Source organism: Phaseolus vulgaris, chromosome 1 (genome assembly GCF_000499845.2).
Source record: "Phaseolus vulgaris cultivar G19833 chromosome 1, P. vulgaris v2.0, whole genome shotgun sequence".
Lineage (NCBI taxonomy): Eukaryota > Viridiplantae > Streptophyta > Magnoliopsida > Fabales > Fabaceae > Phaseolus > Phaseolus vulgaris.
Window position 1 is genome coordinate 15,528,080 of NC_023759.2, and position 72,089 is coordinate 15,600,168.

The 72,089-nt window shown below is 38.0% G+C and overlaps 3 protein-coding genes and 1 long non-coding RNA gene across 7 annotated transcripts; 2 read left to right on the plus strand and 2 right to left on the minus strand.

The window, feature by feature from the left end:
- The first annotated feature begins 3,825 nt into the window (after nucleotides 1–3,825).
- On the plus strand, nucleotides 3,826–7,346 carry LOC137813672 (uncharacterized). The gene is made up of 2 exons (XM_068616050.1): nucleotides 3,826–4,075; nucleotides 7,102–7,346. Exons 1-2 carry the CDS (start codon nucleotides 3,924–3,926, stop codon nucleotides 7,178–7,180), a joined length of 231 nt encoding a protein of 76 aa, XP_068472151.1. The 5' UTR covers nucleotides 3,826–3,923; the 3' UTR covers nucleotides 7,181–7,346.
- A 10,751-nt stretch (nucleotides 7,347–18,097) lies between these two features.
- LOC137813673 (uncharacterized) lies at nucleotides 18,098–18,977 on the plus strand. Its single transcript, XR_011081477.1, has 2 exons — nucleotides 18,098–18,255; nucleotides 18,798–18,977. It is a non-coding gene; the product is annotated as an uncharacterized lncRNA (long non-coding RNA).
- Nucleotides 18,978–21,496: 2,519 nt separating this feature from the next.
- On the minus strand, nucleotides 21,497–21,946 carry LOC137815587 (uncharacterized mitochondrial protein AtMg00810-like). Its single transcript, XM_068618702.1, has one exon. It carries the CDS (start codon nucleotides 21,944–21,946, stop codon nucleotides 21,497–21,499), a length of 450 nt encoding a protein of 149 aa, XP_068474803.1.
- Nucleotides 21,947–24,499: 2,553 nt separating this feature from the next.
- On the minus strand, nucleotides 24,500–28,083 carry LOC137813674 (squamosa promoter-binding-like protein 18). Of its 4 annotated transcripts, none has more exons than XM_068616053.1 (5): nucleotides 27,775–27,924; nucleotides 27,629–27,704; nucleotides 26,941–27,366; nucleotides 26,688–26,824; nucleotides 24,500–25,361 (listed from the first exon to the last, which is right to left on the minus strand). In XM_068616053.1, exons 3-5 carry the CDS (start codon nucleotides 27,297–27,299, stop codon nucleotides 24,763–24,765), a joined length of 1,095 nt encoding a protein of 364 aa, XP_068472154.1. In that variant the 5' UTR covers nucleotides 27,300–27,366; nucleotides 27,629–27,704; nucleotides 27,775–27,924; the 3' UTR covers nucleotides 24,500–24,762. The 4 variants fall into 4 exon arrangements, with proteins under 4 accessions (XP_068472154.1, XP_068472155.1, XP_068472153.1 ...); XM_068616054.1 differs by having other exon boundaries at nucleotides 27,784–27,923; XM_068616052.1 differs by lacking the exon at nucleotides 27,629–27,704 and having other exon boundaries at nucleotides 27,775–28,083.
- Between the last annotated feature and the right edge of the window lie 44,006 nt (nucleotides 28,084–72,089).

The window sequence follows — 72,089 nt, forward strand, 5'->3', positions numbered from 1 at the left end:
TGTTTTCATAACAGTATTTTTGAAAACCTGTTTTAACTAATTTAGTGAAACAAAACTGCCTACAACGGTAGCTTTTCAAAGGCTATAAATATAGCTTCGTTTTCAAATCAAAAGACACGAGAATTACAACAAGTATTCATTCAGATTTGAGAAAGAGTTTTGGTTTGTGAAAGATTTTAAAAAAAAACAAAAGTGCTTTCAAGCTTTGCTGTGTGGTGACAAGTGCTGATCATAGGATCTCTGGTTCTGTAAATCCAGGTGCTTTCTATCCTGTTTAGTATCTTGTAATTATTGATATTACATACTGTTTGTTGTTGAAATCTCGTAAAGGCGGAGGGTGTTCTGTCTTGAGGTGTTTTGTGTGCAAAGGGGGTGAGTAGGCTTTGTGGGATTCAAAATCACCTCTTTGTGGTGTTTTCTTGTAATCTGTGATTGATTGCTAGTGGAACTTAGTGGTTTGACTGAGAACTCTATGTAGCTCAGGGATTGAGTGAATCAGTATAAACTTTGTGTGTAAATATCTCTTTTTCTCAAACTCTCTAATTGTTTGATATTTTCACTGCTATAAACAACCGATTAAATCGTGACTTTAACCGGTTGAAATTCTGATAACTGTTTTGTTGGATTGTTTGATTGCCTTCTTTAAGTGCTTATCTGATTTGTTTGTTAAGGATTCATTCTGAAGCAAGTATTTGCGAAAATCTTTGATAAAACAATTCACCCCCCTCTTGTTTAAGCCATCAATTCTTACATAAAGAAGTAGTAGAACACCATTTATCCTTCCAGAAATTAATTAAAGTACTTGTACCAACAATCCAAGAAGTATTATAAAGTAAAGTAGCATAAAACTGCTAAATTCCAGGCCATGGAAATGAGGATGGACAAACTATTCAAAGCTTGTATTTTGATTTAAGAACTCTAGCTTTAAGGAGAAAAGACCAAGGCTTGCTACTATAAGCAAGTTCCAAGCAAGCTTAAGAAGATATGCATTATTTTCAAGATGAAGATTAATAGTCTTCAAACCTTCATTCTTAAGAGAAGAACAAATAGTAGCCCAATTAACTGTAGCTATACTTTTTTTCAGAATATCTCCAGTTCAAATAAAATTTCTACACCACTGCTCAACTTGCTTAAGAAGGGAAACATGCCATTTATACATATTAAAGCTATAAGTTAGAAATCTAGTAATCACCACCAACTGAATTCGACCCATCATGCTAAGAGATTTGCCTTTCATAGATGCTAGCTTTAATTTGACTTTATTAGCCAAAGGTTGAAGAAATCGACATTTTGGAGCACCAACAAAAATAGGCACTCCTAAATAAGTAAAAGGTAAAACAACCAAGACTACAAAAAAGAAGATGTTGAATTTTGGTGACAAATCTTGCAGAATTATCCATGGTGAAAAAACTAATCTTAGGGTTATTAACATATTGACCGAAAAATCTTCATATATTTTAAGAAAAACACTCAAATTTCTAAGAGACTTATTATCCGCCCTACAGGAAACAAATATGTCATCAACATATAAAATATGAGAAGGAGTGACATAACCTTGCAGACTAGCCATATGCAGAATCTTCTTATCATTCACAAACTTAGAGATACCTCTATTGAGAACTTCCTCTACAAGACAAAAAAGTAAATGAGACAATAAATCTCCTTGTCTGACACCTCTACTACAAGGAAAAAAAATCCACCAAACTACCATTTATCCTGATAGAAAGCATAGCTGAATGGAGAATTGTACTAATCCAACCGAAGAACAAGGGATGAAAACCAAAAGCGTGTCAAAACTAATAATAAGAACTTTCAACTCAGAGTGTCAAATGTTTTATGAATGTCAACTTTGTAAGCTACATTACCTCCTCTACCATTTCTAGAAAGCATGTTAACAACTTCAGAAGCAATACCAATACAATCTTGAATTTGTTTATCCTACACAAACCCATACTGATTAGGAGAAATGATTCTAGCAATCAGGATTGCTTTATCCATAAGTATTTTGTAAATAATCTTAAATTTGAAATTAACAACAACAATCGGCCTATAATCTTTAATGGATTCAACATCCTGAAACTTAGGAATAAGAGATACCACATTACTTTCGTTCCAGGAAGAACCCAATTTTGTTTAAAAATTGTTGAACAACTTTGCAAACATCTATCCCAATAATTTCCTAACAAGAATGATAGAAAACACCACCAAAACTATCAGAACCAGGAACACTATTACTAGTAAGATTAAAAACAACATTCTTGATTTCCAAATAATCAAGGCATTTAATCAACATCATATTCTCCTCAGAGGAAACCAACTCAAGAATATAAGTATCAATAAAATTTTCCATATTACCTGTATCCTAATCATTAGAAACGAACTTAGCGTAAAGATCTTTTATAAAAATACAAATTATGATCCTCAATGAGTTGAAGACCCTCAATAACCTCATTATCAATTCGTACGCGATGAATTCCACTAGAAGTATTTCTCCTTTTAACCACAACATGGAAAAAATAGTATTTCTATCCCTATCTTTAAACTAGAGCATCTTGACCCTTTCTTTCCAAAACAAATATTGACAGTGAAGAGCGTGATCAAACTCCTCCTTAGCAATCTTTTCTTGATAGAGAAACCCATCAATATCAGACAAACTAACAGTCTCTAAGGTTTGTTGAATACCAAGGAGGAGACCCTGCTTAAGAAGCATTGTATTGTGAATATTACCAAAAGCCCTTCATTCATTCAGACACACTCCATTACATAAAGTCCTATCCAGTTTTCTATGAATTATGTGTAACTCTCTCCTCCCATTACACCAAGTATAACAAGATCCAGTAAAAGACATACAAGTAAGATCATTATATTAATCCAATCAAAAAAATTCATTGCAAGAAACTTAATTAGGAGTCATTCCCCTTTGCAATCATCAGTCGAAAGTACAACATTAAAATTTCTCAAAATACACCAACATCCGGTAAAGAAACTAAAATCCTCCATAAAAGTAGTCTATTATGCCACCAATTTAGAAACTTGTATATCTTTATTGGTACTCCACCACCCCTTCTACTTAAATCATTTATCTTTAAATTTTACATCAGTAGGTAAAATTATTTTCAATGCTTATAACTTTCATATATATATATATATATATATATATATATATATATTTTATAAGCATTGAATAAAGAACTGACAACATATCTTAGTATAGAACAATCTTGCAATTACTTTTATTAATGTTCTATTCAATAATTTAATTTATATTTTAATTAAATATTTTATTATTAAAAATGATGGTAAAAGGATTGTATAAGAAAAAATGTTTTTAAAATATATTTTTCCTATATTCAAATTTTAAAAAAACTTTAAATTTAAGGATAAATTTAAAAAATAATAATTTTAGTTAAAAAATATTAAATGATGTAACGTACTTACACTAATGCGTGTTAAATTGGATTGTTGCAACATTTTTATAATAGTAAGAAAATACTATAAATAATTATAATAAATTAATAACTTAATAAGTATAGTATTTACACTAACAATATATTTTTTTTTTCTCTATCATGTAATTCAAAATTATCACGAATTGTGTAAAAAAAATCATCATAATACGTTTGTTTTTTTTTTTTGTAGTAATTGTCTTAAAAATTATGTGAATAAATATTTATATTAATTGATAATGTAACAATATTTTAGATTAACAATGAATAAAAATTAAACTCTTTTTGATATTATTGTAAAAGTAAGAATCCATCTTTTGGCCATAAGATGATGCAAAATAGGAACTAAATTAGCAAAATATACTATTTTAAATCAAATGGTTGAAATTGAAGGAACATTAAAATGGTGTAACCTTTGTGTAGGTGCCGAATTCCCCAAAGAAAAGGAAGCCCTTGTGTTGAGTGGGAAGCGAAGGCATGGGGTTGACGAATTTTGTCCTGACCGTGGCGGGTGTAAGCGCCGTTGTGCTTCTCCTCAGGAGTGACGTCAAGCAATCTGCCTCCATCTTCCGCCGCAACATCAAGCACGTTCGCAACTGGCTCGAAGAAGAATCTGCCGCCTCTTCCAAGTTAGTACTTTTACTCTCTTTCTTCTTCTTAGTTGTAATTGAAGTTTGAATTTTTTGGTAATTGTACAAGAGAGACTGAATGGGAATTTGGGTTTTGGAGGAGTGAAATTTTAACTGAGATTGAACATCATAAATCGTTGAGTATAAAACATTTAAGGGGTATGGTTTTTTTTAATGCAAGCATATGGATTAGTATGGTTGTGCTTCGGGGTGAGGTTATTGTTTTAACAAGGAGAGAGAGCAACTGCGAACACCCATTTGTGCCTAGCAATGCAGCTGCTGCTGATTTTAGATGATGGTGTCTAGTCAAAGGGATTAGTTTCTCTCAACGTGGTGATCTTAGTTTCGAATCCCTGCTGTCTGATTGCGTCACATGATTTTCCCCCAAAAAGAAGTTCAGTGAAAATAAATAAATTGATTTTATATGGCGATTGTCTCATGCGCTTGCTATTGTAATAGTTTTTCAATTTTCAATATGGTTCTATAGATTTCATTTTCTGGCCATGACGGGCGTGACAATTTGAGAGAGAAACTATTTGATTGTGATTCTTTGGACATCTTTGAACATCTTCAAAAGTGAATTTTAAGTCAAATTCAATTGCATAAAACTTACTTGTATAAGGTGTATATACTAGTACATAAATTTGTCATATCTCTATTCAATATGGGATCTTCAACCATATAAGCTAATTTGTAAAAGTTTTGATAAATATCTAACCTCGGATGGGAGAAGAGAAAAATTAAGAAAATAGAAAATGTTGAAGGGGATTAGAAATGAAGATGACACAATCAAGATTGATGAGTCGAAGAGATCACAATTAAGATTGATAAGTAGAGGAAAATTTGTCACTTTGAATTAGTAGTTCAAAGATAAGGATCAAGAGTTGTTTTAAGAAGTGAAATTCTCTCACCAAAGCTCATACTTCATTCAAAATAAGTTTAAAGTGATTAAAAAAGTCAACATAGACCTATTTATATGATAGACCAAGACTATTCTGCCCATCCACTACTTAGGCTCTTCAAATAAACCATCTAATATTTAACTAATAGAAACTAATGTCCATAAAGTCTCTTATTACAAAAATATAAATTCTTATTCTTACTTCAAGCTCCTTCTTTATCTTTAATTCATGTACTCATCAAGTCTTTTATTCTTATTCCTCTCTCCTAAAAATGCTTATGGAGAAACTTATCTAAACAGACTCACTTATTCACAAACCTATGAATTGGATTGAGGCAAGTACAAAATCTTACTATAGTCCCCAATAGAGTACTAGCTAAGTATACCTCACTTGTGCTGCATACTTTTCAAAGTGATGCATTGCATATCCATTTTTGTAACACTTATCAGAGAGTACTGTGAACCTGGTAACTCTGTGCAAGACTCTTGCTTTTCTTGCATGCAATTAGAGCTTGTAACTAGTGTATGTAGTACATACAATGTAGCACCAGAAAGTTTGTATTGTTGGATGAAAAACACAATTTCCGATAATTTCCATTGAAATAGCTAACTTTTGTTCTTTATCTTTTTCTAATCTTCACCCTCTCTCTCTCTCTGAATTGAGAGGCTAATGTGAAAACACAAGTGAGGTATTGTTTCACTTTATTAGTACAAGGTAGTCATGCAAGGGATGAATGTTTATAGTTCTCTTATTGATATGCTGTCAAAATCTGTTTTGGGTGATGTGCAGATATTTTTATGTTGGTATGGGCCTCTTACTTGAGCATATGCTGTCTGGGAGAGTAGGGAAATCTTGTTCAAAGAGCCCTGTAGACATTTTGGTCATACTAGAATAAAAGGATACCCAAACATTTGAAAGTACAAATTTTTAAATTAAAAATTATTGTGATGTAATTTAAAAAGTTGCAATGATTGTTAAATCTTGCATGAGTGATCTTGGAGGAAGAAACAAGAAGTGATTAGTCACTAAACGTAATCTAGTAATTCCAATGCAGAGTGGCTATTTTGGTGTGCTCGCACTTGTTTGAGATTTAATTCTATCATGAGCAGGTAGGTGCAGTGTGAATTATTAATTTACGAGAAACAGTATGATTGAGATTGAAATACTAAAGGATAACAGTTCTCTTAAGCAATAACTTTTTCTTTTAAAAACCCAATTAGCAGGAATAGAAAAAATGAGAAAAATGACCATGTGTTAGGTGTCTATATTTTAAGTTGTATGATAAGTATTAATTAATAGATCCCAAACTAGCACACCTTAAGTATATACAATAACAAGAATACTAATAATATATATTGTACTTGCTATAATATGATGGTTAAATATTAAAGAAAAAACCTGTATGGAATGATTCCTGAAGCATATGTTTGCTTTAATGAGTAATTGATTTGTGGGCAAGATGATAAAAGAATATGTGGAGGCGGAGATTTGTTTGATTATTTTCAATGAATTATGATATGTCAAGAGTTGTTTGATGAGTAATGGAATGAAAATAAAGGTGAGTCATGGATTGCAAGGATTCCACAGAAACGTTATTATTTATGCGCATTTTGATCAAGTACCTGTAACCAGTGAGTCACTGATGGTGGGTGGGCAAAGTTTTCCTTGACCAATATCACTGTGGGTGGACAATGTTCTTCGATCGCATTCTGCCTCAGACAGATAATACATCCTTCATGAAGCGGATATGATCAGTGGCCTGATCAATGGATTATTTGAAATGGGCTAGTGGTCCCATAGGACATGCATGATATTTAAAAATGAAAATGGAATTCTACAATGAATGTTTGTGCGGATTGAAATTTATTCCCACTTGGATTATTCAAATGTCTCCATGAATCTGTTTTGCTATAAACTCTCTCACTAAGATTTGGATATTGAATGTATTCTCTCCTCTATGCTTTGTGCGTATTTTTGTGATTTATCTTTTTAAGGTATTCTTAGAAAAAAAAAACCCTACGCAGTTTGCCTAATAAAATAATGTTTTAAACTTGTAATTTTGTTCTACTAGTAAGAGCGTCTCAATGCTTATGTTGTAACATGATTTTTGTGCCAACTTTTCAGGTCAATGGAGAAGTCCACTCCCAAAGAACTTGAATCAAAGGTTCCTCCGAAAGACACTCATAAGGAGGACAAGCATTAATGTTTATGCAGGTGATGCGGATCTTAGTGCAGTAATTGTTTTTTTATGTTTCTCTTATTGTCTTTTAATGAATACTTGTTTTTGTGCCTTTACTGCATACTACTCTTGAATGACCCTTGTATTCGTATATATATTTAGCAATAATATGACATGACAGTTTTGGTTATTCCTCATTCCAGTTTTTTTACATGATTTGACTGCTGAGAACCATCTTGCTGTAACTTGGAATTTAAAATATTAACTTTGGAGTGCAAGTCATTGTACCACTACTGTAAGGTGATTTGTATTTTAACTGAAACTTAGGTCGTTTTAGGAAAAAAAATCTCAGGCTTATATATCTAAACTTAGGTCGTTTTTCTTTTGCTATGTTGGCGTGTATAGTGATGTAGTTCAACCCCAGACCTGCCCAAACCAATCAGCAACAAATGTTGAGTTGGTTTGATTGTGGTTGAGGTTTGGTCTGATCTGAAATCACTGAACCATTGAGCTTGGGTCAGTTTTCAGGATGTCTCAATCCAGTTGAACAGTCATATCCTAGTTCTTATCCTGTTCAGGTTATGGGAATTCATAGGGGCATATTTAATGAGGGGTTAGGATCCATTTAAGGCTATTGATCTTGCACCCCATAAGGTGTGGAAAATATTAAAAGTACCTTTCATGCAATTTTTTTGGGAAATTTTGGGTTCATTGATTTGGAAAGTTTCCAAAGAATTACACAGTCCGAAAGTTAAAATTATTTGATGTTACATTTTGGATTGTATAATTCGATATTATTTATTTTTAATGTCATTTAATGTTTAATATTTTGGATTGTGCAATCCGAAATATAATGTAAAATTTGTGTGGAGAAGCTGATTTAGAAACACCTGGGAAATAAAAATAAAAATAAAAAATAAGTTGATTTTTCATAAGTTAAAATTAGTTTATGCCTAAATTAAAAATATGAATTTAGAAAAGTTATATAAGAGAATTTCTACAAATTAGCTTATGTATAATAAACTAATTGTAGTTCATGATGAAGTTTATTTCATTTTGTTATATATTTTTTCTTTTAGAGTTGCTTTTTCATAAACTTATCCAAATATGGCCAAAGTTTATAGACTTAAACTAAATCTCACCTTTTAATTTTATCAAATTTGATGGCTTAGGGTATTCATTAGGACTTTCCATGTAATCTAAATACATGAAACATATAAATGATAAAAATTGATATAAAATGTTATAAAATTAAAAGGAAAGCAAAAACTTTAAATAAAAAGAAAGAAGGGATAAAATGTTAAAGAGATACATTTTAAGATAGTTTACAAATGAGAGTAAACTAAATGTTTTATAAATATATTATTGGTTTTACAAATGTGTATTAAGTTAACCCTTTAACATTTTGAAAAATTAAAACTTCCATCAACCTCCATTTCATACCTAAAACTTAATAAATGTCTTGAACATTGTTATGAATTATATGAGAGTTGTTGTGCTTGTAATAGTCCTTTGACTCTTTGTCCTTTTAATAACTATTTCATTGATCTTAATATTTAAATTTCTTTGAAGTTAGTTTACCTTCAGGTAGTTACATTTTTGTGAATATATTTTATCGCGAGATGGTTGATTTTTGAATTATTTTGAAATCAGCTTTATTGAGTGATGTATCTTAAGATTTACTAGTTTCTCGAAATACATAACATTATTTGAGTCTTTCTCAAATTTCATAATTTGTTTTATACACTCTCCTCTATTCTGGAATAAAAATGTCACACCTTAACACTTACAAAAGAAAATCATGGACTATTTACTGAACTTATTGACTTAAGAAATGGGTTTACGACTTATACTTATTGTTCTCGCCCGTTGATCTTGGTCGGACTTGAAAGTGGGCTACAAGTTGAAGCGAATTTGCTTGGTATTGTTGAACCAAGATGTTAGCGATTTGTGACGAAGGGGGCTCCACCTGTTGATCACACTCTGACGATTAAGTCAGTGAGAGCATTCAAACTAGAAAATATGTATCAGTGTAGAGGTCTTTGAAAACATACCTTTACTTAGGGTCTTAAACCCTTTTAAAGACATTCCTTCACCAATTTCATCAACAGGAATATAATTTCATCAACAAAAATATAATTTCATCAACAAGAATATTTTGTTATTGTATACCTTTATTTTTCGGGTACCATGCAACATTATTCCTAACAAATTTTATTTGCATTTAAAATATATATACGTTTAACTACTTCAGTTACCCACCTCAGTCGGTCTTTGATCGTAATTACCCCTTCTTCGGACGAGGGAAACTTCATATTCATGTGTGTGCTTAAGGCCACTGCACCCAACCTATTCAAGGAAGGTCGACATACCCTCGTACCTCTACTTGGCCACCTGCGAAAATGACCAAACAACCATCATAAGGCCTTAACTGGATAGGGGATATTTGTAAATTTGTAAATGTTCCCCAAAACCTTACGTCGACCAAGCTCCCTTGATCAATCAAGACTCTATGCACTTTTCGTCTACCATGATAACAGATATTACCACTGATCATCTTTATGGGGAGACACGTCTTCTTGGTCAGAACTTGTGAAACAAAGGCAGGGCTCTGTGGGATGACCAAACCTTCTTGTATCTAAGGACATCACTGCTCGAGCATATCGTTTGTTTTTAGAAGTTGAATTTCCACCTCCAGAGAATCCAACTGCGATGGTGTTCAAGTTCCCATGGATCAGAGTTTCATGTGTCTGCTCCATGGATGTAGTTTCCCCTTTCGATTCCTCCTGGCTGAGCTCGAGATATTCCTTTAAGAAACCATCTTTGACTAAATTAGCCAGTTGATAACTTATGGCAATGCATCACTCAAAGTCGTGCCCAAAGGTCGTGTGAAAGGCACACCAGGTATCTCTTCGCAATCCCAAGAATCGATCTCTCTGTTGTGTAAACTCTAGCCTATCTGCTACCCCTGCCATGCCTATGAGCTCTTTACACGGTACTCGGAACCTAAGCCTGATTGTTGTCTCCTCCTTGGCTTTTGTCTTAGGCTCATCCTTCTTGGCAACATACAAGATATACCTCGAGTCCTTTCTCTTCTCAGTGGATGTTTCATTTCTCCTGACAAAGCGATCTCAACTGTTTTCCTTGTATCCGGGTTGTTTCGACCGTGACCTGCCGTTTTTCTTGAGCACAACCTCTTCAGGCTCGATAAGGGTTGTATCTCGTTCATGCACCTCAGATAACGTCTCCGCCCGATTCTTGATTAATAAATCATTGAACGGACTTGCTGTCATCCCTTGCACGAAAGCAACGACCACCATCTCCTCGTCTTGAGTTTGGAGTCTTACTTAGACTGCACATAATCTATTCAAGTATTCTTCGAGCAATTCCTCTTCCCTCTGTTTGACATTGAAAAGATCATACAATCGTGGGATATTGCCCTTTTGTGCAGAGATGGCCTTTAACGCGGAGAAGAAAAAGAAACAGGCTGAGCTGTTGGCCAAGCGTAGGGTTGCTGCCGCTGGCACGGGTGCTTCAAACTCTTTTCCCCTGCCACTTTTGCCCCCAACTCGTCTGATCCAGCCCCTGTTGAGAATAGGCAGAAAGAGGTGGTGGTGGTTACTGGTACTGAAGACGAGGAGACCGACTTGGGCCTCGTCTTCAAGAGGTAAAGGTTTGGCGACAACAAGGCGCCATCGCACTCAGAGATCCTTCAGAGACAACCCTCTGAGCGCCTCCTCCCCACGCGACCTTATCGTGCACGAAGGTGGGGGGGGGAGGGGGGAGAGAGAGCGCGCTTTCGCCATCCTCCAACGAGCCCTTGGACGCTTCCAAGACAAAGAGGTGGTGGAGAGCTTGGGTGGGAACCTCCTCCAAGATTGTGTGGCTCAAATCCTTGGAGACTTCCTCATCGCGTCCAGACGCACAAGACTCGCAGTCTCAGTCTGCGAAGTTGAGGGAAGAGCTAACTCTCCAAGCAAAGGTCTTCGTCAATCTGAGAAGGAGGTCAAGAGGTTTCTCTTTGAGAAGTCTCAAGAGGCCCTTCAACTTGAGGCGAAGATCTTGCCTCTCCGCAATGAGGTGGTCGACCTGAAGGAGAAGGTCGAGGAGACACAAGCTAAAATGGGCAAGCTGGAGGAGAGAGCCACCCAACGTGAGGTCCAATTGGGGCAAGTGGAGGGGGAGCTGGCTGAGAAGGTTTAACTCTTCAAGAAGACAGAGGAAAAGCTCACCAACGATGCCGTCGACGCTTATGGCGAGGGGTTTCAAGATGCCATGACTCATTTTGCCTGCGTGCATCCTGAGGTGGATCTTTCTCCTTTCGCAGAGTCGAATTGGGTCGTTGATGGGCAGCTCATGCCTAGAGAATAACTTCTTGTTGTAATTTACCTTCTCGACAAACAATTCGCACTTTGCATATATATATATGTTTATGAATATCTGTCATTTCTTGATATGCTCTGTCTTGATCATTTAACTGCTTTTACTTGCATTAATTTCGACTAACAGCGTCTTCGACATAGGTTTGCCTCTTAGGTAACACGCTTAACTTCGTCTGTTTTAACTTCTCTTAACCTTTATTGTCTTCAAGGCAATTGGTGGCACGTGCGCAAATCCCTTAACGAATTTAACCTTTGTCGTACAAGGATAAGGAAAACTCCTCTTGCTTTTTTTGATTTTCCTCTTGCAAGGTAAGAGAAAGGTCTCCCTGCTAATCTCTCCTCTGCCCTCTTTTAGATCATCGGGCCTGCCTTGTTAATTACACTGGTGAACCACACGTTCTCGACCTTGCTTCGTAAGGGCAAGAGTGAACTTAACTGTTGAACCATACTGTTCTCGACCTTGGCGTTCCCACGCAAGAGGGAGGCTCACTGAGGAACCATACTATTCCCAACCTTGGTGTTTCTAACCCAAGTGAACGGTTCTTAACTAACCGCATCCTTGTTGTACGAAGTCAAGGGACAAGTCTTAATAACTAACCGCAACCTTGTTGTATGAAGTCAAAGGACAGGTCTTAATAACTAACTGCAACCTTGTTGTACGAAGTCAAGGGACAGGTCTTAATAACTGACTGCAACCTTGCTGTATGAAGTCAAGGGACAGGTCTTTAACGGTTGAACCATACTATTCTCAGCCTTAGTGAACTCACTCAAGAGGGAGGCTCACCGAGGAACCATACTATTTCCGATCTTGGTGTATCAATCCAAGGGAGAGGTTCATTAACTGCACTGCACAACATATTTCTTAATTGAATAACAAAATTTTTTTTGGGTGACTTCGTTAAAAAACCCTTATAAGGGAAAAAGAGTGTCCCCTAAAACTGTTTACAATGCAAACAACTTAACTTAAATAAAACTTGAGGTGAGTCGCGTTCCAAGTGCGAGGGATCGCCCCACCTTCTAATTTCTCGAGCCTGTATGCTCCATTCCCAAGGGCCTCTGTCACTCTGAAAGAACCAGTCCACTTGGGGGACAACTTGTTCTCTAGCTGGTACGGGTGGCCTTTCGCATCACCAGGTCGACGACCTGGAACTGGCGAGGTCTCAGCTTGGAGTTGTACTTGTATTCCACCCTTCTCTTCAAGGCTTCAACCTTGATTCTTGCTTCCTCCCTTACTTCGTTCAGTAGGTCCAGGTTCACCCTTCTCTCTTCGTTGGACTCTTCAACTACGAAGTTCTGGAAACGTGGCGAGTTCTCTTGGATTTCTACTGGAATCATCGCGTCCGAACCATACACCAAGCTAAAGGGTGTTTCTCTGGTTGTGGACTGGGGAGTAGTGTGGTAAGCCCATACAATTCTTGGAACTTCTTCTTCCCAGGTCCCTTTGGCTTTATCTAGCCTTCTCTTCAGACCTCTGAGCAAAACTCGGTTGACAGACTCAAATGGGGGTGTTCGACAAATGTGAACACCTGCTTTACCCCCAGCTTTGTACATAGTTTGCCCAACTGTTGGCTCGCAAACTGGGTACCATTATCAGACACCAACCGTTTTGGGATTCAAAAGCGACACACTATGTTTTTCCACACAAAGTGTTGGATCTTGTGGGTTGTGATGTGCGCTACTGCTCTATCCACTTTGTGAAATATTTTATGGCAACCACAAGGTACTTCATCTGCCGCACTGCCAAAGGAAAATATTTTGAAAGAAACAGCCAGTGTATGAAATGCTTTTTTCATACAATAAAAGCAAGAAACAACCAGTTATTCAACTTATCAATTGGTTGTTTTTCTGCAATGGTTGAAAAAGATTTTGAAATGCCACTGTTCTTGCTATGTGGATTAAGGCTAAGTCCAGATTTTCCAAAGACACAATTTTGAGATGTTAATACATTCTCAAAGTTGGATTTTCCTTTTGAATGTTTATCCACAGTTTTCACAAGATAATGAATCTTATTTTCTAGAGATTCATAGTTTTTACAAAAGCTTGAGTCACACTCACAAGAAGAGTTTTTGTAAATCAGTTCAAGAGTTTCAAAATCATTTCTGGAGTTTTCCAGCTCTTCTTCTAAGGTTTTGACTTTAGTTTCCAACCATTTATTTAAGCCTTTCAACTTATTGCTTACGTGGGCCAATCTATTAGCTTCTTCATGAGTTTCTTTGAAAGCTTCAAGAAGCTGACTATAGTTTTCAACATTAATGGAAAAGTTTGAACTTACAGTACTTGATTCATATTCTTCCTTTGCCTTTGAACAAAGACTGACTTCTGCATCTTCTGAGGAGGAGCTAGAGGAAGACACCTCATTATCTTGCCAAGCTATGCATGCCTTCTTGGCTTTGCCTCTTCTCTCACTTTTCTTGATTTCTGCTTTCTTTTTGTTGTCACTGTTGGGACAGTCTGCTTTGATGTGTCCCTACTCACCATAGCCAAAACATGTATACTTGTTAGTGTTAAAATCATTTGACTTCTTGTACCTATTAGAGGAGTGATTCTTGTTGTTGTTCTTCTTCAAGAATTTGCTGAATTTCTTGGACAACAGGCTAAAGGTATCTTCATCACTATCATCACTTGATTCTTGACACCTTCCATGACCAGCAGTCTTTAGAGCAATGCTTCTAACATGCTTGTCTTCATTTTCTTGAACAAACAGCCTGTTCATCTCCAACTCATGCTCTTTAAGCTTCCCAAACAATGAAGTTGTAGTCTGGAAGTCAAATCTCTGGATTCTGAGATTGTTCTGACCTTTGGTTGCCATGTTTTGTCAAAATATTTGAGAATCTTGATATTGAGTTCCTCTTTCTCAAAAGTATTTCCTAGGCTCATAAGATGATTAATAATATGAGAGAATCTTTTCTACACTTTAGAGATTGTCTCTCCCTTCTGCATTCTAAACATTTCATACTCTTAAATGAGAGCATGCTTCTTTGCTCTCTTCACATCATTTGTCCATTCATGAGTGACTTCAAGGATATCCCACATCTCCTTTGCAGATTTACACTGTGATACCCTGAAGAATTCATCAGAACTGAATGCAGATGTTATTATATTTTTCGCAACCCAATCAAATTTAGCTTTCTTCCTATCTGATTCAGTCTATTCAGACCAAGGTTGATTGTACACAAATTTTCATTCTAATATTCCAGAACTGATAGTTTGCACCACAGATATTAATAGAAGCACTCTCCCCAAAGGGTAGTTTATCAGCCATGTAGAAGAAATTTTTGAATCAAAACTTGAGTGACTTTCAAGCACCTAGCTCTTGATGCCAATTGTTAAAATTAAAGGTTTATACAAGGGGGGGTGAATTGTTTAATGAAAGATTTTCGAAAATACTGGACAAGAATGAGGATTAATGCAGATTGCAGAAGAAGGAATCGGATCAACCATGAAACAAAATTGTTTTAAATTGATTCCAGAAAATCAATTGGTTCTTTATGTGAATCAACCGAATGTTTTTATCAGCGGTTTACAAAAACACAGATCAAACAGTTTTAAAGCAGTGAGGGATAGAGAGATTCACACACAATGTTTATACTGGTTCACTCTTAATTTGAGCTACATCCAGTCCCTAGAAACCTTTTGGTATTCCATTAGGTAATCAATCACAGATTACACAACACAAACACCAAAAAGGTGATCTTGAACCCTTCAAGAACACTCACCCTCTTTGAAACACAAACATTACAAGTTAGAACACCGTCTGACTGTACACACCAGTACCTTACAAGTTATCAAATATGAAATGAAATACAAGGAAGAACAGGAAAGATCACACCTAACAAAAGGATTACAACAGTTCCTATTCCACTCTTGACCAAAGCAAAGCCTTAAGCAATCTTGAAAAACTTTTAAACTTTTTGGTAATCTAATCTCTCTCATTTTTTAGTGATGTAAACAACAATTATATAGCCTAAAAAATAGTCGTTTTAGACTTTCAATCCACGGCAAAAAAAGTTTTGAATCAAGGAAAACATATTTACCAGACTTACATATTTACCAGACTTACCAATTTTGTTAAGATTTTTAAAAAAACAATCAATTGAAAGCTCGATTAAACGATTGAATTGGCCTTGACTGTGAGGTCAGCCAAATTCAGCTTTTTCAAATCCTTTTTAAAACCACCTAGTGTAAAACAACTGATCGAAACGATAAATCAACAAGTTATTTTTCACTACTTTGAAAAACATTTTTCTTTTGAAAGAACTTGATTAATTCACTTTTGGATTAAGCTAAGAGTGGATTGACAAATTCTAATCTACCCAGAACCCATGCCCAGAAGCAACAACCTAGTCTTCAAGTAATCTTCATGGATTTGGAGACATGAAAGCTTTAAGTTCAATAATATGGAGATTACTCCCCATGTGTGTGTTAGAATTAATGGCTTAAACAAGAGAGGAGGGTGAATTGTTTGTCAAAAGATTTTCGAAAAGATTGGACAAGAATGAAGTTTTAACAACAATCACAAAAGAAGTAATCAAGGAAGCCAGTCAAACAATGTAAAAGAAACTGTTTGCAGAATTTCAATAGGTTGAAACTTCGTTTTAACCGGTTGTTTATGGCAGCAACAAAAACAGAATTAAATCAAACAGTTTATAAGGAGTGAGAGAGAGAGAGAGAGATTACACAACCAATTTATATTGGTTCACTCAACCTTGAGCTACATCCAGTTTCCAGAACAACCACTAGGTTCCACTAATAACCAATCATAGATTACAATACACACAATCACAAAGAGGTGATCTTGATACCACAATAACCACTCACCCTCTTTGCTAAACACACAACCTTAGTCAGAACCCCCTCTGACCTTACAGGTTTTTCACACACTTCACAAGTTTATAAAAAAACAAATACAAGAATTAGAAAGGAACAAATTACACCTGAATTTACAAGAATCACAGGGCTCCTAAGATCAAATTTTGAATCAATGCACAACTATTTAGCAATCTTGCAAAACTTGATTTGAATCTCTTCTAAAAAACAATTACGATCTCACTGTAAATGTGTTTTCTTGTTGTTTTTGAAATACAAAGAGAAGTCATACTTATAGCTCTTAAAACTAGCCGTTCTAGGCAGTTAATCATGAGTCAAAACAGTTTTGATCCAATTGAAAACATATCTAACAGGTTTTCGAAAAGCTGTTATGAAATGTGACAATCAATCGATCGAAAAATTGTTTTAACCGGTTGAATTGGTTAGACGGTTATTAACCAAGTCAAAAATAGTTTTGAAAACCTTCAATCAAGCTAAGTCACAAACAATCGATTATATTGTGAATTCAACCAGTTGTTTTTCTCTTTGCTTAGAAAAACACTTTTCTCTTTTAAAATAGATTGAACCAGCCTGTGCAAGGGACTGGGAATGATCTTTACAAGAATTCTAAACATCCTAGACTAAGTTCAAACCAAAAGCAGCACAACTTCAACCTTCAACATAAATTTGAAACAACAAAATGCAGTATTATAGAAGTTGCCTCAAAAGTTCTAAGTCTAAAGTGAAGGGCTTTTTTTGTGGGAGGCTTGAAGTTAAATGAAAGATTCATTGCTTTCATAGTATCTTGGATGCAGACTCCAAGATGCACCAATCATTCAACTCTTACTGAGGATCTTGTTCTTATATACTGCATCATGAAGAAAATCAAGGTTAATTGGATTCATATCTTCAAAGAACACATGCAAAAATCAATGAGGTTAAGTGACTACCACTATCCCTATGTTATTCTTATCTCAAAGTTTATGCATTACTTTGAAATTGATCTTGAGGAAGAATTATCTGAGGTGGTGAAGCCATCACATGAAGTCAATAATGGATCACTTAGAAAGATGAGATTCATTAAAGTTGAAGACAAATGGGTAAGCAAAGATGGAGAATAAAGGGGGTTTCTACTGGAAACCAAGCTGAAGTTGATGACGATGATCAAGCTGCCGCTAATTATGGAGATGATGGAGTTGAAAAACACCAAACTAGACAGGGAGATCAAGGCATTGATGTTCCTGGTGAAGCCTATGGTGCTAGTCCAAGCACTAGAATTATGAATGATTGTATCACTTCCATGACACCCTTTGGGAGGTTGATGATAAATCCCATGGATAGCTTGGCATATGATCAACGAAATCATCATGAGTTTTGTATGGCTAGGTTGCAGAATCTGGATGAACAAATTGAGGCTGTCTAGAACCAGTTATTTAAGCTCCAATATGCAAGGAGGATTGAAGGATTTTATGCTTTAATTTTCATTCTTCTTATTGATGTATTTATTAATTATGTTTTTATCCCTTCTCCTATTTTATTTGTGAAGACAAATAGGGGGAGAATTGGTGATTTTTGTGTGTTGTATGTTGCTGCTACAGTCTATGGTGCCTTATTCTTCTATAGCTCTAAACTGAAACTTTGATCTGCACGTTAATTCTGCACTGATTTTACACTTTCTTTTACTGGTTTTTCTACTTAAAAGCTAATGCAGAAGCTATGTATGCTTTGTATGCTTTGTATATGCACAAATTAGGTTTTGCAGGATCTATCAAATTCAAACACTACAACAAAAGCAAACTAGAGATTTGTCTTCATCAATTAGAGGGAGATTGTTGAAGAAAGTGCTTTAATGTCTCCAAATCCAAGAAGAATGCTTGAAGACCTTGCTGCTAGTTGTGTGTGTGTCTATAGGTATTTTAATTTGTTAATCCCCTATTTATGATGATCCAAGGTTAATTAAATTTTAATCCTTTTGAAAAATAATGTGTTTTCTAAAGAGTGTGAAAATTTAACATGTTGAAATGTCGATTCAACCAATTTTTTTACACGTAGTGGATATTGAAAAAGATTTGAAAAGCTTGACTTTGCTGACAAACCAATTCAACCAATTGTTTAAAAAATTCATCTTTTTTTTTCTTCTGAAAACCTAAATAGAATATTATTAAGATGTACCAATCTAATTTAAATGATTCAAACTGCTTTTGGTTCTTGAAATAAATATTTTAACCATCTGATAGGAGTATAAAAAGGTTGTTTTATGCTCCTAGTCATTAACTAAGAAAGAGAGATCAATCAAAATTAGTTTTCAAGAATTCAAAGTGCTATTGGATCATCTCAAAGTGCGAAATAGAATTGTCTTGCAATTCTGGATTGTAATCTTTGATTTCACCTAGGTGTATTCTATTTCCTTTTTCCTTAATCATTGTATTTATTTGTGATTTGGTGTGATGCAGTTTGAGAGAGTTGTTCTGGAAACTGTGTGTACTTCCAAAGAGTGGTGTGTGTTCTTAAGGGGGTCAAGATAATCACTCTTGGTGTGTGTTGTGTAATCTAGGTTTGATTACATAGTGAATTCTCATTTGTTAGTCGAGGATTGGATGTAGCTTTTGGTTAAGAGTGAACCAGTATAAACATCTTGTGTGTATCTCTCTATCCTTACACTCTTTAAACTGCTTTAGCTTTGATTTTATATACTGCTGATATAAACAATCGGTTGTTTCGCAAGAACAACTGGTTGATTTTCTGGAATCAAACTAAAAACAGTTTTCTAATTGGCTGAACAGTTTATAATTGATTGATTCTTCATATTCTTTCACTCTACCTTCAATACTTGCGAAAATCTTTCATCAACAATTCACTCTCTCTCTTGTTTAAGGTTTATAATTCTAACATACTATTTCTCAAAGAGTTACTAGGAGCATAACACATAAGTTAGGGCCTGAGCACCAACTATTTTCCCTTCTCTTGTATTTGTCTAGATTATGGATTTAATGTAATAAATTGGGCTTCCATTTGGACCCAGTAGGGAGACAAAACCCAGCTTCCTAGAAAGCCTTGGGTGTGGCGTGTTCCTAGTCACACTTGACACATTAAGCACAAATTTGAATCTTCCTCTTTTCTCTTAATCACATGACACCTAACACTATAAATAGGCGGTCATCCCCTCTTGTAAATTACACCTTATTTTTAGTAAAGAAACTCTATTTGAGTGAATTTATAAGTATTCAAAAGTTCTGTAAGTCTTATCTTTAGTAGACTATTCAAGTGGAGACTTATTCATCACTTATCTTGGAATTCTCCTACTCTAAGTGGCGTGAACTCCTCCATTCTTCCATCTCCATTGAAGTTCTCCACACATCTAAGTTTCCTTTTCTTTTCTTATTCTAGTTTCACCTCTATTTGACATTCCCTTACTTGTACTCTTCTATCATATATTTGTCTTCTCTTGTTTCCACATTCATCACCTTAATTGTGTTTTTTTTTCTGCTTTTACTCTTTGAAAAGAACATTCACTCTTATTTAACCACCTAGTTAATTTCATGTCCAGTGGCGATCCTCACTGAGTCTCACCTTATTTGTGAAATTCAAATCTTAATAAAAGTGAAATTTAATCAATCAAAGTGTGCTAATCCTAATTCAACTCATATCACTTACCTTTCACATGAACAAATGGTATGGAACAACTACCGTGACTTTAATCACCAACAACACTGATCCTTGATTTTACTATCGAAAAAAAAAATCTCAAAAGTAGTGAACTGGCGACGAAGTTGGGGAATCCAGGCTCCCCTGCCCGTTATGAGCTCTACCAGTGGTATTGAGTATAAAAAATATATATATTTAAACCCTCATCTACCCTGCACAACTATTAAAATTAGTTTTAATCTGAAAAAGAAACTATTTTGAAAAATCATAAGTTTATTGATTTCTTGCTTTTTATGCCTATTGTGAGGTGGTAAAGGAAGGGCAAATTTCTCTCGATCTATATTAAAATAAGTTCACATAAATTAATAAAATTTTTGTTGATTTGAACAAGTTCACTGAATAAAATACTATATATACTACAAGAAAATCATGAAATAAAAACCAATTTTAGATACAAAAAATAATTAGTTGTTATAATGACTAAATTAAAGACCATTTTAGAGACTAAAAAATTTTTTGGTTTCTAAATTAATTTTTATTATTGTTAAATGGTTTTTAATTGATTTCTAATTAGCAACCAAGGTTTTTGCTACTAAATTTGGAAACTAAATAATTGGTAGTTAAAACTTTGGTAGCTAATTAGATACCAATTTAGAAACTATTTAACAATAGAAACTAATTTAGAAACCAAAATTTTTATTAGTTCCTAAAATAGTCTCTAATTTAGTTACTATAATCATTACTTATTTTTTGTCTCTAAAATTGGTTTCTATTTCATGTTTTTCTTGTAGTGATATATACTTTAATCTTTATTTTTGTTTATGTGATCACTAATATTGTTTCAAAGAAAGAAAAACACAAATTGAGACAACTAGTCTCTTTCACATTTTAACAACGACATAATCAAAGAAAAATGCTAATGTTTATTCTCATATTTCCTAATAATACCAAAATAAATGGCGTGTTGCTTTGAAGATATAATATTGCATTTATAAGAAAATATTTGTTAATTGATCATTTGAATTAACAAATTCAGTCTTGATGTCTCCAGACACAATCTTTTCTTGAATGAAATGACAATCAATCTCAATATGTTTGGTGCTTTAATGAAAGATGAGATTTGACATAATATGAAGGGCAGCCTGATTATCACATATGAATGTCATTTTATTGCTTCACCAAATTGCAATTTTTTTAGTAACTGTTTAAGCCAAATAAGCTAACAAGTAGCTAAAGCCATAACTCTATATTTCGCTTCAGCACTAGATATTGTCATAATATTTTGTTTCTTCCTCTTCCAAGAAATTAAATTATCATCAATAGAAACACAATATTCGGAAGTAGATCTTTTATCAGACGGAGACCTTACCCAATCAACATCTGAATAAAATACAACTCTAGTATGATTATTGTGACCATATAACAAGTCTTTTCCAGTAGAACCTTTATTGTATTTTTATATACGAATGAATGCATTTCAATTATCAACACATGGTGAATGAAAAAATTAACTCACCACATTAACAACAAATGAAATATTCGGACGAGTGACTGTAAGATAGTTCATTTTTTTAGATAATCTTCTGTACTTCTCAAGATCTGAGAGAGGCTCCCCCTGACTAGGTAGGAGTTTGACATTAGGATCCATAGGTGTTTCAGCAGATTTTGAATTCATTAATCCAGTTTCCTCCAAAATATCTAATGCATACTTTTTCTGAGAAATAACAATACCATCCTTTGATTGTGCTACCTCAATCCCAAAAAAATATCTGAGTTTGCCAAGATCTTTTGTCTGAAAGTGTTGACAAAGGTGTTGTTTTACTTGTAAGATTCCACTGCCTGTAAGAACAATGCCATCAAGATATACTACAAGATAGATACTGATGAAGACCTGAGAGATAGAGCATCCACTGACCAAGCCCAACCCTCTAGAAGGATGACCAAGAGCATGACACATGATCTAGGGCTAGGTCAGGACACACCACTAGCCAGTGCTTTAGGGTCCATTATTCCTTAGAGGATCATCAAGAGTAGAGCCCAAGCCATGGGAGTTGAGCAACAACTAGTCCCTTTATTTTTAATTTTAGTAGAGTATGGTCCATTTAACATAATAGGGAGGGTGTAGTTATCATTTTAGCTTGTGCCCTACCTTTAGAAGGTAAGCTAGGACTAAGGGGCGACATTGACCTAGGTCAAACCCCTAGGCCGCCTCTCTCATATACCTTTTCTACCGCTCCCCCATCTTCCCCACCAAGGCACCCATTCCTATAAATAGGGTGCCTTGCCTCGTATGTATTTTCAACTAGATTTTGAATATAGTAAATAAACTTTGCTTGAGTGATTAGTGAGCTTTGTCTCTTAAATGTTTTGGTCTTATCTTGAGTGTGTGAGCATTTCAAGTGGCGGCTCTTCCTTCACTTATCTTGGAGTTTCCCACCCTCCAAGTAGTGTGATCATCTTCACCATTCTTCACCATAAGAGACCTAGGAACATAAAGAACATTATCAATAGACAAAGAAGGAAGAAGATGAATAGTCCCAACACCATGGGATGAGACCCTAGAGTCATTGGCCATGGTAATGGATTGTAAATAACCAGAGGTAGATAAAGAAGAAGAAGAAAGATTTATTACCAATAATATGATTGGTGGCACCTAAGTCGAGAACCCAAGGACCAAGAGAATTGGAGTGAGTAAGGCCAACAAAAGGTGTACCTGAATGTGCAACAAAAGCTGGAACCAGAGTTCTGACAATCCTCATACCATTTAAGAAATTCATCGAAAATTGTAAGTTGTCCTGAAATATCAGATGAAGTAGGGTCCATAGTAGAAGGTTGTACAAGAACAGTTTGAGCAATCGCAACAGATCTAGGAGAACGACCATGTAAGGCATAACACCGATCAATTTTGTGGCCAAGTTTTCCATAATGGTCACAATTGTAACACCCTTTGTCCGACTTGGAAGGGCGAGTGCAATCATAACATTGAGGAATTAAAGTAGAAGAGCCATCAACTAGAAGAGGTATATTAGTGATGTGTTTACATGGCACACGCAAAAGGGTAGAACATCTGAAAGTAAAATTGGGAATAGGAGATCCCAAAATCTAATCTCGAACATGAGAATAATCATCAGGAAGGTTATGTAAGCCCAATAACATGAAGAGTTTGGATTGTTGCTCTGGTTCTTGAGAAGGAGTAGAGGCAGGAGGCAATAAGTCATTAAAATCGTGAAGAAGAGCATGTAGTTTACCCAAACATTCAGTCATTGTACCATCAAGACGTTTGGGAGAAACAACGGTAAGGAGATTTGAACATACACCATAAAGATGTTGAGTATCATTGGTGTATAATAATTTTGCATGTTCCCAAACTTTTGAACACGTCTCAAAAACACGAAAAACTTGTGTTTAAAGATGAGTGAATAGTAATTTTAATAACAATGCATAATTGATACCAACGAGAAGCCTCATCTTCAACAACATTGTGAACACATTGGGTAAGATGATCACATATCTTGACTCTTAAGCCATAATTTAATATCTGAGACCCAAGTGTAATAATTAGTTTCATCCAATTTGTCAATAGAAGAATGAAAATAGACATAATTAGTATAAATAGATGGATTGGGCATAGTGGCAGCGGAAGAAGTCATAAATCTAGTCGTCACTAGCATAGTGGTCGGAGACAGATTGGGTCCAATGGTAGGAGATAGATCCATAGATCCAGTTGTAGTCCATAATTTATATTATTTTGTTATTATGTTATTAATTTTGTTATTGTTTTCATCTATAAATAAACACCCTTATGTGTGTGTATTTTCCACAAAGAATTTCAATTTTATTTTTATTTTCTTCATTCTTGATATGATATCTAGAGTCTAGGGTTAAGATTCAATTACCGTTAGGCATCGCCCCACCATCACTCACTGTCATCACTGCCACCGAAATATCGTCAAAATCGCCGGAGCCAGAATATCGTGGGAGTCGCTACTGCTGTCGTTGTTGTACATTCACAGTTTAGGCAAGCATGAGAGTGAAAGATGTCATATCAACAATTTTCTAGTTGTCGGTCCCTGTCCTAGCTTGCTCCAAACCCATCAGTGAAAAATAAAACATATTGGGAAAATATGTAGAGTGACTCAAAGGCACTTCTTCTAAGAGACCGTGTTGGAATTATTTTTCTAATTTAAAACACCATAGCTATTGGATATACAGTGTGTTACCACTAACTTTTCTTCAAACCCCATCATTTAAGGGAACAAAGGCCATCTGAATTCCCATTTGATTCTGATTTCTTTCTAAAAGTGGACACCATCTGCCACCTTTCATCCACCCAATTAGAAAAGGTGTTGACCCTACTCCAACTTCGTTGATTTTGTCGTGCACATTACTTCATGTGGTCAATAATCACCAAGCTATGCTTAATACAAAGTTATAGTTATAGACATTGCATTCCATCTTGATTGTTTTTTAGTACATCAAATGGGATATTTATCTATCATGAACCAAAATCTCAACAAATATTAAAATCTTCCATCAAAGAAAACAACTCAAGAACTGTTCAAACTGATCTCATGACAAGTGAAAGAAAATAGATAACGGCAGACAATCGATTTCATCCTCAGCAGCACAATCAATTGTGCAACTACAACTCAATTGACAGCAACAAAGGACCCTTATTGAAAGCTTCAAGAAGTTAAAGCTTTAAGCATCGGAGTACACACAGATAAGGTTTTGAATCCATAAATGTCACAAAAGACGTAACCACTTAACTACCTACTCCCACAAGAAGGGAAGTGTCAGTGGGTCGTCATTTTCAACCAAACCATCGAGCCCCATTTGCAGCATTCCATTGTAGTGAAGGTTGGTGGTGTTTGCATCAAGAACCAATACTTGACCACTAGGCTTATCTTTTTCCGTTTCTGAGTACGCATATTCATTCACAGTATCAAAATGCACAGATCCTGATGGAGATTGCATTGGACAGGTGATGCTAGATTGCACCATACTCGATTCTGGGCTTTGTGATTGAAGTGTTGACAGAAGATAGAGAGCACAACCTGAGTCAAAGGATCCAGGTTTTGCATCTGAAGAGTGCTTTCGGCTGCTCTTTCCACCGGTTGATGGGGTAATGGTGCCATGAATAGGCTGACAAATGGGAGTTTCAAGCATTGCTTCATTACCATTGCCTACTATAGGATCATTTTCTTGCCAAAGAGGATGTCCCTTGTCTTGCTTGTGCTTGTCAATTCTGTATAAAAGTCGAGGTGGATCATAACCAGATTCAGCTCCAGTTTTAGCAGTGGCAGACCACATACTCCTCATAATAGGGTTGACATAGGTCTCCGGGCTCCCAAAATGCAGGATTCTTGGTCCTAATTTGTAGAAAGGTAGTGCAAAAGTTCACATTAATTACATTAGTGGAAGATGGGAAATAATGACAAGAAACTGTTGTTAATGAAAAAAATGACAAGAAACTGATTAGAATAGTTCAACATTTTTTGTTAATATCAAAGAAAGGAAGTAAATGAATTCTGTATTTCAGACATAATGATGTTCTATTTCCCTAAAATGTTCACTTTTGTATCTTTAATATCAGTCTAAAACCAATGGTTTAAGAATAATTTTATATCCTTCTACTTACCTTCTATTGTATGGTAAATATTGAAGTTGTCTTAGTACTTCCAAAACATTAAATGCATTTACATTTTCAATAATACTTTCTTTCCAAGATAGGAGGGGAATAACATTTTTTTTTAATTTAATTAAGGGTCTAGTTAAGGAGTAATCACAATACACTAATTAAGGAATCAATAACGAATAATTCTAAAGGACAACTTAAATGCATTTCTATAGGCACTTTTGATAAGTCGCTAGGGTTGGCCTAGAAAGTTGAGGTGATTTGCATGAAGTCTTAGGTTCTAACTTAAGACCTTAGTGTTGTTCAATTCTAAATCTTCCTACAATATTCTTCGACCAATCCTCCCACTTGCTTTGTAACATTAAATATTACACTTTCTCATTATACATTTCTACTTTTAATTCCTTAAATAATGCTTTTGAGGCTTTTTCTTTAATTAAAAATAAAAAGGGTTATGTATTTACCACACATGACAATCGAATTAGGAGTGACTTATTGTTTTATGAAATGTTATGCACTTAGCATTTAGCTTTTGAAAGTATAGCTCAAAATATTGAATATGTCAATAGAAGAAATAGACTGACAGCCTACAGGTAAATATAGCATAAACTAAGGTCTCTACTCTCATATAAAGAGTTTCAAGAAATAGAAATCCTCTTCTACTTATTTTTTTCTTCCAACAAACTTAACGAACAATTGAACTCCATGGGAACCATGTATGATCTAAATGTCATATTCCAACACCAAGTTTCTAGTAAAAGTTAAAGATTGATGATCAATTAGCTTTATCATGACAACAATCCAAATAGTAAAGGCTAAGTATAATCTTAGCATAGAATTCAGCATATTACAAAAATTGAAATAACCTTAAGCAAAGTTCTAATTCTAATTTCACATAGCTTCATATCACTAAGCAGCTTAAAACTAAAGGGTTACAGTTTGGTGACAGGGTTCTGTTGTTTCTGTCCAATTGGGGTTATCCTTTCACACTTACTCCAACTCAATCACACAACTGAGACCAATTTAACAATAATAGACAAAAGGCTCTCTTGGCACAAACCTTTGTAATTGTACATGAATTTCTCAGTAGCCATGAAAAGAGAGGGAGGCTGAGGTTTCCTCCTGCGCCTGTTATGCCCATCAAGCCTTTTCCTACAACTCCTCTTAACTTCATCAAACTCCCCAAGTGAGTGAAACCTACACAACAATTGTCAACACCCCATGTTACAAAACACATCAAACCAAACATCAGAAGGGAACACATCCCAATCCCTAAATCTCCAACTCCCACATAGCCAAACTCCAAACCATACCTGCTGCATTGCTGGCAGAACCGTTGTTGCTTCCCCCCCACCAACACAACTGGGGTTTTGGAGTGCTTTTCACAGACCCTATGGCGCCTATGATACTCTCTGCAATCACTGAGGTCAGAGCTGCATCCATCAACAGAACAGCACATATTCTGTGATCCATTCTGAAGGCGGGATCTTTTTGATGACCCAGATGGTGAAGACACAGTTTTGGAGTCTCTTGGGTCCTTAGCAACTTCTGGAACTGATTTTTCCTCACCAAGCCTCAAATCCACCGAAGCAGCTTCATTCCTCTGTCCTTCACCATTAGCCAGCTCCAACCCACGTGGATCCCAGGCAAACTCTTTCCCGTCCCAATCCATAACCAACAGTTAGTTCCTCCCACAAACTATGATGCTTTATGTCCCTTTTAAGATGCCAAAGCCAAACCTGTAAGGCACTCACTCACACAGGAATCAGAACTTGAATCCCCTTGTGTTATCACCACAAGCTGAAGAAGACTTTGACTTAGGAACCAAAACAGGATAAAGGGGTCAATCAACAACACCAAGAGGGAAATCAGAATTGGGTTCCCCGAGGAAACCAAAAGAATAAATGCATTAACTGAAAAGGTTGCAAAAAATTGAAAGAAAAAAATAAAAAGAGATGGATATTGGAAGATATTCTGAAAGACTATAGACATGAACGTCACCTCAACCTCAAATGCAACTTGACCCTCAGAGGGGTTGAAAAGAAATTAATGTCAATTCAAGGAGTTTTGTTGTTTTCTGTGAGAGAATATAAAAATAAGACACAAAGCTTTCACATTCAAAAATAAAAAATAGAGAAAAACCTCACCAAACTGACATAGTTATGTAAATCTTAAATCCCTTAAATTCTCAAAGCTGCAGATAGGCCTCCAAGAAAATGGGCAGAGAAGGTGCAAGACCCATGTTTTGAGTTTGTCTCTGAGAAGAGAAAAAACTTGTTGGAGCGAAAAAGTGGCTCACCAACTCCAATTCAATGAGCTCTAGATGTGGAGTAGGAGACACAATCTGGATCAATAGGAAGCAATTACCTTTACTCAACAAAAAATTATGCAAAACACTGTTCTTTTTCTTTCTCCTTTTTTTTTTCCCTGTTGTTTTCTTACCGGTAAGTTTCACTGGTCTTTGATTTTTGACTTCCTTTTTTAGGTCATTCTTCATTAAAGTAATGATAGAAAAAAATAGTTTTTTTTGTGTAGAAATTTCAAACTTATAAACGAATTTAAATCTCATATTAGTTAAACTTTGGTTTAATTCATCCTCAAATCTCGAACATTTTGAAAAATTTAATCATGTCTTCGAATTAAATAATTGTAACCATATATTTAATATTGTAATTTTTTGATAATTGCGTTTTTGTAATTAGTTTATAGTGGTTTAAAGTGTCAGAAAATAAAAATTTAAGGCGATTTCATTAACAGGTCTAATTATAAAAATTTTAAAAAATTGAGAACTAATTAAAACATTAATTTAAGGACAGAATTAAAAAAATTCAAAATAGGCCGCCCAGTATATTAAATAAAATTTCCAAGGTAATCAAAATATTAATAAACCTTTTTACAAAAACCTAGATGAAGGAATGAACTCAAGTCATGGAACTCAAAATACTTATAGAAGAACTCATATTTGTCTCATCCTAGAGTGATAAGTAAAACTTCAAATTTACCATATGTCGAAAACAAAATCACATGTCTATTTTTTGTTTCAATCTTCGCAATGTAATAACACCCTTTTGTATGCTGCTTTCAATTTATTACTAATTACGATTTATTAGAAAATATAAAGATGATGAATTTCAGTTTTAGTTTAATAAGTTCTTTATAATTCATAAATTTTAATTGATGATGACACAATGAGTTAACACTCCTAAAATAATGTATGTAGAATGAATAATGGTTGTGGCCAAATGAAAATATAGTAAGGCGGAGAAAGTGACTTCAACTTTGGACTGTACATGCAACTTTCCAACAATCAGCAATAGTAACAAATGAAAAAAAGTAAGAACACAAAAGGAGAGAGAGACACATAGAGTTGAGAGTTATGAGTTGTTGGTTTTGGTTTTTGTGGGTAGAATTGTACTTGAACAGGCTCAAGTTTGATAGTCCAAGGGATGAAGCTTAGGTGAAACAAAACAACAATGTTTTAGTTCATTAGAAATGATTAGTGCATATTCTCCACACTTTAGGGATTGGTTAATTGGTATAACTTTTGGGATTGGTTAATTGGTTAAACTTTTGGTTTTGGTGCTGGTTTAAGATGACGAATTATTGTTGATTCCCACTTTCTTCTTATGCAATCTCTTTTAAGGTTTTCTTTATCCTAAAAAAATATTGCAAATAAAATTAACAAAGATAATTGCATAATATTGTTAGGGATGAAAAAAATCAATAAAATTATATCAGTTTTTTCATTCAACTAATCTAATATATTTTAAACATGAGCTCTTAGTTAAAATAATATAGTATAATGAAGATTAATAACTGAAATATTATTTATTTTGAAGTTCTAAATTTCGTCACGATTTTGTTTTTAAAAAACATATCACAAGATTAAGGAAGTAAGATGTATTAAATTGTTATTGTTAATGAACAAAATCTAAATAATGTAAAAATATCAATCCATTTTAAATTTAAATAATGCATTAGGACGAAATCTGAATCCATATTGTCTAAAAAAAAACTAAATTGAGCTTTTATAAATTCAAATTCAAATAATTAGATTAAACTTTATATATTCATATTTCTAAAAGAAGATAATTCCTTAAACAATCTAAACAAAACGATACATGGAGAGTTTATAATACTATGGAAAAATATAAAGAAATGCTAGATGACATATTTGTTATACAAAATATGTTCAAGCTTATTGCTCAACCATAAAACCATAAAGAAGCAAGCTTATCAACATAGTGGTTGTCCTCTCTAAAAATATAAGAAACTTTAAAATCAATATCTTTACAAAAATATAAATATTTATTCCATATATTGGAGATAGACCTGGAACCGAGATGCTTGGAAGAAAAAGCAAAGCATACCAAGGTAGAATCACTCTCCAACCACAAACGTTTGTAACCAGCCTCTTTAGCATGCTCAATAGCAATGATAGTCTCATAAACTAAGCAAAGAGGGAAGATTGAATCCAAGCAAAGAAGAAAAGCCACCAAAACACTCCTCCATACTCACTCTATAAAGATCTTGGCACAAACAACAAGGCCAATAGAACCTCTAACAACACCATCAATGTTGACTTTAACCCAACCAACAAGAGAAAAACTCCATAAAACCTAGTTAGGCTTGGAGACTTTTTCAAGCCTAGTACTGATACCAAAGAACTTTAAGATAGAAACATCAAATATATTGTAATGTAGCTCTTAATAGAATAAATGGAAAAATGGGTACTAATCACCTATTGAAACCTAGAATAACTCCTCCTCATCCAAATTGAAAACAAGATAGTAGCAAGTCCATCTAGTTCAACAAGAGGACTCCCAAGAAACTTTAAAAAAAAATATTAGGTCCACAAAAGAAGAAAAAGTCATCATAGGAAAAACTTTATGAAGCCAAGTCCAAACATATAGAACATCAGAGCATTCAAAAAAGAGATGAGAAATAGAATCTTTGTGAGATTTATATAAAGAGCACATGGAACAAAAAACCACCCCTCTATGTTGAGCCTCAAGATCTGTAGGAAACCTATTGTGAATGAGTTTCCATAAAACCAAGGTTTTCGCAAGGGGAAGGGAAGAGGACTAAATAATATTACCCAATCATAGATGTTTCCAGGATGGGAGAAAAAAAGATGAGCATAATTTTGATTTAAAAATGTCAAAATCCTCAAGCATCCAATTGGGAACATCCTTCTCTTGTGAAATAACAATATTCTTTAAACTCGAAAACTCAGGTACATCAGACAAAGGAGATGGAAGAGACTAAGAACTCTGATTCGAAGCCTCAAATACTTTTAAAAAAAGCTTAAGCCTGCTGAAATAATGAACACTTGCAATCAAGGATAAATATTTAGGTGAACACCCCATAAATTAATTTTTCAAGATATTTTTTCTTTTTCGTATGAGAGATTTTCTTCTAATTTTTTTTTTTTTTTTTTTGCATTTTTGTATTCTTTGCCTACTATTCTTGAGGAATCTTGTTTTGACCTTTTTTCAATTGAAGATTTTGATTTCGTGATCACATCATCTCCCTTTTCTTGAAAGAAATTTCTTCTTGAATTTGGTGGCACTTCATCCTCGAGAGTTTCTTCTTTTTCTTGGGTCTTGAAGTCCGCTAGGTTTTGTTTCTTCCTTGAATGTTGAGGATCTTTAGGGTGGTCTTCAAAATATTATTTGAAATACTTTATATTTGTTGAAAGTGGAAAACTAGAAGCATACAAACTAGAGAAAGGGTAATAACTAGGTTGTTATAAGCTACATTCTTTTGACCCGCATTGTTCCAAGATGCAAAATTGAAGAAAAGAGTCAAGCATATGTCAACTCTGATTCAATTATTTGTCTTGCACGGTCTTCGATTTCACTTTGTTTTAAGTAAAAAAGCTCTTTAACCTAGTGTTGATAAGTATTGTCAGCTATCGAGATGTTGCTTGAATAGGAGATTAACATTTAATGCTGCATGGAGTATATTTAATGTGTTTTTGCGTTCAAGCTTGTTAGATGCTAAAGGATGAAAATATTTGATTTCAAAACTCTCAACGGCCAGAAAAGGATTTGGAACAACATTTCTTTTGAGTTTTTTTTATAAAGTTATCCTTTGAAGAATAAGAAAGAGAAGAGAACGATTCGTAAGTGCTAAAACGCTACAAAAATATTTTATGCTCAGAAATTTTCTTCAAAGAACATTGTTATGTTCATTTAACAACTTAGTAAAGTGTTTATACTTTGTATGCATCATAAGACGTTGATCGTCTCTAGTGAATGAACCTATGTGATATTTTTTTATCACATCTTTATACAAACCCTAATTGTGTTTCCTACGACTAACTGTTGTCCAAACAATACTTGTTTATCCAAGAAAGGGTGTTGTCAAAATAATACTTTGTCTTAGTTAGGAGTGATTATGTTCCAAAGAATACGCAATGGGTTAGCTAGGAATGGTTGGGGTTCAAAAAATATTCATGTAGTTTAGTAAGGAGAGGTTAAGTTTCAAAAAATACTCGAGTTTTTGGCTAGGAGTGGTTGCATGTCCAAACAATACTTGGGTGTTTAGTTAGGAGTGGTTGAGTTCTAAAATATACTATAGTTTTTAGCATGAAGTGATTGTGTGTCCAAATAATACTTGAGTATTTAGCCAAGAGTTGTTGTGTTCCAAATAATACTCGATTTAAAACTTGTAATAGTAGTTTGCATACTAAAATTCAATTAGTTGATTGAGAGTTGGATGTAGTCTACACTATTAGATGAACCCGTGTGAAAATATGAAAAAATACAAGAAGGCAGGGTTGAATTGTGTTCTTATCAAGTTTAAAATATTTTTGCAAAAATCGTTCGATTGACAATACTTGAATGATAGTTTAGTTTATCAAAACGGTCAAACTATAACTATTTCATCTGATGTATCATATCAGATACAATTACAACTCCATTGAGTGACTTGCCTAATATGATTTTCTAATCGGCTCTAACAAATTATCATATCATATTTCTTGTGTTTGATGGATCATGGCAAATGCAAGTTAAAAAATTGATTGTAATGATTAAATAAATAATAATAATAATTAAATATGTGTTTTCACAATCACTTTTCTTCTTAAGTTTGTACAAGGAATAATAACATGTAATTTAAATAGATTAGGGAAGAGAGAAATACACACACTAATTTATACTAGTTCGTTTGTCACAACAAACTATATGTAGCTCTCAATCTACATATTGAGTTCCATTAGGAAGGTGAATGTTGTGAAGTACATTTTGAGTATTATTTGGACTCATGGTCACTTCTAATTGTTCCCTTGAGTATTCTTAACTACAATCACTTTAGGCTTAATAAAGTATTCTTTGGGATTGTACTTACTCTTGACTAACCCCTTAAGTATTCTTGACTTCAACCGGTCTTGGCTTAAATTACAATAATATTATTTCTTTCATACCAATTAATTCTATTATGATCATTCTTGTTGGTGGATAATTCATCATTTTGTTTCACCAATTTAAAACATTTCTTATTTTTTAATATATAAATGGCTACACACCTAAGAGTATAGCAGTTGATCATGTGCGACTCCTGTGACTTTAATAATTGAAAATAATACACAGATGGAATTAAAGGGTGGAAGATTGAGGAATTTACAATAAAAAGAAAAGAGAATGTGATAGTGTCGTGAGTGCCTTTATCAACAGGAAAAAAAAGTCCTAAAGAAACCAATTAAATCTGAACTTACCCCGAAATCATGAAAAAAAAAGAAGTGAGAATAGAGTCCCTTTCTTACAAATTTAGAGATATCTCATGAAAATAACTGCCTCCATTTTAAATATTCTCAAACCTGAGTGTTTGAGTAATATTGAGGAGAAGTTTAATCTAGGGTTGCATATGTTATTCAAACTTTTATATTCTAAAAAAAATATTTCATATACTTTTAATAACATTTATATATTTTTAATTTTTTAAATAAATTTATAATTTTTTATTTTAATAAATGAGGTTACATTTTTATATCTTTTTAATAAAGTAATACTTAATTATATTATTTTATTTAAAAATAGGTGTTGATAATATATTAACTTAAATATAATTATATTCATATTTTATTATTTATTTATTTATTTAAATATATTATCATGTCTATACTAAAGTAATAATTATAATTAAATAATTGTATATTATACTTTATGATGTTAATGACAAACTTCAGTGCATATTTTTATAAATCAACATTGATAAATTGATAAACCTAATTTCAAAGAAAATAATTGTATTTTTCTCATAATAAGCCTAAATACTAACATCTTATCCATTCTCTCTGAGATACATATCTACAATTGAAACAATACATGATAACTGAAAGAGTTTGTCTTTCTCTTATGCTAACCTTTCCTGGGATAATTATCTTATCCTATTTCTCCTCTCTTACTCTTCACGTAACCTTCATACTTCATAAACTCTTGCGCTCCCAAACCTCTCCTACACCAAAAAGCTTCCTTCACACTTCTTCTTTTAAATCAACTATCACACCAGGTATTTTCCTTCCACCAATCTCTAAGATCGAATGCTCATTCTCCTTACCAATTGCATTGTTTGAATTGGGATTTTCTTTCGATTCACCTTCTTTGTCTGAACTGTTATTTCCTTTGGACTCATTTTCTCTTCCCTGAATTGCTTGTATCTAGTTTGTGTTTGTGTTTGTGCTTGTGTGCTAGTTATCTATGCAATGGATTACAGTGTTATGTACCCTTGGTCCAAAAAAGATCTTTTGAAAGAAACCTCTTATTATACCACCCATCAGCGTCTTAAAGATTTAAGAGAGAATGGTTACCATGAGTAAGAAACATGAGAGTCATGTAAAAATCGTAGAGTGTAGAGGGCAGGCCCATATGTTGTGATGAGTCCCCAGACCCTGAGGGTCCGTTCTGTTTCTTTTTAGCTACCTTTTTCAAAAGGGTCCTCTTACATCTCCCTTTGTCCATCTTCGAAAAAAAGCTTTTGACCAAGCTCAACGTCGTCCCTACCCAGCTACACCCTAATAGTTGGGCATTCATCCATGCTTTACTTTTTGTGCTCAGTTCGACATCTCGTCGTCTGTTGAAGTCTTTTTATACTTCTTTGAAGCTAAACACACAAGTAGTAAACTGTGGGTGTCCCTGAACGGTGCCCCTAGAAGAGCCATGCTTTCCCTCTTCTAGTCTTTGTATAAGAATTTTAAAGGAAAATTCGTTAAAGTTCGAGTCTCAACAAGAAATCCAACCTTTTTGGATGGATTTCCCTTATATTGGACCCTTGAGCCCAGATTCCAGAGTGCTCGGTGCCTGAAAGATCTATCAACAAAAGATCAAGGGATCTGCCAATTCCTTTCGAGCTTGAAGGTCGTCTTCGACACCTCCTACCTAATAACCAAAGAGTACCTTCCCGGTGCCCTGAAGGCTTATATTGGTACTCCTCATTTCCCACGCTTGGTGAAAATAACTCTGCTACCACTTATTAACCATTTACTTATTTTCTTTGCAAGGAGGATGTTATCTAATATCAATAAGGCATAGCTAGCCGAGATGGCTAAAAGAATAAGGGCAGCTACCAACATGCCCAAGGATTCCTTAGCTTAGAAAAAGAAAGCTCCAGTCACCATTACTCAAGCCCCGACTGAGCAGAATGAGGAAACCACCTTAGGGCTTGTTTTTAAATGAAAAAGGAAAGCAACTGCTCCCCTACTGAGCATTCTCACTTGGATGGTCGAGTCCCCCATCAGGACGTTGTTCCCTCAGAAGGCCAGGCTCTGCACTGAGATGTAATTGTCATCCAGGAAGGCGAAGCGGAGAGTTCTAAGAGGAAGAGCTTTGTGGGATCCGAGCTTCGACGTCCCAACCTATGGTGAACACGCCTTCCTGCCCAGCAATTCCAAGGACAGGCTCATGGCCCTCGACGAAGACCACCTTTTTCGCGACGCCATGAAGCAGATTGGGCAGACCTTTGCCATGGGTTGCTTGGCTATTTCTAAAGCACGAGATCAGAAATAATCTAAAGATCAAAGGGTCGTGGAGCTTCAGAGGGAGGTAGAAAACCTACGGGCCGAGATCAACCGCTTGAACGACCATGCTCTTATGCCAAGTTAGGTCGTCTTATCTTGCATTGGATTAAACAACTCAGTCATAACAAATCAATTTGTAGAGCGTCTATATTCGGGTAGTCGTTCTTACACTGAGTTAGGGCGTCTTACCTTGCCAAATACTTCCTTTACATCAATTTTACGCATAAGACGCCTATACTCAGGTAGTTGTACTGACACCGAGTTAGGTCGTCTTACATGACACTAGATAACCATTTCACGCACAGGGCGCTTATACTCAGGTAGTCGTGCTGACACCAAACTAGGTTATCTTACCTGACACTAGATAACCAATTTACGTGTAGACGCCTATACTTGGGTAGTCATACTAACCCCGAGCTAGGTTGTCTTACATGACACTAGATAACTGATTTATGCGTAGGGCGCCTATACTCGGGTAGTCGTACTGACACCGAGCTAGGTCGTCTTACTTGACATTTAGATCAAGGGAATCACCAGACAAACTAGTCTCACAGGGCGCCTATGCTTGGATAATTGTACTAACACTGAGCTAGGTCGACTTATCATGTGGTAACTCAAATAAATCAACAAAACTAATGCACCATATTTCAAGAACAAATTTATCACTAGATGACCTCATTAAAAAACCCCTTCAAGGGAAAAAGAGCATCACCTTAATCATCATATTGTTAAAAAAGGAAGAATTAAAACAAAATCTTAACTAAATTAAAACTTGAGGTTTGTCACGTTCCACAATCAAGGAATGGCTCCCCCCTCCAGGGTTTCCAGCCTATACACTCCATTCCCGAGCACCTCAACTACGCAAAACAGGCCAGTCCACTTTGGAGCTAACTTGTTTTCTAACTTGTAGGGATAAGCCTTTCACATCACCAAGTCGACAACCTTGAACTACCGAGGTCTCGTCTTGGTCTTTTGCCTCAGCTCCACCTTTCTCTTTAAAGCCTCCGAGTTAATACGGGCATGTTCACGCACCTCATCTAACAAGTCCAGGTTCGCCTTCCTTCCTATGTTAGATTCCTCAACCACGAAGCTTTGAAACCAAGGAGAGTTCTCTTGTATTTCTACTAGTATCATGGTGTCTGACCCATATACCAAACTGAAGGGCGTCTCTTTAGTTGTTGACTGAGGGGTGGTGTGATAGGCCCACAAAATTCTGGGAACTTCTTCTGACCAAGCTCCCTTAGCCTTTTCTACTCTCCTCTTCAATCCTCTCAATAAGACTCTATTAGCTTATTCAACCTAACCATTTGTCTGAGGGTGTTCTACCGAGGTGAATATCTACTTTATCCTGAGCTCCGAGCATAGCTTACCCAACTTTTGACTAGCAAATTGGGTTCCATTGTCGGACACTAGGTGCCTCGGAATCCCAAAATGGCACACAACGCTCTTCCACACAAAGTGTTGCATCTTGTGAGCAGTTATCTGTGCCACTAGCTCAGCTTTAACTCACTTGGTGAAGTACTCAATGGCCACAATGAGATATTTCATCTGACGTATTGCCAAAGGGAAAAGGCCTAAAATGTCTATTCCCCATGTGTTGAAGGGCCATGGGCTATAAATGGACTGCAGTTCCTCAGTTGGCGCATGGCACCAATGAGCGTGCTTCTGACATCGCTCACAGTGTTGTGCATATTTCGCGCAACCCTCCTTCATGGTCGGCCAATAATACCAACTCAGATGACTTTCAACGAGAGAGCTCATCCTCCTATGTGACTACTGCAAATGCCTTCATGGAGCTCAGTTATTATGCAGACGCATTGATCTCCACTTACACATGTGAGGATTGGATGGGTATAACCATGACGGAAAAGATTGCCATTTATCAAGGTGTACCGCCCTGCATTCCTCTTAACCATCTTGGCCTCCATAGGCTCGACGGAAGTAACTTGTTCCTGCCGCTTTGACTTGGACACCTTCGCACGTCTTCACGAACCCTTTGCTTCTATTCCAACGTCGTTCTTCCTCCGCCGCTAGCACCTGAAATAGAGAGACAAATGGCGCCTTCGCGGTCGTTTGACGGTCAAGTCAGCTACTGGACAGGAAACACCAAACACCTCTCGTCACAGAACACCGTAAGGTCAATGTTCAGAGAAATGTGTAACTCTCAATGCTCTCAAACTTAGAATCTATAAAAACGTACCTTATTCTGTTTACCATAAACCTTATATACCTTCCCAGTGTTCTTGTCCACTTGTCAGCCTGAGACTTGCGTATTTTGTGGGCTCTCCTTAGCAACATCGTTCCCAGTCTTAGGATCTTCTCAGTGTGTAGATTGCCCTGTCGAAGTGCAACTCGCGCGGGGGTGACTGCATGGGTGCCAACTCATGCGCCCATTCTCTGAGTCACTCGCCCTGGGAGTACCCTTCCTACCTTGCGTGCCATGCATGCAGATCACCTACTGGGACGTGACCTCCCCACGGGTCGTTTCCGCCCCAGTGGCTTTCCTGCGGTGGTGTGTACTGCCGCGTCCCTACACCTCATGCATAAATCCTTTGTGAGTCGGGTCTCTCCCTTCTGGTACTGGGGGTGTGGTTTGAGAACCACCTTTCTTTATCTTTTTACTACTGTCTGGGATGCCGAGGCCCTCACGCCCCTACCGTGCCACCTCCTATTGTGCTGCCTCCTCCACGATTATCCTTACTCGTGGGTATCAGGAGGGAACACCTCCCTGGCTTACGAAACCGCCTCAAACGCCTTTATCATGTTGATCCTGAAGACGCCTGAGGCCATGGACTTTAACATCAACTCCTTCCTGTCCTGTAGTACTTTCTAATAGATTCCTCTCTTGATGTCCCACCATGTTGACCTTGGTCAACGCCCGAGGACCGTACGGTACAGAAGCCCCTCAATCTTAAGCTGACGACTCGTTCAGCAAAAAGACTGTGGCCTCGCCCTACCGTCCTATGTGGCGTTTGGTGACAGGACAGGCACAGTGCACTGAAGTGATGCCTTCTTGTTCATACTGTAATCCATAGACACGTGGCCCAATTGCGCGGTTAAGACTTAACGCTTCTTGCGCTTCTAAAGTTTACGTTAAGTCCTTTGAAATTGCACGTTTCAGGCATTGTTCCATCATTTGCGTTTGTTCTTCCATTCTTCATCTTCTTCCTCGAGTTCTCTCTGGTTTCTTCTTGCAAAGATCAAAACTTTCTCCGATCATCCATAAAGGAATGACTTTTATGCACTGATTGGTCTTTACTCTTGCTCTTATGTACTGATAAACTGCCTAGGACTGTTTAAACTTCTGCATTTTAGTTTTTCTCTGGTTTTTTCTCTATTCCTCTGTTTTTGGGTTTCTTCGAGTGGGTAGGGTTTTTCTGAGATTTCTCACTCCACACCGTAGTTTTCCCGTTGTTGAACCTTTGTTTCTTCCTTTCTTTGTTTTTCCTAGCTCCTCTTCATCATGGTGCGAACGAAAGTCACTGTCAACCCTCCTCCTCCTAGCATCAACTATAAACCATTATACCCCTGGGCTTTTGATGAACTTCTCGCTGAGACTTCTTCTTTGACCTCCCTTGCGGACTGGAGGGCTCACTTAGATAGTGAACCTGACTTCAAAGGTAGAGCGTTCGGGAGGGTACACGATGTCTATATCTCCATTCGCCCTTGTATAGCTGGCGAACCGGTATGCGTTGATAACCGCTCCAATGACGGGGGGGCATTCTTTTTCTTCTACCAGACCGTTTTTAAGCGCCTTAGGCAGCGCCTCCCATTCACCAACTTCGAAAGGGAGCTTTTGACCGAAATAAACGTGGCTCCAACTCAGCTGCACCCCAACAACTGAGCCTTCATCAGAGCCTTCTCAATTCTTCGCAATTTCTTCGGCCATCCCCCTTCCGTAGACGTTTTCCTCCACTTCTTTGAAGCCAAAAGCCTGGAAAAAAACCTCTGGGTGAGCTTCAGCGGCGTTATAGGAAGGGTCATACTTACCCTATTCCAATCGTTGTATAAAGGATTCAAGAAGAAATTCTTCAGAGTTTGCTGCTCTGAGCATGAAAAAACTGCTCTGGATGGGTTCCCCTTGTATTGAGTAGGGGAACCCAATCTTAAGAAGGCCAAAACCTTGGACGAGCTCTCTTCGGCCGATCGTGAGGTGTGCCAAGTATGGGCAAGTCTCGGGGTGGTTTTTAACGCCGTAGAACTCATCAAATATGAGTACATTCCCGCCAATCTTGCCCACTACATTGGTACATAGACTCGTTCCTGATCCCCTGTGCACATTGCCTCTGTTTCTACTTGCTTACACTTGTGCTAACTTTCTGTCTCTTCCTTGTTTGCCTGACTCTTATATCTTTTCTCTTTGGTACAGGCATGGTGCTGAACGTGGAGAAAATGGATAGGCTAGCCGCGCGTCAGGGCGCTACGGGCACCTCGGCGCCCCCTCCCCCTCCTTCTCCACAAGCCTTACCTACACCTCCTCCCACTTCTCCACAGGCTACTTCCGGTCCCATTGTTGTTGTTCCTCTGGCGGTAGTTAGGGCTTCCCCACCTCCAGCCCTCCTAGAGGGGAACGACGGAGTGGTGGTCGTTGCCTCGGATAATGAGGAGGGCACTGCTGATGGCCCTGTTTTCAAAAGACGCAAGGTCAACACGGTGGCCACCTCTCACTCTTCCTTTTCTGGACACACGGGCTTACTCAGAAACAACCCTCTCAGCGCCTCCTCTCCCCAAGGCTTTCCTGCACTCGAGGGTGGGGCCGAGAGCATACCTGAACCAGCTCCAGCCCCTGAGCTTCCCTTGGTCCTTCGATAGATCTTGCAAGGCTACCAGCGAGGGACCACTAGGAGCTTATCTGACGAGGCAGTGCAGGAACACTGGGCTCTCTACCTCGAGGAGTTCCTTGCTTGTGCCAACCTCTCCTCTCGTGAAGTTGAAAAGAGATCCCAAGAGCATCAGGCCCTTGCGGAAGAGCTAGCACTGTTGAAAGAGCAAATGGCGAAACAGGCCAAAAGCTTCTCTATCCGTGAGACGGCTCTGAACCAAGAGCTGGGCGTACTTCGGGAAGCTGAGCTGACGGCCAACAAAAGGTTGCATGACGAAGGCCAGAAGTACACCACCTTGCTCAGCAAAGTGGTGCCACTGCGCATTGAAATGGAGGAGCTCAAAGCGGAGATTGCGGCTAACAAAGAGAAAATGACCACTCTGGAAGAACGCTCCGTCGCCCGGGAGGTGCTCTTGGGTAAAGTGGAGGCTGAGCTCACCGAGAAGATCGAAACTCTCGAGAATACTAAGGCTGAGCTCACCATTCAGGCTGAAGACTTTGAGAAGGCCAAGGCTGAACTTCTTGATGATGTCACTGACGCCTTTGCTGCTGGGTTTGAGGAGGCCCTTGCTCAGGTTGTTTGCAAACATCCTGAGACAGATGCTTCACTCTTCTCGACAGCGAATTGCGTCATTGACGAGCAGATTGTGCCACGGCAGTCTCGAAAGGACATTGCTTAGCCCTTTAAATCTTATGACTGCTTTTTTTGTGGAAACTTTCCAATGTAACTAACTTGGACATTAATTTATCTGCTTCGTTTATTTTTGCTTGCATTTTTGGGCTTGTCTCCCTTTTTAACAACGCTTTTGATACTGACCCCCTTCGTTATTCTAGGTAACCCACCTTCTCGAATTATAGGTAGCACACCTTGTCGACTTTCAACTTCGCTTGTCACAACAATCTGCTATGGGACAAATGTAGGCGAACCTTCGATTGTCCTTATTTTTCTTTCTTTCTTGAGCGTGAGAGCTCCTTCACTTGGCACCTACTCGAACTTTGTGGTCTCGAGGCGTTCAGCCTTAAGAGCGTTACTGGCCTCATCATCGCTCAAAGGAGAAGGAGGACTTATCTGGGCCGAAGCATACTGTTTATACTTGGTGCCCACGCTCAAGGAGGCGCCCCCCTGCCGCTCTCTCTCGAGGTGTCTAAACACCAGGTCAATCGATGGGCTTGGTGCCCATGCTCGGGGAGGAGGCGTCCCATGGGGAACCGTCACCCTCCTCGAGGTGTCTAAACACCAAGTCGACTGGTGTACTTGGTGCCCACGCCCAGGGTAGAGGTGGCCCAGAGGGCGCCCCTACCCTTCCTCGGGGTGTCTAAATACTAGAGCAACCAGTTCACCACCAATCGGACCTTACTATTTGTGCTCGATGCCCACGCCGGAGGAGAGGTGTGCCGATGCAACGCCGCTCGTCCTCAGTGTGTCTAAACATCAAGGCGATCAGCGTACTTGCCTACGCTAAGAGGAAGCGACCCCCGCCGCTTTCCTCGAGGCGTCTAAACACCAAGACGACCGGGGCACTTGGTGCTCACGCCCTAGGAGGGGGCGTCCCTAAGGATACCGCCTCTCCTGACTGGGGTGTACACACACCAAGGCGTCCGGTTCTCCACTAATTTAAACTTCACTTTCGCGCTTGATGCCCACGCTCAAAGGAGGCGCCCCCCGCCGCTTTCCTCGAGGTGTCTAAACATCAAGGTTGCGGGTTCGTTTCTTACTGAACCGCGCCATCTTTACTCGGCACCTCCTTACATCGTAATGAAAATTTCAAGTTACATATGCTCGAACTAACTCTTTATTGGATGACCTCATTAAAAAACCCCAGAAGGGAAAAAGAGTGTCCCCTTAAACTGTATACAATGCAGAGTTTTCAACTAAAATAAAACTTGAGGTTTGTTTCATTCCAAATGCAAGGGATGGCGCCTCCCTCCAGAGTCTCGAGCTTGTACGATCCGTTCCCTCGGACCTCGGTTACCCTGAAGGGACCAGTCCACTTGGGGGACAGCTTGTTCTCTAGCTCGTACGGATGAGCCTTCCACATTACCAAATCAGCAACTTGGAACTGTTGGGGCTTTACCTTGGAACTGTATTGGTTATCCACTCTTCTCTTTAATGCCTCGGCCTTGATCCTCGCCTCCTCCCTGACCTCATCCAACATATCCAGATTCACCTTCCTCTCCTCGTTGGACTCCTCGACCACAAAACTTTGAAAACATGGCGAGCTCTCGTGAATTTCTATCGGGATCATTGTGTCTGACCCATACACCAGGCTGAAGCTCCTTAGTGGTCGACTGTGGCGTGGTGTGGTATGCCCACACTATCCTGGGCACCTCTTCCGCCCAGGTCCCCTTAGCTTTCTCGAGCCTCCTTTTCAACCCCCTAAGCAAGATTTTGTTAGCGGATTCCGCCTGTCCGTTCGTCTGGGGGTGCTCAACAGACGCGAACACTTGCTTTATGCCGACCTCTATACACAGCTTGCCCAACTACTGGCTAGCAAACTGTGTGCCGTTGTCGGAGACAAGACGCCTTGGTAGGCCAAAACGACATACGATATTCTTCCATACAAAATGTTGTACCTTGTGAGCCGTGATCTGTGCCACCAGCTCGGCTCCAATCCACTTCGTGAAGTACTCGATGGCCACTATCAAATACTTCATATGCCTTATTGCCAACGGAAATGGCCTCAGAATGTCGATTCCCCACGTATGGAAGGGCCACGGACTGTAGATGGACCTCAACTCTTCTAGTGGCGCCTTGTGCCAGTTGACGTGTTGTTAGCATTGCTTGCAGCGCTAGGCGTACCTCACACAATCTTCTCTTACTGTCGGCCAGTAAAACCCTGTGCGTACGAACTTCGACGCTAAAGACCTCCCCCTAACATGGCTCCCACAATTCCCCTCTTGGAGCTCAGCCATTATTCTCGCACATTCATCTCCGTTCACACACGTCAAGATCGGGTGTGTGAACCCATGCCTGAACAGTGCTCCGTCCACGAGGGTGTACCTTGCGGAGTTTCTCTTTATCTTCTTGCCCTCCTTGGGCTCTACTGGGAGTATCCCATCGGCAAGGTAGCGCCTATAGGGCGTCATCCACGTGTCCCCCTCCTCCAGCACGCATATCTGCATAGGGTCCTTCCTTCCTGGTGAGACCGGATAAACACTTACGATGGGCGTCTTCAACGTGCCCTGAGTCAACGACCGATGACTCCTCGCCCTTCCCTTAAACGTACTGATCTGGAGGACGCTTACCCTGTTATCTGCAACAAACGTTCGTGGCACTTTAAGGGTCTCTTATATGACCGTCCTCTGCCTTCCCCCATTGCCCGAGCTGGCCAGCTTGGCGAGCAGGTCAGCACAGGCATTCTGCTCTCTTGAGACGTGTACCAGCTTGAACGCCACGAACGCCCGCTTCAAAACTTGAACATAGCCCAAGTATGCAGCCATCTGTGGATCTTTGGCTTGGTACTCCCCGATTACTTGTCCCGTAACCAACTGGGAATCAATCTTTGCCAGCAGACTCTGTGCGCCCATTTCCTTGGCCAAGAGCATTCCAGCTATTAAGGCCTCGTACTCCGCCTGATTATTACCCGCCTTGAAGGAGAACCTCAGGGCCTGTTCGATCAACAACCCATTTGGCCCCTCCAAGATCACGTCGGCTCCACTTCCCTGCTGATTGGAGGAGCCATCCACCAAGAGTACCCACTTGAAACTAACCTCCTCTTCTTGTTGTGCGCTCACTGGGGAAAGCTCCGCCACGAAGTCCGCGTAGACCTGGCCTTTTATGGGTCCTCGGGGCTCATACTGGATATCGAACTCTGATAGCTCTACTGCCCAGCGAACCATCCTCCCTGCCACGTCTAGCTTCTGTAGCACTTTCCTGATAGGGAGGTCCATCATCACCACCACCGTGAAGCTTTGGAAGTAATGACGGAGCCTCCTGGCCGAGAACACCACAGCTAGTGCTGCCTTCTCTAAAGCATGATACCTCGCTTCTGGCCCTTGTAGGACCTTACTCACGAAGTATATCGGCTTCTGTGTCTGATCCTGCTCCTGAACAAGTACCGAGTTGATCACCCGCTCGGTCACTACGAAATACAACCGGAGGGGCACGCCCGTCTGTGGCTTACACAGCACGGGAGGAACAGCCAGGTACTCCATAAGCTTGAGGAATGTCGCCTCACACTCCCTGGTCCACACGAACCGACTGTTTCTTTTTAAAAACTGGAAGTAAGGGTGCCCCTTGTCTCCTCCAACGGATACGAATCTGGACAAGGCCGCCATCCGCCCTGTCAGTTGTTGTACCTCTTTCACCGAGGCGGGGCTCCTCATGGCAAGGATCGCCGCACACTTGTCGGGATTCACCTCTATCCCATGCTCGGTGAGTAGGAACCCCAAGAATTTACACACCTCGACCCCGAATACGCACTTTTGGCTATGTTAGCGAACAACTCTTCCAAATCAGCTATGTGTTGTCCCCTTTCCTGGGGGGTCACCACCATATTGTCCACGTAGGCCTGGACGTTTCTTCCCAACATAGGTGCGAGGACCTTATCCATCAACCTCTGATAGGTGGCACCTGCGTTTTTCAGGCCGAACGACATCACTGTGTAACAGTAATAGGATGTCTCGGTCATGAATGTCATTTTGCACTCGTAACGGGGGTGCATCTTAATCTGATTGTACCCAGAGAACGCATACAAAAAACTAAGCATCTTGCAACCTGAGGCGCTGTCCACCAACGCGTCGATGCTTGGCAAATGGGTACGAATCCTTTGGGCACGCTTTGTTGAGGTCAGTGAAGTCTACGCACATCCTCCACTTCCCGTTGGCCTTCTTAACTAAGACCACGTTAGCCAGCCACTCGGGATATTGAATCTCCCGGATGTGACTGACGTTCAACAGCTTCCTCGTCTCTTCCTGCATGACCAGTCGCCCTTCTTCATTGAACTTTCTTCTTCTCTGGCGCACGGGTCGGACCTTGGGGTCCATGGTGAGACGATGGCATAGAAAGTCCGGGTCAATGCTAGGCATGTCCGAGGCGGACTACGCAAAGGCGTCCAGGTGGCGCGATATCACTTTTGTCACCTTGTTCTGTTCCCTTTGGTCTAATGATCTGCCCATCCTGAACGTCTTACCACCGATCTGCCTCTCCACCACATCCTGCCGCCTCTCCTGAGCGTTCTCTGTGCGAGATACGCCTACGCGGTCTTCCTCCATGGGTATTGCCTCCGCAGGCGCCTCCTCCATGGGTACTATCTCCACGGGCGCCTCCTCCATGGGTGGGTGCTCCACCACCATGAATATGCCCCTCCTTGTTTTAAGGCTATTCTCATAGCACTTATTGGCTTCTTTCTGATCAGACTTGACCATGATCACCTTCCCACTGAGATCAGGCAACTTCAACTTCATGTGGCGGGTGGACGACACCCCCCTCAGCCGATTCAAGGTTGGCCTTCCCAGCAAGATGTTGTACGACGAGTCGGCGTTCACAACTAAGTACCTTAGGTTTTCTGTGCGAGACGCGATTCCATCTGTGAAAGTCGTCCTCAACTCCAGATAGCCACGCACTTCCACTTGATCTCCTGCAAAACCATACAAACATCCTGTGTATGGCCTGAGCTGATCAAGAGACAACTGCAACTTATTAAACGTAGGCCAGAACATCACATCCGCCGAGCTGCCCTGGTCTACCAGCACTCGGTGTACTTTCCTTCCTGCAGTTACGACCGAAATCACCACGGGGTCATTGTCGTGTGGGATGACGTCGCGTAGATCATCCTTCGTAAACGTGAGATCGACGTCAAATGTATCGTCCACCACCTGCTATGCTACTGACATAACCGAACGCACGTACCTTTTACCCTGAGAGGCAGTGCACCCTCCACCCGAGAATCCACCTGAGATGATGTGGATTTCCTCGTGGATGGGCATCTCGTGGGCTTGGTCCTCTGTTGAGGCTGTTAAGGCCTCGATCTCTGATGACCCCGCCAGATAGTCATTCAGGAAACTGCTCTTTACGAGCTCATCGAGCTGATGGCCCAATACCAAGCAGCTGTTGATCAGATGTCAAAATGCCTGATTGAACTCGCACCATGCATCCTTGTGCGGTCCCAACACCTTATCCGTCTTAGCCGACATCTTCAACCTATCCGCTATGTTGGGCATGGCGATTAGGTCTTTCAACTCCACCACGAAGTTGTGCCTCAATGGCTTATTTCCCCCTAGGCTCCCCTTGGCCTAAGGCTTTCTAGCCTCGTAAGGCTGCTTCCTTCCCTGAGTCTTCTTGCCCGCCGCAGCCTCATGCACTCTCATGGACTGCGCACGCGGCGGTGCACGGGGGCCTGATTTCAGCAAAAGTCTTGGGGCGACATCTGATGAGTGATTCGCTGAACGGTCATGGGCAAATTCCCTTCTTGAACGCATGAACTATCATCGACTCATCATTGGTGTTGACCCTCACCACCTGTGCCCCAAAGCGATTAACGAACTCTTTCAAAGTTTCCCCCTGATACTTCCTCACGTCAAAAAGATCATACGAAACGGGTGGGGGAGCGCGGTTCGCGATGTACTGTTCCCTGAACAGTTCCGACAGCTGCGCAAACAAAGTCACGTGGCCATCTGGGAGACTGATGAACCAGTCCATCGCCACCCCCACCAACATGCTCATAAACAACTTGCACCTTACGACGTTAGAACCACCGATCAGCATCATTTGCATGTGAAACGCAGTGAGGTGCGCCTCTGGATCTTCCACTCCAGTGAACGTAGCTTTCAGCCCTACAAAAGCGAGTGGTATTACTGCTTCCATGATTTCATGCGAGAAGGGCATGAAGAACTCTCTGGGAGGCGTGAAGCATTCTCGATCCTCTATTTCACGACATCCAGACTGGTTGCGCAACCCCCGACGTAACTCCTCGTTAGTCAATTCTTCGTTTCGAGCTTGCGAAGCCGCAAGATCTAACTAGATGCGCTCATGCTGCGCCCTCCGACGCAGCCATCGCCTCCTGTAGGCCCTGCATCACCCCCATCACCTGTTGTAGGGTCAAACCCTCATTCCCTGCGCGTGTTGTAGCACTCTACCTGGTATTCCTCATTCTTGGATGTTTCTTGGCGAATCTTGCAGCTTTCTTTGGTGAATTTGAGCGAACCTTGAGGATTCTTGATGAACCTTTCAAGAATCTTGAAAAATCGTAACGAAATTCCACAACTCTCACTGAATCTTCTCCTTCCTGCGGTGGGACACATGTTTCAGATCAGGCCCCACCGTGGCCGCCAAATGTTCTTGTCGCTTTGACTTGGACACCTTCGCACGTCTCTACGAGCTTCGCTTCACGAACGCCTTTGCTTCTATTCTAACGTTGTTCTTCCTCCGCCGCTAACACCTGAAATAGAGAGACAAATGGCACCCTCGCGACCGTTTGCACTCCGACGGTCAAGTCAGCTACTGGACAGGAAACACCAAACACCTCTCGTCACAAAACACCGTAAGGTCAATGTTCAGAGAAATGTGTAACTCTCAATGCTCTCAAACTTAGAATCTGTAAAAACGTACCTTATTTTGTTTACCATAAACCTTATATACCTTCTCAGTGTTCTTGTCCACGTGTCAGCCTAAGACTTGCGTATTCTGTGGCCCTCCTTAGCAACATCGTTCCCAGTCTTAGGATCTTCTTAGTGTGTAGATTGCCCTGTCTCTGAGTCATGCACCCATTTTCTGAGTCACTCGCCCTAGGAGTACCCTTCCTACCTTACGTGCCAGGCATGCAGATCACCTACTGGGACGTGACCTCCCCACGGGTCGTTTGTACTGTCGCGTCCCTACACCTCATGCATAAATCCTTTGTGAGTCGGGTCTCTCCCTTCTGGTACTGGGGATCTGGTTTGAGAACCACCTTTCTTTATCTTTTTATTATTGTCTAGGATGCCGAGGCCCGAGGCCCTCACACCCCTACCGTGCCACCTCCTATTGTGCTGCCTCCTCCACGGTTATCCTTACCTGTGGGTATCAGGAGGGAACACCTCCCTGGCTTATGAAACCACCTCAAACGCCTTTATCATGTTGATCCTAAAGACGCCCGAGGTCGGTCAACGCCCGAGGCCATGGACTTTAACATCAACTCCTTCTTGTCCTGTAGTACTTTCTAATGGATTCCTCTCTCGGGGTCCCACCATGTTTACCTTGGTCAACGTCCGAGGACCGTACGGTACATAACTCATCAGCTAGGTAACGCTTGTAAGGTGTTATCCAAGTCTCTGTGGTGCCGACCTGCAAAACCTCAAGAAACTCATCCCCCAATAACCCGGAAGTTGTTATCCTTGGAACTTTTAGGGTTTCCTGAGTCATCGACCAGTGTCTTCACCCCTTTCCTGAGCTAATATTTAAGACCTCCACGTGGCTGACCTCGGTTGGTCCTCCTTCAGCTATCCTGAGCGAATTTAATGTCTCCTGGATTACTGACCTTTGCCGACCTCCCTTCCCCGACTAGCCAATTTAGACAACAGGTCTGCTCGAGAGTTCTGCTCTCTGGGAACGTGAATGAGGTCGAACGTGTAGAAGGCTGCTTTCAAGATCGTTACGTACCTGAGATTTGAGGCTAAATGCGGATCCTTTGCCTGATACTCACCCGTGACTTACCTAGTGACAAGCAACGAGTCACTCACCAACAAACTCCAAGCTCCCAACTCCTTGGCTAGCAACATCTCTTCTATCAAGGCCTCATACTAAGCTTGAATTTTGTTCGCCTTAAACACAAACCTCAGAGCTTGCTCGATTAACAACCCGTTTGGTCCCTCTAAAATGACCTAGTTCCACTCCCCTATTCGTTGGAGGATCCATCAATTGAAAAGACCCATTGTAACCATAAAATAAAGACGAATAGGGGTACCTAGGACTGGCTTACCAAAAACAGGGGGACTGGCCAAGTACTCTTTCAACTTGGTGAAGGCTTCCTCACATTCATTGGTCCATACAAAACGATTGTTCTTCTTGAGGCATTATAAATAAGGATACCCCTATCGCCACTGACTGACAGGAAACGAGACAGGGCGGCCATGCGCCCAGTTAACTGTTGGACCTCTTTCACATTGGTTGAGCTCCTCATTCCTATGATTACAGCACATTTGTCGGGGTTCGCTTCTATGCCCCTTCTAGTTAGCAAGAAACCAAGGAACTTCACTGCTTCTACCCCAGACAAACACTTATCTGGATTAAGCTTCAAATTGTACTTTCTTATTGTTGTGAATAGCTTTTCCATGTTGGCAATATGTTAGTCCTTCTTTTTTTACATGATGACCATGTCGTCTTCATACGCCTGTACGTTTCGCCCGAGCATTGGGGTGAGGATCTGATCATCAACCATTGATATGTCGTGCCAACATTCTTAAGGCTAAAGGGCATGACCTTGTAGCAGTAGTTGGCGAACTCGACCATAAAGGCTCTCTTGCTTTCGTCCTTCGGATGCATACGAATCTGGTTATACCTCGAGAACGCATCTAGAAAGCTTAATAACCGACAACTTAAGGCATTTTCCACCAAGGAGTCTATGCTTGGTAGGGGGTACAAATCCTTGAGACAAGCCTTGTTTAGATTAGTGAAGTCGAAACACATTCTCCACTTCCTGTTAGCCTTCTTCACCAACACAACGTTCACCAGCCACTCAGGGTATTGAATCTCCCTTACGTGGCTAGGAACCAACAAATTTTGAGTCTCTTCTCGAATGAAGAGGCACTTATCCTCATTGAACTTTCTCCTTCTCTGGACCACGAGCTTGACACTTTCATCCATAGTAAGCCGATGACATAGAAATCAGGGTCTATTCTGGGTATGTCTGCGGATGACCAGGCGAAAGCATCCATGTTCTCCGATGTCACATTGGCTATCTTATCTTCGAGCTCTTTAACGAGGTGCCAAGCTTAAACTTATTCCCTTTTATCTCCCTTTCCTGAACCTCTCCAGTAGGTCCAGGTCGCTTATCATTGACGACTTCCACCTCCGCAATCCATCATGGCTCTCCTGCTCGAACAGTGATTGCGTAAGTCCCTCTTCTATTCTTCAGGATACTCTCGTAGCATTTTCGTGCCATCTTTTGGTCGGAATTTATGGTAATCATTCCTCGCTCAGGAGAAGGAAACTTCATCTTCATATGGGTCGTTGAGGCTACCACACCCAATCTATTCAAGGAAGGTTGCCCCAAAAGAAAATTGTAAGTAGAAGACATGTTAATAACGATGTTCCTCATGATGATCGTCCTGGTCGCGATATCGTCAAAAAAGGTCGTCCTTAGCTCAATGTACCTTCGTACTTCTACTTGATCTCCCGCGAATCCGACCAAGCACCCATCGTATGGCCTCAACTGGTAGGGGGACAACTGTAAATTAGTGAACGTTTCCTAGAACATTATGTCAGCTGAGCTCCCTTGATCGATTAAGGCTTTGTGCACCTTCTTTCCTACAGTGACAACAAATATCACCACCGGATCATCCTCGTGAGGAACCACGTCTTCCATGTAGAAACTCGTGAAGTAAAGAGTGGGTTCCAGAGGGAGATAAGGTCTCCTCGTGTCTAAGGAAATCAGCATTCGCGCATATCATTTACGTTTGGACTGGTGTCTCATGTGCTTGGTCCCTGACAACAATCTCTCATTTTTGGCTCTTCCTGGTTAGCCTCGAGGTACTCCTTCAGGAATCCTTCCTTCACCAGGCTAGCCAGTTGGTGAGCCAAGGCTATGCATTGTTCAACGTTGTACCCATATGCTTTGTGGAACTTGCACCAGGCATCTATCCACGATCCCAAGTTCCAATCTGTCTTATGGGAAAACTTTAGCTTGTCTACTACCTCTGGCATACTCAAGAGTTCTTTATATGACACTTGGAACTTTGGTCGAGTTGTTGACTCTTCCCCGGCCTTCATCTTGGGCTCATCTTTCCTGGCTACGTATGGTACATACCTCGAGTCCATTCTCTTCTCAACAGAGGTTTTGTTGACCCGCAGGGGCCGATCTCGACTGCTCTCCTTAGGGTTTAGGGTTTAGGGTTAGGTTTCCTTGAGTGCGAGTTTTCTTTCTTCCTGAGCATGGCCTCTTCCGCTTCGATGTGGGTGACAACCTGCTCACGTACCTCGGGAAAGATCTCTACTGGATTCCTAATTAACGAATCACTTAACCGTCCCGCCGCGATCCCCTGCTTAAAAGCGATGATTATCATATCTTTATCATGTGTTTGAAGTCTTACCGCACAAAAACCTGTTTAGATAATCTTTCAGCGGCTCTCCCTCCCTTTGCCTCACGCCGAAAAGGTTGTACAACCTCGGAGGTTTGACCTTGTTGACCGAGAACTGTTCTCTAAACATTCTGGAGAATTGAGAGAAAGAGGTGATGTGATCATCCGGGATCCCACTGAACCATTGTAGGGCTGTACCTGTAAAAGTGCCCATGAACATCTTACATCGGATGGCATCCGTTCCTCTAAAGATAATCATCTGAGCGTTGAATGCCGTAAGATGATTTCAGGGTCCTTTATCTCTGTGAAAAAGGAAATTTTAGATGTGATGTAATGAGGTGGCACGGGATTATCTCTCGCTGGCAAGTTTAGATATCGTTCCCTGGTGGAACGTCTGACACGTTGGTGCAGACTCTTTTCTAATTCCTCATTAGTTTGCGCGTGCTCTTCCATGGCTTTTCGGGAGGCCTCGATTTCTACCATAAGATGATCTTGTAGAAGTTCTTACTCAGTTTGGGCTTCCGCTCGTAGCCTCTCATGCTCGGCCTTGGCTTCTTCTTGGATCCACTCTTGCTCTCGTTTGTGCTCCTCGTTCACCTCTTGGAGGGCCTTCATGACATCCATGAGTTGTTGTAAAACGGGGGCATCACTTCCTTCAGATCCCTGTGGGCCTTGCCTTGTGTTTCTCATCACGTCAGAAGGCTCAATCACGAACGCCGATGGGATCAAGCTTTATCGGGCCCCACGACGGGAGCCAAATGTTCTTGCCGATTGACCTCGGTTGGAGTGGATGAAGAGCTCCGCTTCTGGTTTGTCTCCTCTTGGTGCACTGGAACAACGCTCCACTAGGACACAAAGGACTCTACATGTTGATCACACTCCGACGATCAAGTTAGTGAGAGCATACAAAATAAGTATTTAGTTTCAGTCTTAAGTATTCAGAAACAGCGTACCTTTACCGGGGGATCAAGCCCCTTTTATAGATTTCCCTGCAACAACTTCTACTAATGAGAACATAATCTCAACAGAAAGCATATAATCATAACAGAAAAACCACCTATTCATGTGCACCTCTTATCTTTGAATGCTAACAATAAGAAAATATTTTGTTTACACGTGCACCATTATTCTCGGGTGCTAAGAACATTATTCTCAACAACTTTTATTTGCATTTTAATTAGCGTATGTGTTATAAACAAACATACTATTTCTTCTATTTTAACTATCTTTTTGAGTTGTCTTACCAGCGCTTGGGCCAAGCTCATGGCCCACCCTTTGAGTCCAGGTTGACCCAAAACCCGAGCTGACCATACCAAAGTGCTTGGGCTGAGGTCCCGAACACTCTGTCCAGTCCATATATCTATTTATTTCCATCTATCTATATATCTATTTACTTTATTTATTTATTTATTTATTTATATATATATATATAATGAGAGAGAGAGAGAGAAATAAATAAATAGAGACAAAAAGAAAGAAAGAAAGAATAGTTAGACCATTAAAATTTTATATATGTTGAATTTAAATTTGAAGTAAATATGTTATTAACTAATATTATAATAAAAAGTAGAAAGATCTAATTTATAATGTTGGAGATTTCATATAATATATAAGTGAATGCAAACCTCATATTATAATCCAATTTTATGTGATTGAGTTAGACTTAAAATCTCCTTTTTAATATGTTATCAAAATCATTTAGAACTTATCCTAGAGTTTATCCATAAATATATAATCTCATGTATGAGTTAACAACCTTAGTATGAGGGATGTGTGTTCCATATCGATTAAAAATAAGAATATTTCAAAGTATATAAGTAGAAGGAAACCTTATAAATTAGTTTTATAAGGTTGAGTTAGGTTTAGAGTTCATTTCTTAATATCTATTTTTTGTTTTGAAGAACTAAAAGCTAATTGTATGGAAATGAAAAACTCAAAATATATTTAAATATTTTAATTTTCTAATTAATTATATAATTATTTTAACATATATGATAAATTGATATTTTCTAGTGCGTGATCAACCTCGTATCAATTCAAATCAAGATAAATAACATTACCAACATTTTGGGTCAAGACTAATTAAAATATACTTACGGCTATCTCTTCTACAAATATCCATACTCAGAATCAAATATTTCTTTTATTTTAACTCACTAATAAAATAAGTATATGCTCAAAATCTACCACAATATAATGCACATAAATATACTCACATAAACTATATATAATAAAAGCAGAATATGATTAATCATTCAGAAGAATGTCTAAGTACACTTTGGTGTATATAATTTCTTTTTCACTGACCTTCTAACCATATTTTATCCACCTACACTTTGGCTTTTTCCTAATTGTTTTATTTCATCAGAGGCTGCACAGTAAATTAAGTTGTTGACTTGTTTCTCTAATTAATTTCACATAGATTCAATCATTATCTTTAAACTTTAAACAATACGAATAAACATGCATTATCTGGGTGGATTTTAGCACGGGCTAGTGGGAAAATACTGCATCATGGGTCACTCTAAAAGTTACTAGTTGTGGAGGTTACTCACATTTTAAAATCATTAAGAGTTTGGTCCTTTAAAGAATGAAATTGTTAGTGTTGATAGATATTCTACATCCTATATCCCAAAGAGGGGGTAAGGTAACTCTACTCAAATAAATAGATTTTTATAAATTTCTTATAAAAAAGTAAAATTAATTTTTTATTTATCTTTTATAACAAGTTTACCTAAATATATTAAAAATTATAAAATAAATATTATTTTATTGAAAATATACTTTTCCTAAAAATAGGTCAAACAAATACCTATTGTTGATTTTAGTGAAACTTAATTCTAATATTTTACATAAAAATTCAAATCGGAATATTTTAAATAAAAAATATTATGAAAAAGAATTAATAAAAATAGTTGATTAATTTTTTTTAGATAATCACAAGCAAAAAAGGTTTCAATCCAGGAACTTGGTGATCCAAAATTAGATATCTCAATTAGGTTTTTTCAAAAATCCATTGAGGGATTGGAAATATTTGTGGATCTTTCAAGATTTTCTCACAATTATTCAACTTAATGTTTCAAGGTTTTTGTTCTTGTACCTTTTGTTCAATTGAACTCTAAACCTAACATATTTATCTATCAATAAAAAATACAATTAAAAATGTAAAAAAAAATAAAGGTATTCAAAATTAGAAAGATTTCAAAATTAAAAATTGAAATTAAAAAAGTTAAGAGAACTACAACAATTTCGAATAAAAAAATCCAAATAATATTGTATGATCATATGATGTGATCCAACACCTAATTTATCATAGAGCAACTACTTATTTGAGGATTTATTTACGATATTTGTCTAACACATTGAATTGTCATCACTCACTCAACTTACATATAGTTTATTGTTTTCATTTAAAATATTATATATATATATATATATATATATATATATATATATATATCTATCTCACTCATCATAATCACTCCATGAAGCACAAGTTTTATATTCCTCGTAGAGTACTCAAATATCAAAATACGTTACTTATAGTGTGAAGTATATGTAGTGTATTTAACAAATCTGACTAAAATAATTTGTCCATGAAAACACTATAGTATTATAGTTAAATATTTAATATTTAATTTACAAATTGAAACCTGTGTGATAAAAGATGATGTTGATAAAATAATTTATCATATAAATCTTATTCCTTGGCAAACAAATGTCTGCAGAAAAGTGGGAACCGACAGTTCTTATCTTATAAGCATCCACTTTCTTTTATAAAGAAAAATATGCAGAATAGTAATATTAAATAATAAGCAATATGATTAGTAAGTTTTATCTGTTTTTAACTTCAATTTAATGTCAACTTCAACCAAATACACACAGTTTTACTATTTTTAAATCAACTTACAAGGCAGCAGGCAAGTTGACTTTTCCAAATTTGTCATTGGCCATATTAAATTTGGAATAAAAATAACTTATACTACTCCATGCTCTCCATCTAGATTTTTAATTCCATAATCATAAGCAATAAATTTAATGAAATAATTAATAAAAAAAATTCGAAAATTTAATTAGTAGTGGGTTGAGAGACAACAAATAAACTCTATTCGCGAGTGTTGCTAGATTATGTCCCAATTTTAATAGAAAATATTTTCATTGATCAAACACGAGCACGAATATGAATGAGTAATAACCGTGTAAGGATACAAACAAACATTTTCTCAAAATTTGGATAAAATATAAAATTCGAAAAAAACCTTAATAGTGGAAAGTTTGAAAGAATGTAATGTATTTCAAGAAAATGAAAATCAAGAAAATAAAAGTACATAAAGTCAATCTCGATTTAAATTTAGAGACATCAACCTCCTAAAAGAACTTTAAAAAAACTTTTGATTAAAAAAGTATTAAAGAAAAAAAAAACAATTATAACACACTAAAAAAAATTCTAGTTTTAGTAGAGATTTATTAATGGAGGCACTGGTGCAGAAAGACAAAACGAGTGCGACTATTTTAAATTTATAAGGGCGCTGTATAGCGGCATTTGATCAGCACGCACTTGTATATCGAAGAGATAAGAGTGCGGCTATATAGTCGCACTTGTAAATACCATTTATAAGTGCGGCTATTTCTTATAGTTGCACTTGTATATGCCAAAACACTAAAAAAAATCAAAAAATTTAAAACATCGTCAATCTTGTGTGAAGGGAACGTTGATGAAGAGTGGCATGGGAGCGCCAGCAACGACAACGGAAGCGGTGGTGGATAGGGAAGCAGCGACGGAGCAAACCAAAAAACCCACAAGAACCCACGAAGACAATGAAAGAGTACTGAACAATGCAAGAAACCAAACAATGTAAGAAAAACGAAAAAGATTTATACATGAAGAGTGGCACGGGAGCGCCAACACGGCGGCAGATAGGGAAGCAATGACGGAGCAACGAATGCCAGCCAATGAAATAGTGCTTCGAGACCACCAATGCAAGGAAAAAAATATATATAAGAAAAACGAAAAACATCTATGCATATATTTGTGAAGATGAAGAGGAAGAAAAAGAGCTCAAGAAACTTACATTGGCATAAATGAAATGCAGATGCAGTAGAAGAAGATGAACTTAGAGCACAAACGCAAAAGGAAAGCAAAGACGAGAAAGAAAGTATGAAATTGTGTATGGCGCGCTTCAAAATTTAGGATAAAAAGGGATTTACGAATGCGGCTAAAGGTAAAACCGCATTCGTAAATCAAAACGCTTTGATTTACAAGTGCAATTATACAAATAGACGCATTCGTAAATCAAACGCTTTGATTTACAAGTGCGGCTATACAAATAGCCGCATTCATAAATCAAAATAATTTAAAAAATGCCACCGCGTTTTTTACGAAAGTAGGTAGTATAAAAGCCACACTAAATAAAGAGTACCCTTTTATTCTTTTTGCATTAGTGAGGTTACTATAACCTCTAGTAAAACACAAATATAGTAAAGGTTTTCTAAACCTCTAATACGAGACACATTTAGTAGAGGTTTTCCAAATCTATGATAAAGTTAATAATTTTTTAATGAATCAAAATAAAATATATTTTTTGGCTTCTTGTGGAGTCTTTTCCTTCACTCTTGTCCCTTCACCCTTCTCTAATCCTAAATTCGTTCACTCTTCTCTAAGCCTAAATTTGTTCACTCTTCTCCCTTCAATCTTCTCCGTTCACTTTTATCCCTTCAATCTTCTCTATTCACTCTTCTTCCTTCACTATTCTCTAACCCTAAATATGTTTACTCTTCTCCTTTCACTCTTCTCCATCCACTATTCTCCTTTCACTCTTCTCCATTCCCTCTCCTCCTTTCATTTGAATTCAATGATAATTTTCGGTTCCTCATCGCTTACCAAAGGATTAGGCCAAACAGAGCCATGGTTTCTAGTTTTCATATATTGTGTTATCTGACACACATAACATTACTCTGTTTTACTGCGGGAAAAATCCTGAGATCTTCTTAATTTGCATCCTAATCCAATTTATGGCATTTTTCTCCATTTGTTGACAGGGGAAGGGAAAGAACAAAACTTGTTGTTATTGGATTATTATCGCGTATATTATATGCATCCATTTCTTTTGCTATCTCCCTTATGTAAATTGCAGTTGTCCTGTCCACACTATTTTTTTGGGTCCTTTATTGTAATGTTTTCAGTTTCTTTAGTAATGTAGGAAGTGCTGGAGGCTCATGATGGTGCCAATAAACAAAAATGTATTATTGGACTTGGTCAAGATTGCATGGCGTTTTGTACAAAAGTAGAAGTGTCGTTTTGATGAGGTTTCTCCTTTGGATTTTATAATATTTATATTTTATATTCTAGAAATAGTAAATATTAGATGCTTACTTTGTTTGTACTTGTTATTGCATATAGTCACTGTTCTAGTCGGTTGACTTCCTCACTGGTTGACTCTGGTGACAAGTTCTACCTCTGGTTTGTCTCCTTTGAAATCTATTCTACATCTTGTTGTACTGGAACGTGACTCCATTGAAACTGAGAGGACTCTACTTGTTGATCACACTCCAACTATCAAGTCAGTAAGAGCTTTACTAAAATAGATAAGTATTCAGTCTCAGTCTTATAAACAACATACCTTTACAAGGGGACTCAAGCCCCTTTTATAACTACTTTTGTAACAACTTTCTCTTATGAGAATCTTATCTCTGCTGAAAGCATAACATAATAACAAAAAAGTCACCTGAAACCACTTATCTTCAGGTGCTTACAACAGGAAAATATTTTGTTTACGTATGCACCCTTACTCACGGTGCTTCTCTTATTTAACAACTTTATCTTTTCAACCAACAACTATTAATTAATATGTAACTAACATGTGTTACTTAATATATAACTAACTTGCGTATTATCACAAGAAATAAAATATCTCTTTATCTTCAGAATAATATGATAACATATTTAAACAATAATAATTATATCTTTCATTTTTAGAATAATACGATAACAGATTTAAACAATAACAATTATATTTTTCATCTTCAAAATAATATGATAGTAGATAAAATATCTCTTTATCTTTTATCTTAACTACCTTTTCTGGGCTGACCAACATTTGGGCTGAGCTCACGACCAACCTTTTGAGCCCAAACACCTGGACCGAGGTTCCGAACATTCTTGTCCAGTACACAAGCTTCCAGGCTCGAGCTGAGCTTGGCTAAACGAAGAGTCTTACGAGAATATAATCTCAACATATAACAAAAAAGATATTCTTCCTACGAGCACCTTTATTCACGGTGCTAACACAAGAAGAGAATCTCGTGCATCATCTCTACCTCTTAAGCATAAAGTAATAAAGATAACAAGAATGCAACTTAGGCGATATATCTTGATTTGCATAGGTGTATCTCGCAAACTTGGTCCGAGGCCATATATCTTTATCTCACCAAACTTTGTTTCGTAGAGTGCCTACTCTGTTGATCATCTGATCATTCACTCACCGAGATAGCTTGACTTACCATGCACCGAAACAACTTAACCATGACATTTGCTTGCAAAGCGCCTATAACTCGTTCTTGCACCAAGTTAGGTCATCTTACCTTGCCTTAAATCAAACAACTTAACCATAACAAATTAAACTGCAAAGTGCCTGTACTCAGGTCGTCTTACCTGCCAATAGATAATCAATTTGCCCACAGGGCGCCCACTCAGATAATCTTACCGAGACAGGTCGCCTTACCTGACAACAGATAATCAATTTACACACAATGTGCCTGCTCGGATAATCTTACCGAGACAGGTCATCTTACCTGACAATGGAAAATCAATTTATACCCAGGGCCTACTCGGATAATCTTACCGAGACAGGTCGTCTTACCTAACAACAAATAATCAATTTACACACAGGGCGCCTACTCGGATAATCTTACCGAGACAGGTCATCTTATCTAACCACAAATAATAAATTTACACATAGGGCGCCTACTCGGATAGTCTTACCGAGACAGGTCATCTTACCTGACAATAGAAAATCAACTTACACGCAGGGCGCCTACTCGGATCATCTTACCGAGGATGCTCGTCTTACCTGACACCAGATAACCAATTTGCACACAGGGAGCCTACTCGGATCATCTTAGCGAGGAAGCTCGTCTTACCTAATCATGGATAAACAATTCGCACACAGAGCGCCTGCTCGGATAATCTCACCGAGACAGGTCACCTTACCTAATCATGGATAAACAATTCGCACACAGAGCACTTGCTCACATAATCTCACCGAGATAGGTCACCTTACCTTGTGCTCGCACATAGAGCGCCTGCTTGGATAATCTCACCGAGATAGGTCGCCTTACCTGATCATGGATAAACAATTTGCACACAGAGCACCTGCTCAGATAATCTCACCGAGACAGGTCTCCTTACCTTGTGCTTGAACACAAAGCACCTACTCGGATAATCTTACCGAGATAGGTTGCCTTACTTGATCATGGATAAACAATTCACACATAGAGCGCCTGCTCGGATGATCTCACTGAGACAGGTCGTCTTACTTGGTGCTCACACACAGCGCCTGCTCGGATAATCTCCCCGAGACAGGTCGCCTTACCTGATCATGGATAAAAAAATTGGCACACAGGGCGCCTGTATGGATAATTTCACTGAGACAGGTCGTCTTACCTTGTGCTAACTAATAAACGAATCTCATGCACCACCTTTCAAGAACAATTTTTTTTCATTAGGTGATCTCGTTAAAAAACCCCTTCGAGGGAAGAAGAGCATCACCTAAAACAACATTATTGTTCAAAAGGAAAGCATTAAAGCTAAATACCTTAACTAAAGTAAAAATTGAGATTCTCCACGTTCCACGTTCGAGGAATGACTCCCCCTCTAGGGTCTCTAGCCTATACGCTCCATTCCCGAGCACCTTGAGTACGTTCTCCTTCGATTCTTCAAACTATTCTCGTGGCACTTTCTTGTCATCTTTTGATCGGCTTTTATGGTGATTACTCCTCCCTCGTCAGAAGGCAATCTGATCCCCATATGGGCTGTCGAGGCTACTACTCTCAACATGTTCAAGGATGCTTGACCTAAAAGCAAATTGTAAGCAAAAGACACGTTAACAACAATATACCTGATGACAATGGTTCTAGCCACGTTTTCATCAGCAAAGGTCGTCCTCAGCTCAACGTACCCTCGTATTTCTACTTGATCTCCCACGAAGCCGACCAAACACCCACCGTATGGCCTCAACTATTATTTATTGCGAGAATGACTAGGGATTGTCTTTCAATGACAAATTCATAACTCGTTCCCTGGTGTAACTTGGTCACATCACTACAGACTCCTCCACAACTTCTCATTGGTTCTACGCAACTCCTCATTGGTTTGCGCGTGCTCCTCGATAGCTAGTCGAGAGGTCTCGAGTTTTTCCATCAAACGTTCCTGCAGAAGCTCTTGCTCAACTCGAGCTTCTGCTCGTAGCTTTTATTGCTCGACTTTAGCTTCTTGCTGGATTTGTTCCTGCTCTTGTCAGTACTGCTCATTGGCTTCCTAGAGAGCCCTCATTGTCTCCATGAGTTGCTATAAAGTGGGGGCATCACTTCCTTCGGATCCCATGGTCCCTGCCTAGTGTTCCTCATCACATTGGAAAACTTTCAACATGAATATGGGTGGGATCAGGTTTTATCAGGCCCCACGATGGGTGCCAAATATTCTCGCCGGTTGATTCTGTTGACAAGTTCTACCTTCGGTTTGTCTCCTTTGGAATCTGTTCTACGTCTTTTTTCACTGGAACGTGGCTTCGTTGAAACAGAGGGGGCTCTACCTATTGATCACACTCCGACGATCAAGTCAGTAAAAGCTTTACTAAAATAGATAAGTATTCAGTCTCAGTCTTAGAAACAACGTACCTTTATCGGTGGACTCAAGCCCCTTTTATAACTACTCTTGTAACAACTTTCTCTCATGAGAATCTTATCTCTACTAAAAGCATAAAATAATAACAGAAAAACCACCTGCTAACGGGGCACCACTTATCTTCAGGTGCTAACAACAAGAAAATATTTTGTTTATGTGTGCACCCTTACTCACGATGCTTCTTTTATTTAACAACTTTATCTTTTCAACCAACAACTATTAATTAATATGTAACTAATGTGTTAATTAATATATAACTAACTTACATATTATCACAAGAGATAAAATATCTCTTTATCTTCAGAATAATATGATCACAAATTTAAACAATAATAATTATATCTTTCATCTTCAGAATAATATGATAACAAATTTAAACAATAACTATTATATCTTTCATCTTTAGAATAATATGATAACAAATAAAATATTTCTTGTACCGACTCGTCCTCGATGGGACCCACCAAGGGGCTCTAAGGAGGAGAGTTAGTGTGTTGACCGCCTTGGGCGTCGCTAGGTATGGGCGTCGCCAGGTATGGGCGTTGCCCACCTTAAAGGCGTGACTCGTTATCCTAAGAGCGTGCTTTGGCCCAAATGGAACCACCCCCCGATACCCACGGGTAGGAAAGACCGTGGAAGGGGCGACACAGTGAGAGGCCACGGTACAGGCGTGGAGGCCTCAGGCCTCGGTGCCTCAGAACAGTAATAAAGAGAAGAGAAAGGTGGCTTCAAGGCCATATTCCCAGTAATAGCAGGGAGTGACCTGACTCGTGAAGTACCCATGCATGAGGTGTAGGGACGTGGCAATCCACGCCACCTTTGGAGAACCGCTGGGACAGACACAATTAGGGAGAGGGCCACGTCCCAGGGGTAATCTACGTGCATGGTGCGAGAGGAAGGCTGGGGTACTCCCAGGGCGAGTGACTAGAGGCTGGAGCGCATGAGTTGGCACCCAGGTAGTCATCCCCTACGCCGGATGCACTTCGATGAAGGAAGACTTACACGCTGGGATTTCCCTAAGTTGGGTTCCAGCGTCGTAAGGCCTTCCACGTAGAGTTGCGCTTAAGAATAATATGATAACAAATAAAATATTTCTTTATCTTTTATCTTAACTAACTTTTCTGGGCTGACCAACATCTAGGTCGAGCTCATGACCCATCTCTTGGGCACAAACACCAAACTGACCTCTCCCAAATACCTGGACCGAGGTCCTGAGCATTCCTGTCCAGTACAGTTACTATTGCTACTTCCTAAGGAAGAAATGTAATATGAGGAGAGACAGAAAAAACATGTATAACAATAATGACATAAAGAAACAATCCCTTCTTATTTTATCATAAGCCATTTTTAACCATATAAAGGAGATGAGTTTATAGCATTATACAAAGCAAATGTTCAATGCCATAATATTATTTTAATCTTCTGTAGTCTTATATGTTTATGTTGTTTTCATTTTAGTGCTTATATAACACTAGACATGCCCGCCAAAGCAATCTAGATATATTGCTCTGTTTGCTTTTGTGTTAAATGTTAAATAGTAATTAACTCTGGCATTTTCAGTTTGACAGCTTCTAGAGAAGTATGGGATAGATCTTAAACAAATTGGTCGGCCGGAAGTAGGTAGTGAGACTGTGATTGACAAAAGCAAATCCATAAAAAAATTCCTAATGTAGATCTTTGAGGTATGGTTTCAGTGTCAAACTGCATGGATAGATGATTCTCTTTGTTAATGTAAATTGACTTTCTTCACCACATAATGGTAGTTTACAAATTCTTAACAGTCAATGTTGGGTATATCATCTAAAAGAGAGCATAGCTGAAGTGTTTCATAACTATCTGGGGTCTTTTCTTTAATTCTATACCCTGGTACCAGCTTTTGCATTTGAATGCCATTAAGTAATGTTCCACTATCTCGAATATAACAAGTATTGCTAATAATCAAAATTGTGGTTATGTTAATGACTTTGTTAGCTTTTTAGTACAATATTCATTTTTTTTGTCTGAAATACGCATAAACATGGAAATACCGATATCGAGGGTGTTGATTCAACAAATGCATGCTATGGAGGAACTTGTGTCAATTGGGTGGAGAGTAACTCATGTTTCCCAATCCCTTTTAAATGTTCTATTTTTAGAACAACAAGTTATGAAGTCAAATGCATATCCTATATTCTGTTGTACCGTGATGTCAAGTTAGTCTCCACTGAACGCTGTTGCCATGCTAATTGGTCCTGATGCTCCCATTGCTTTTGAAAGCAAATTGAGGGGAAGTCATATGGCTCATGCCTATGACTTTTACAAGCCTAATCTTGCCAGCTTATATCCAGTAAGTTATCTTTGGACTATGGGATCTCATGCTTTGAAAGCGTATTTCCATTTTCTCCACCTCCAGTGTGAAAGAAATCATTCAATTTTCTTTCCGTTTTAGAGAGTGCTACGAGGGATGACATCTAACTGCGTCCATTCTTTCCGTTTTATAATTTTATTGTTTTTATAATTTTACTACTATAATTATTATTTATGATTTTATTATTATTTTTATATTATAATGTTATAAATTTATTTTCATTATTATTCTCGTATAAGATTTTATTATTTTTATTTTTATGGTTTTCTAATTATTATTACTATTTTATATATTTATTTTAACTATATTATTAGTACTGTTTAAAAATGTCACGTAAAATAATCTATGGAAAATATTATGTAAAAATAAATTATTCTTAAATGTTAAAAAATTAAATATTTACCTTATAGTAAACTAATCTTGTAGGTTTCAAGCATAAAATTGTAAGAATTATTAAAGGTTTCATTCAAGAAGAAAAAGGTTTCAACAAGATTAATATAATCCTAGAACTAATTTAATTAATGAATTTTTATTTTAATCTTATTCAAGTTTCAAAAGTTTAATCTAAGATTAGTTTAATCTAAAATCTTAGTAAAACAATTCAAAGATTTATTCTATCAGAAAAATATTTTAGATAATTAAATAATTAAAGATATCTTTTTAATATATTTGAAAACTAAATTCTTTAAAAATGTAAGTTTAAAGAAGTAAAACCATTTTAAAATATTTTTAATCTTAAATAATCCAACATTTCTTTAATTACATTTTCCTGAAGTGTTATATTTTTCCTATTCTTTGTTAGAATTAGAGGCCTTAAACAAGAGGAGATGAATTGTTTAATGAAAGATTTTCGAAAATTCTGGACAAGAATGAATATTAATGCAGAAGAAGCAATCAGATCAACCAAACAACAAAGTTGTTTTAATTTGATTCCAGAAAATCAATCGATTGTTTTTATCAGCATCTTGAAAATCACAGATCAAACAGTGAGGGAAAGAGAGATTTAACACACAAGGATTATATTGGTTCACTCTTAACCTGAGCTACATCCATTTCCAAGAAACCCCTGGGTATTTCACTAAGCTATCAAATACATATTACACAACACAAGCACGAAAGAGGTGATCTTGAACCCTTCAAGAACACTCACCCTCTTTGAAACACAACCACTACAGGTCAGAACATCCTCTAACTGTAGACACTAGTACTTTACACCTTTACAATATGAATTGAAGAACAACAAAGAATATGAAGGATCACACCTGATACAAAAATGAATACAGCAGATCCTACTCCACTCTTAACCAATGCAAAGCTCTTAGCAATCTTGCAATCTTTGAAAAACCTTTTTGATCTTTTGTAATCTGATCTCTGTGTGTGTAATTAGAGATTCAAAAACCAGTTATATAGCCTAAAAAATAGTCGTTTCAGACTATCAATCTGGGGCCAAAACAGATTTGAAATAAGCAAAAACAGTTTTAACAAATTTAACCAATTTTATTAACTTTTCAAAAAAAAATCAACTGATTGAAAGTGCTAATCAATCGATTGAATTGGGTTTGATTGTGAGGTCAGCCAATTTTAGCTTTTTCAAAAGAGTTTTATGCAACAATTTAATCAAAGTAAAGCAGCATATAAACCAAGTTTTAAAGCAGAATATAAGCACAACACAAACCATACAAACCATAAACTTCTCCCCCTATTTGTCTTCACAAATAGACTCCGAAGGGATAGAAAACAACATTAAAAAATAGAAAAAAAAAATTGTTCAGATGATAAACCAAAAATAGAAAGAAAGCTTAAAATTTTCTTCAATCTTTTTGGCCATATTGCAACTCAAATAGCTAGTTTTGCATAGCTTCAATCTTCTCATCCAGGCTTTGAAACTTTGCCACACAAAATTCATGATGAGCTCTTTAATCATGTGCAAAGTTGTACAACCTATTCACCACAAGCCTTTCAAATGGAGACATGGATGTGATTTGTTCTTCCATGTTTATATTAATTGGACCAGCTTCATGGACACCAACAAATTCATTTCCAGTAGCAGTAGCTTCCCCTTCATTCTCTTCTCTAATGTGAGCTCCACTTAATGAGCCAACTTCACCATCTTTGCTCACCCATATTTTGCCAATCTTGGTAAATCCCATTTTACTTAAGGACCCATTGTTGATTTCACTTGAGGTTTTGACAAGTTCAGATTGTTCTCCTTCCAGATCCACTTCAAAATAGTTCAAAAATGTAGTGATTAAGACGGCATAAGGGTAATGGTAGTCACTTAACCTTATTGACTTTTGCATATGCTCCTTGATGATGTGAATCTAGTTAATCTTCACTTTGTTCATAATACAGTAGATGAGCACAAGGTCCTCTTCAGTTAGTATTGAATGATTGTTGCCTCTTGGGGTTAACATCCATGAAATAATGAAGGTAATAAGCCTTTCATTCAATTTCAACCCTCCCACGGAGAAATTGCTCACTCTTGATTGAGGATTCTTTAAGCATCTTTTGTAGAACTGCATCTTGTTGAACTCATCAACGACACCTATATTTGCTTTGTTGAACCTCAAATCAGCATGTTTTAAACCAGTGATTGCAATCCAGACTTCATGAGTGATCTCCATATCCACCTCTTTCACATGTGAACAAATATTGTCACCAATGATTCGGAAATTAGTGTAGAAGACTCTTACCAAATCTGGGTAGATGTTCTCAGACATTTCAAGGAACCTTTTCAGCATTTGTTCCTTCAAAAGACTCCTCACTTCCATGAGTTTTTGTTCCTTCAACCAGTTGAAGGTGACCAGCTTTGGATTGTTGATCATCTTCCTACTTGTTTCATGGAGATACTTCTCAATTTTCTCATCCTTTCTTGAGAACCATCCTTCCAAGCGCCCACCTCTTTTCACACCACGAGTTTTCATTCTTTTGGAGGAGGGAGGTGTGGAATCCATGGTGGAAAGAGGAAATAATAGAACCAAATAGAGGAAGAAAACAAATTTGATATGAAGATAGAGAAGTAATCAATGAGTTGATTCTGTGAAGAAAAACAAATGCGCAAATATGGTTAGTAGTAAAAGAAGTTACACAATTTGGCTTTTAGTGGGTTGACTTTATAAAAAAAAAAAAGAATTTGTTCATAGAAATAACTGACCAACATCAGCTTTGACCAGAATTCACATGACCAGCACATGGAGAATTGACTAGTCATAAAAACACTTAAATTTCCAAGAGTTATAGAATATATTCCCTTTAAGACTAAGAATAACTTCTAATCAGGTTATTTTCAAAGCAATAATAAATGCGACTTTGACCCAATATTTTTTGTAATTAAGAGAAACAGTTGTACCAAAAAGGACAAGGTTTCAAAACAGCTTAAAAGAAAACTGACAGAGTAAAAATAATCGGTTGTTTCGTAAAAACAATCGGTTGTTTTTTTGCACCTGAAAAAAACTTCACAAATTAAAAAGGACTTTGGCAGTGTTAAACAAACATTTTAATGATTTCATAAACCATAAAGCAGAGATATTTTTCACAACAGATGTACACAAGAGAAACAACTCAATTAATGTCTCATCAAATCATAATGAATTAAGTACACATATAGAGAGATAAGAGTTTCAATATTTGAATGTTTAACTCTTGTGGCAGTAGTATTATACATCACATAATGTATTTGTTCATAGGATTAGCCATCAAAGCTTCCACACCAGATTTCTTTTTCAATTGAGGCACCATCATTTTCATCAAGAAGTCTAAGCATTCATGAACTCTTACAAGATACAAATGTTAGCAGAAAAGATTTTGTCCCTTTTTGAATTTAGGTCCATTTGAGTTAAATTGGTTATAAGAACCCTTAAGATTCTTAGGAACCCACTTTAAAATACCCCTAGGAACAAAAACTTTCCTCACTTTACAGAATTTGACAGAATGACCCTTTCACATACAGTAGAAGCAAGAAACAACTGGTTGTTACGAATTTTCAATCGGTTATTTTTCTGCAATGGTTGAAAATGGTTTTGAAATGTCATTGGTTTTTGCTCTGTGGATTAAAACCAAGTCCAGATTTTCCAAAGACAGTCTCAAAGTTGGATTTTCCTTTAGAAAGTTTATCCACATTTTTCATAAGATAATGAACTTTCTTTTGAAGAGATTCGCAGTTTTCACAAGAAGTAGAATCACACTTGCAAAAAGAATTTTGATAAACCATTTCCAAGTTTTCAAAATAACTTTTTGAATTGTTTAATTCTTCTTCCAAGATTTTGACTCTATTTTCCATCCAGTTGTTTTTACTTTTATACTGAATGCTCAAAAGGGTCAATCTATAAGCTTCTTTATGAGTCTCCTTAAAGGCCTCAAGAAGTTGATAGTAATTTTCATCATCAATGGAAGAGTTTGTACTTACACTGCTTGATGTAGATTCTTCCTTTGCCATCAAACACAAATTGATTTTTTTAACTTATGAAGATAAGCCAGAAGATGACAAGTCATTGTCTTGCCAAACAATTCCACTTGAACCTTCATGAGTGCTTTCAAAAGTATCCCACATATCCTTTGTTGAAACACACTTTGAAACTCTGAAAAACTCATTAGCATCAAGAGCATATATAATAATATTTTTAGCAATGCAATCAAGTTAAACCTTTTTACTTTCACTCTTAGTCCATTGGGACCAAGGTTTTTCAGAGAAAACTTTATCTTTTTGACATATAGGAATAAAAGGACCATTTGTGATAGCATTCCAAATTTTTCTAAAATCAAAAGATTCAACAAAAAATTTCATTCTAATCTTCCAGAGTTGATAGTTTTCACCACAGAACAAAGGTGGTTTGTTTATAGAAGCACACTCCCCAAAGGGTAGTTTATCAGCCATGTGAAAGAAATTTTTGAATCAAAACTTGAGTAACTTTCAAGCACTTGGCTCTTGATGCGAATTGTTAGAATTAAGGGCCTTAAACAAGAGGGAGGTGAATTTTTTTATGAAAGATTTTTGTAAATTCTAGACAAGAAATTAATGCAGAATTACAGAAGAAACAATCAGATCAGCCAAAAACAAAATTGTTTTACATTGATTCCAAAAAATCAATCGGTTGTTTATGCGAATTAACCGATTGATTTTATCAACACTTTGCAAAAACACAGATTAAACAATTTTAATAGCAGTAAGGGATAGAGAGATTCAACACACAAAGTGATGCAAATCAAGATGAAAAGGAGGCCAACATTCAAGACCAAGAAGAAGATGGAGAAGCCCAAGCCCAAGCCCACTCCAATTAAAGAATCACTAGGAGCATGGCTAGATCCTTGGGAAGAGATTGCCAAATGAAATCTCTCTTTGTAATATCTCTTGTATTAAATTGTAAATAGGATAGGATAGCCTTAGGGAAGTGCCTAAATAGGAAAACAAAAGAAACTATGCATGTAAAGGCACTTTTAGTCACTAGTTACTTAGAAATGGCTAGGAAGGTCACCATTTGGCCTAGTTAGGTGCCTTTTGTTCATAGAAGGAACTTGAAGGAGCCTTTCCTTCCTTCCTTACCTAGAGGGCTGGTCATCTCTCACCTTATAAAAGGAGAGCCTTGCCTCATTGTAAAACAAGTTGAAAATTGGAAGTAATGAAACTCTAGTGAAGATTAGAGAAAGTTGTGAGTGTTGACTCTTCTTCTCTCTGTAGTCTCATCTTGTGAGCTCTTGGGACTCTCAAGTGGCGGCACCACCACTCATCTTGGAAGCAACCACCCTCCAAGTGGCGTGAAGATCATCCCTTGGTCTACAACCACCTAAGTCTTTCTTTCCATCTCCTTTTTCTTCCGTTTTTGTGTTCTTTGTTGGTTTCTCTATTCCATGTTCGCTGCAATCTGTCCTTGGATGTGCTTCTATCTTTTTTTGCACGTTATTCCTTTCATAATCAGTGCAGATCTTTTGTACTCTTGCTGTTCTTGGTTCATTTTCTTTTTGGTATCATTTTACATGCGAAACCTTGTTGTTTCCAAGTTCTTCTACATGGGTTTGTTGTTTTGCTCATTCCATTCGGAAAACTTGTTGTAGGCTGCGTTATCTTCTGTTCTTGATACTATTCTGTGTTGTTTGAGTTGTTCTTGGTCTTACTTGCTGTTTTAGAAGTTACGCATCCATTCTATGTTCATTTCTTGCATTACAAGTCATAAATCTTGCATTTTGAATGTGAACCTTTGTTTTGTTGTTTTAGAAACTCTTTCAATTGCCTTTAGAACTTGATCCTATTCTTGAAAGTATCTTGAATGCTATGAACCCAATGTCAACTCATCCCAAAATAATCAAAGGTTCAAATGAAATCATATCATGTGGTATCAGAGCCATGGGCATGAAATTGTTGATTGTGAGTTGAATAGATACTTTTGTTTTCGGCAATTTTTTTTCCAGCACCTATAATTCGTGTAATCTGTTTTCCAGCACTGTATATTCATGCTTTTGTTCAGTTTGAATGTGTTTTAGTTGTGCGTTTTCTTTGATTTTACCAATTTGCTTTGAGTCATATGTTTCTAGTGTTCTAGGAGTCCAAATCTTTCCTATACTTGCTTGTTTGTGATTTTGGAAGGGGTTCTTCTCTTTAATTTGTTTTAGTATTTGTTGATTTGAGGCTCCAAACATTTGATTACAAGTGATCAATTGTGGTGAATCCATCTTTAAAGTTTTCTGCAAATTGATTGATGTTTACACTTAGAAATGATGCATATTATGGTTCTTTCACTACCTAAGTTCCATATAGTATATAAAAAAAAAAAAAAAAGCAAAAAAGTACCTAAAATAGTACAATTCTGTTTTAAAAAGAATAAAAACAGTAAGGTACTTGCATCTTATCTTTCTTTTGCACATTACATTTCATCTCAAAGTTGGATTCATAGTGATTGGCAAATTGTTTTCTACATTGTGGAACTTTTGATCCATTTACTTTGACAAGTTTTTGAGGTTTGATTTCTTCTTTGATTACAAGTTTAGTGAGTATTCTTTGAGTCTTATTGTGTGCCTTTTCTTGCTTGTCACATAATTTCTAAGTTTTGTCATAAATCTACAATTCCTTTTGTGATAGCCTTTCTTATTTTTGTCCATTTTCTTGCTTGTCTTTTATTGTTCTTTAAGTTTTGTGGTTGATGCTTTTAGATTAAGTGGGTGAGTGCTTTGACATATTTCACTTGAGAATCACCAAACCACAAGATTATCTTGGAAGAGAATTGAATTCTTTTTGGAGTGAATTGAGTGCAAATTTTGTCACAAAACCGCAAGCATCTTTGCCATTTTTTCACTTGTTTACTAACTTTGTTTTCTCTTAATTATTTGTTCATTTGTGTACTGCTTTGTTATTAAAATGGAGCATTATTCAAGTAGTGGTTCATCTGCGTCTAACTCTCCACAAAAAGCATACATTAAGGGTGAATTGAAGGATGCCAAAAAGACCATTGCACAAAAAGATGAAGCCATAAGACAATTAGAAGCAAGGTTGCAAAGGCTTGAAGAAAATCATGCCACATCCAACAATTCTGCAAATGGAAAGCGCCATTCACATAGAAGCACTTCAAGAAGTGCTTCTAATCATCTTGGTCGTGAAGAAGAATCGGATGGAGGACGGTACCACCAAACCCATCAACACCATCGTCGTTATCATAGAGAAAGAAGGCACCATGAAAAAAAGCTTTACTTACCCTATGTAAAATTACCTCCCTTTAATGGGGAAGGAGATCCTAATGTGTACTTGGGGTGGGAAGTAAAATGTGAGCAAATTTTTATGTGTATAAGGTCAAAGAAGACCAAAGGGTACATCTAGCCACTATAGAATTTTTAGACTATGCTTTACAATGGTGGCATAAGACACTCATGGACATTGGACTTAGAAGGAGGCCTCACGTGGACTCCTTGGTTGCTTTAAAAGAATGTATGCACGATAGGTTCGTTCCACCACACTTTAGGAAAGACCTAATGTTGAAGCTCCAACGGCTTCAACAAGGCACGCTAAGTGTGGATAGTTATTTCAAGGAATTAGAGACGCTTATGCTTAAAATAAATTTAGATGAAAGTGAGGAAGCAAAGATTGCTAGATTTATAAGTGGTCTTAGAAGGGATATACAAGATGTTGTAGAACTTCAAGAGTATTCATCTTTACAAACCTTAGTTCACCTTGCC

What these genes read in the sequence shown, in the direction of transcription:
- LOC137813672 (XM_068616050.1), top strand. Translation starts at nt 3,924, where the DNA reads ATGGGGTTGACGAATTTTGTCCTGACCGTGGCGGGTGTAAGCGCCGTT. An exon ending in GAATCTGCCGCCTCTTCCAA is followed by an intron (nt 4,076 to 7,101) that starts GTTAGTACTTTT and finishes CCAACTTTTCAG; the next exon opens with GTCAATGGAGAAGTCCACTC.
- LOC137815587 (XM_068618702.1), bottom strand. Translation starts at nt 21,946, where the DNA reads ATGTGTCATGCTCTTGGTCATCCTTCTAGAGGGTTGGGCTTGGTCAGT.
- LOC137813674 (XM_068616052.1), bottom strand. Translation starts at nt 27,299, where the DNA reads ATGGATTGGGACGGGAAAGAGTTTGCCTGGGATCCACGTGGGTTGGAG. An exon ending in TTCTGCCAGCAATGCAGCAG is followed by an intron (nt 26,825 to 26,940) that starts GTATGGTTTGGA and finishes ATTGTTGTGTAG; the next exon opens with GTTTCACTCACTTGGGGAGT. An exon ending in ATTCATGTACAATTACAAAG is followed by an intron (nt 25,362 to 26,687) that starts GTTTGTGCCAAG and finishes TCTACAAATTAG; the next exon opens with GACCAAGAATCCTGCATTTT.